Raw genomic sequence first — 72089 nt, 5'->3', positions numbered from 1 at the left:
AAATGCATTTACTTACACATATTTGAGAATCGAGATGGTTAACAAGTTTAGATATATTTCTAATAAAAAAAGGAAAAATTACCAAGGGGGGCCTTTAATCAATTCGTGCCCAGGGCACCACTGTGTCATAATCCAATCCTGATTATCATACAGTTGTGGTGTTCTAAATATCAGCTAGCATGTGATTACCAGTGGAATGAGGCTGTGCGCTACTAGTTCTGTCATTGCATCCTATAAATGAAAATTCTGTATATTAAAAAAGGATTATGGCTCTATGTAACATAAAAAGTGAGTTTTTAGTGTTGTAAAAACAAACAAACAAAAATAAATAAATAAACAAACTTCTGCCCCCTCATGCTCAAGTCTATAGGGAAAAGGGTAGCTCCATTAACTAAAGGTCCAGGCTCGAGAGAATCATATAAATTTGTCTGACGGCTAGTAGAATGATGAGATGAGCTTGTTTGGAAAAGGTGGAGTACAAACCACATATCTTACCTTTCTCACTAATCATTTTAATAGAAAACTTATTTTATTATTAGAATGATTATGTTAATGAACATCTAAATATTTTTGCTTGTTCATTCAATGTAACTGGAAATGAAAATATTAATTTGAATATTTTCTGTTATAGAGTGCAATTCTATAACATTTCTTTATCACAGGTGACACAAAAATCCAGAGAGCAGTTATCATGAGCTCCATGCAGTCAAACTCCTCTGCAAATGTGACCTTTGTTCGTCCTGCAACATTTTTTATCAATGGCTTTTTTAATATCCCTCATGCAAAATACTTCTATGTGTTCTTGTCTTTAGTATATGTTGTGACTGTTTTAGGGAATTCATTTATCATGTGTATCATTTATTTGGCCCGCAGACTTCACACAGCCAAATACATTGCTGTTTTCCATCTGGCCTTTTCTGATCTGTGTGGAAGCTCGGCTTTGATTCCAAAAGTCATTGACACATTTTTATTCGAGCATCAGGACATTTCATATGATGCATGTTTGGCAAATATGTTTTTTGTATTTCATTTCATGAATCTGCAGTCTTTGACACTACTTGTCTTGTCTTATGACAGACTGGTTGCTATTTGTTTTCCCCTACAGTATCATACCATTGTAACCAAACCAGCCATGTTTCTGATCATAGGGGTGATGTGGAGTTTTTCTATGATATTTTTTTCTGTTTTTGTAGGTTTGGTGAATAGTCTCTCCTTTTGTGGATCTAATGTGCTTGATAGTTATTTTTGTGATTATCGCCCTGTCTATAGTTTAGCCTGTAATGATAATTCTATGAATATTTTGATGGGAAGAATAGGCAGTAGTCTCCTTATTTTCATGCCACTGATATTAATATTCATTTCTTATTTCTGCATTGCTCTGGCTCTGCTTAAGATTGCTCATGGTGTTGAGCGGATCAAAGCCATGAAAACCTGCACCTCACATCTCATATTGGTAGCAATTTTTTATATCCCAATTTTAAGCAATAATATTGCATCTCTAAAAACACCTTTTGATCCTGACACCCGGATAATTAACAATTCCCTGACACAGACAATACCCCCTATGCTGAATCCCATCATATACACTCTAAAGACAGAGGATGTCATGCAATCAATTAAAGAACTCTACAAACGTAACAAAGATAACACAACTACAGAAAGAAGAATAAAATGCAGTAGGAGAAATTAAAAATAATTGCAGGTTTAATTTCATCAGCTGTTTGTAGCTGCCACAGATACTGTGTTGTAAACAGACCAAATATGTTTAAAACCTTTGTGCTTGAAAGCCAATAAGGATTTATTTTCTTGATTCCTTCCTTTGTAAAAAACAACAACAACAACAACAACAAAAAAAAACACTTAATAAAATCTAAATAGCTTCATTTATTTTTTAATGCCTTTGCATTTAATGGTTTTAGATAAACATTACACCCCTTTTACTCTACATTTGCTTTTAATCTAATAAATGTAAACCTTTTCTGAATGATTATTAGTTATATTTGTCAGTACTTTTTTCTTCTTGTACAGATTGTGTATGTGCAATATGTTTATTGTTTTATTCAGTTACTATTTCTTAACATCATATAATGATTCTAGGCCATGTAATGCCCTGAATGTTCTTCAGTAAACTAAACTCGTTAAAAGTAATTATTTTATTTGACCTTGTTTATTTAACAGAATTAATGCAATATATAAATATGATGAACAGCTACATAAAGCTAGCACAAAATGCTCAGTACAATCCTGTACAACAGCTTTTGCATATAAACCTTATAACACAGTGACATTTCAGATATTATCTACATGCTAGAAATGCAGGATACATAACACAGGCCTATACAGGTATGTATTTTATAATGCACAACGAAATTTTAAAAAGGTATTTTAAACAAAAAACACAAAGTTTTCCACAATAAATAATCACTGTTAAAAATACAGTACACTTTTAGTAACTTTTTACATTCAACGTATACATGCAGTGTGGATTTGTATGTTGGTTTTAGCTTTGGTCTGTTTTTTGTCTTGACGAAAATAAACTTAAATTCCATCAATGGTGGGTCAATTGGTTACCTCAGTTTAACACAGGTTTTAAGCTGATAAGAGCATTGAATGTTAAGATAATATTAAAAAACAAATGTCACACATTAATCTACACGTTTTTCAAATTTAGTCTGAATGGTTCTGAGTGTGATCAGTCAGAATCAGTAGCAGATCTATTAGAATGTTAGAATACGGTACTATTTTGAACACTTAGTTCCAACACAAATCTCATGGGAACTCCGAACTTTTGTATGTTTTGATGATTGAATCGGTGGCTGATTTTTGTGTACGATCGGCAATAGTAATATTTAAAACTGATGGAGGAAAAACACTACGAAGTTTATAGAAGCTCTGCTGCTTGTGTAAGAATATTTAAAAATGTACAGAAGCCATAAGTACACAATCTAAGAAGTAAAAAGCTTTGTGACTGCTTCTGTATCTGGTTCAAAGAAGCACCCCTGCCCGATTTCTCTTACTAATAATACATTATAATGTTGTTTGTGGTATTTTTAAAAATATCATCAAGGATGTCTAATCCTACTCCCTGAGCGCTATTGTCCTGCAGAGTTTATATCCAACCCCAAACAGTGTTGGGGAGTAACTGGTTACATGTAACGGCGTTACGTAATTTAATTACAAAATTATTGTAACTGTAATTAGTTACAGTTACTACGAAAAATGAGTAATTAAATTACAGTTACTTATGAAATTTTTAACGATTACAAAGGGGATTACATTTGAATATTTACACACATCCACATACAGATTTAACTTATTTCTTTCCCAAATTGCACTGACTATTCTGAGACATACCGCCATAATAATTTCCGGGATGCGGAAATACAGTCTGGTTCGTAGAATCCAGTCATAAAAACGAAATGCCTAACGCGGACGGAATATGCCACATTTTGGATGAATAAATCAAAAGTAGGTCAGTACACTTGAATCAAAATATGTCATTGACTAGTGTCTGTGAATATAAAGCCCCAAAAATTCAATATATGACTTTGCACATTCTGCGTGTCTGTGAAAATCAGGCGCGGACTGGACACCGGGAGAACCGGGACAATTCCCGGTGACCTGGCAGCCGATTTTGCCCCACTATTTAATATCATTATTGTATAATTGCCTGCCGAATGTACTAAAGCGATCATTTGCGAATCCGCCATTTGATAATTAAATCTCTAATAAATCATGAAGTGTTAGTCATGACGCGCGCGCTCTCCGCGCCTCCGCCAAACGGTTTGGATCAGACTCAGAGTAATCAATGCGAGAGAGAGAGAGAGAGAGAGAGAGAGAGAGAGAGAGAGAGAGAGAGAGAGAGAGAGAGAGAGAGAGAGAGAGAGAGAGAGAGAGAGAGAGAGAGAGAGAGAGAGAGAGAGAGAGAGAGAGAGAGTGGACTGCTGGAGCAGAGAAGCAGAACTGCTGTTCAGGGTTTCAGGTCAGTTTCATCTGTAAAGATGCTTTTTTGTCTTTGTTTATTTTTTTTATTTATTCAAGCAGCAGCACGTTGCTCACCAGTCATCACTCAAAATACTATATAAAGGACATCATTATTATCTGTTGTAATGCTACAGTAGGAATTTATCTGAAAAAAAAATACGATTTTTTTTATAGGTTTAGGGGGAGCTACGACAAACAACAACACAACCCTTACGAAAATTAACATTTTAATATTTAACTATAAATCCAGAGAAAATGGTTACTATTGTTTAAATGTGGTAACCAAAAATGTAAAATTATTTTACAAATGTATTTATTTGAAAATAAATACAAATCCATTTGCTAAAAAACAAAAACATAACAAGGTTATTTTACTTTTATATAGGCTAATAAAAGCAAGGTTAATTTTTGTAAGGGAAAAACATGACTCGTGTACAGTATTAGGATTTTTCTATAAAGATATTGTAGTATTGTAGGGTATTGTATTGTAAAGTATAGTTTTGTTCAATCTTGAGTATTAAAGTCATGAGAGAGATGGATAACAGGGCAAAATAAAGAGACTGAAGAGAAAAATGGAAGTGAAGTGACATTCAGCCAAGTATGGTGACCCATACTCAGAATTTGTGCTCTGCATTTAACCCATCCGAAATGCACACACACAGAGCAGTGAACACACACACACACACACTGTGAACACACACCCGGAGCAGTGGGCAGCCATTTATGCTGCGGCGCCCGGGGAGCAGTTGGGGGTTCAATGCCTTGCTCAAGGGCACCTAAGTCGTGGTATTGAAGGTGGAGAGAGAACTGTACATGCACTCCCCCCACCCACAATTCCTGCCGGCCCGGGCCTCGAACTCACAACCTTTCGATTGGGAGTTCGACTCTCTAACCATTAGGCCACGACTTCCCTTTAAAGTGAAGGTGCAGTTCAGGAGATAACTTTTAATTATTTTGCATGTCCCCAAATTAAAGATTTAAACCTTTTTTATGTCAGGTCCATACAAAAAAATAGTTTTGTCCATGAATTTGTTTGTATGAGTTTGAATTTTCCAGTCTGAATTTTTTTCCCAGTCCGCCCCTCCTGTAAATTAATGGCAAAGACATGGTTTCATTTACTACACATAGGCCTACTGAAGCTCGCAGTGTTTTCAACCTCTGCCATCTCAATATAGGAGTACACGAGCACATAAACATAATTTCTAGAACTGCTTTGTGTCACTTCATGTGCATTTTACTTATTTTGAGAAAACTATCATCATATACAAAGAGACAGCAGTTTAAAAAAAACACCAATGTTTCAGGAGTTTATTACACAGAATACGTTACATGCTTATTAGATAACTGTATTTAAGTTGATGTATATGCTTTTATTTATTATTCTTTAATTTTCACAAATTTAGAAAAGTAATCAAAAAGTACTCAAAAGTAATTAGTTACATTACTTTAATAAAGTAATTGAAAAAGTTACACTACTATTACATTTTAAACAGGGTAACTTGTAATCTGTAACCTATTACATTTCCAAAGTAACCTTCCCAACACTGACCCCAAATAAGATTATTAGGCTTACTAGAAACTTCCTGGCAGGTGTGATGGGGCAAGTGAACCTAAACTCTGGAGCACTTTGTTTTTTGAGGAGCAGCTGTCACTCATCTTTGTTCATCGAGATCTCAAAAAGTAAGCTATATGCTGCACAATTATTCCCCTATTTATGTCCCCACTTTGTTTGTTATAAAAAGAGGATTCGCAAGCTTGCAGAACTCAGCATTGAACAAAGCTCTGGCATTCTGAGTGATGAGTATGTGAATTAACTTAAACCCCTGACAGCACACATTCATAACAGAGACGTCTATTTAATGTCTGCAAGACATATTTTCAAGAACGTTTCATCTGCTATACATCTATAGGATTGTTTCCTATCAGATGTCTTTTTTTATTATATGAATTTTAGAAAAAGATGTTTATGTTTTAGAATGTATGTAAAACTGACATCTTAAAGACGTGTATCAGATGTTTTTACACAGCAGATGCTTTCCAAATGAAACGAACTTCAACAGACATCTTGCAGACGTAGGTGTGCTATCTGGGTCACATCTGATTGGCCATTGTGTTAATGAAATCAACAAGTATATCTGTGATTAACTACATTGCTCAACACTGCAAAGAGACATTGCAAATAAAGACCTGACCTTTTGAGATAATATAAAAAGCCTTGCCTGGTAAATTCATGGTATTTGTTATGTATTTAAAGTGAAGTGACATTCAGCCAAGTATGGTGACCCATACTCAGAATTTGTGCTCTGCATTTAACCCATCCGAAGTGCACACACACAGAGCAGTGAACACACACACACACTGTGAGCACACACCCAGAGCAGTGGGCAGCCATTTATGCTGCGGCGCCCAGGGAGCAGTTGGGGGTTCGATGCCTTGCTCAAGGGCACCTAAGTCGTGGTATTGAAGGTGGAGAGAGAACTGTACATGCACTCCCCCCACCCACAATTCCTGCCGGCCCGGGACTCGAACTCACAACCTTTCGATTGGGAGTCCGACTCTCTAACCATTAGGCCACAACTTCCCACTAGTCTCACGACTTCCCACTAATGTATTTTTGACAGTATGAAAAAAAGGGTCTGTTTCAAACCATGTTTTTGAGACATTTGAGTTTTAAGGAGAAAACACAAGTTGACTGATGAATTAGCACATGGGTTATCTTTAAGCACATTGAAAACAGAGATGTAATCAAAGTTAAAATAATATTTATCACCACAGGGGGTCTTTAAACATTCTGACAAATAAGTAACTCGGTTTAAGTTCACCTGTGCATTCACTTAATTGATTGTGCATTATTAAGTAGTAATATTATGTTTATGTTGTGGATTTATACAGTTCCGGTCCTTGAATTTGATTGGCCGAGCAGCATTCCAAGAGTCCAACCAGGGACCTTTAGCTGTTTTTGTCATTCTGTTGTTAATCTGTGCAGTCATAAAGGGGATTACAATTTTTGCAAATTCAACATACATCTCTCCACTTGTAAGTGGATTTCCTTCACTCACACAAAACTGGACGTTTGCTTTTAAATAAAAAAAGCTTGTTGTTTTTTAATCGGCCCTGCTCTTGCTCTGATATTACGTGTACACGCTCAAACGTTGTCTTCGCATCACTGAAGACCAGAAGAGCTTTTTTTCTAATTCAAGTGAGGATTAGGCTTATCTCGATAAATGGAAGCAAGCTGATTATAGTCAGCCTTCTCTAGTTATTTTATTAATAGTCTACTTATTTTAGTTAAGTGCTTAAATTGTAAATACTGTATGTTATATTGTAAACATACATTATTGCCAAAGCTTTGCAACGTGTGTGGCCGAAAAACAAAGTTCTACATTTTAAATGGATTATAGACTAGAAAGCTTGCAAAGAGTGTTCATAACCACTAAAAAGCTGTCACTCTTAGTTTACCCCATCACCCCCCTGCCATTTAAAATGCTCTAGACACACCTCATGTCAAACTCAAGAGGATAATCTAACTATATATTTGCTGATGGCTGGTAAATTAATAAGATGGTACCAGTTTGGAGAAGGTAGCGTATAACCCATGTGTTTCCTCTATTTCTCTATAATGATTTTACTGAAAGGGTTATTTTCTTATTCAATCAAAAGATTATATCAAAGAACATCTAAATATGTGATATTAAATAATTATTTGAATATTCTCTTTTACTGAGTGTATTTCTGTAACAGTTCTTCATCACAGGTGAAGGAAAAACCCAGACAACAGGTATCATGAGCTCCATGCAGTCAAACTCCTCTGCAAATGTGACCTTTGTTCGTCCTGCAAACTTTTTCATAAATGGCTTTTTTAATATCCCACATGCAAAATATTACTATGTGTTCTTGTCTTTAGTATATGTTGTGACTGTTTTAGGGAATTCATTTATCATGTGTATCATTTATTTGGGCCGCAGACTTCACACAGCCAAATACATTGCTGTTTTCCATCTGGCCTTTTCTGACCTGTGTGGAAGCTCAGCTTTGATTCCAAAAGTCATTGACACACTTTTATTTGAGCACCAGGACATTTCATATGAAGCATGTTTGGCATATATGTTTTTTGTATATCACTTCATGAATCTGCAGTCTTTGACACTACTCGTTTTGTCTTATGACAGACTGGTTGCTATTTGTTTTCCTCTACGGTATCATGCCATTGTAACCAAACCAGCGATGTTTCTAATCATAGGGGTGATGTGGAGTTTTTCTGTAACATTTTTTTCTGTACTTGTAGGTTCTGTGAATAGACTCTCTTTTTGTGGATCTAATGTGCTTGATAGTTATTTTTGTGATTATGGGCCTATCTATAGAATAGCTTGTAATGATAATTCTGTAAATATTTTGTTGGGTAAAATTTGCTATAGTCTACTGATTTTTACGCCACTGATATTGATCTTCATCTCATATTTCTGCATTGCTCTGGTTTTGTTTAAGATTCCCCATGGTGTTGACCGGATCAAAGCCATAAAAACCTGCACCTCACATCTCATATTGGTGGCAATTTTTTATATCCCAATTTTAAGTAATAACATTGCATCTATAATAACACCTTTACATCCAAATGCCCGGATAATTAACAATTCTCTGACACAGACAATACCACCAATGCTGAATCCCATCATATACACTCTAAAGACAGAAGAGGTCATGCAGTCCATAAAAGAACTGTACAAACGCAGCAAAGTGAACACAACAACAGATAGAAGAATAAAATCCAGTAGAAGTAATTAAAAATGACTAGGTTAATTTCACTGCTTGTCCTTTTGTCTGTAGCTGTAACAAAAAATCTTGTAAACAAGCAAAATATGTTTAAAACCTATAGGCTGGAATCTAGTAAGGCTGATTTGTGATTATTTTCAACACTAATTTTCAAATTTCAAAATATTATATTTTTTATGTAGTATTCACCTTTCTATTTAATATTTCTAGGCTAACAGTTAGTCAAAAGGAGAAAATCTTTGGGAAATCAATTGGTTTTTTTATTTCCATATGGATTGTGTAGGTTTAATAGATTTATTGTTTTGTGCAGTCAGTAATTCTTACCATTCTGTGCTGCTATATGACACATTACCCGCCCCCCCATACCATGGATGATCCACAGCCATATAAGCATGTGCTTCAGTGAACTAAACTCAATGCAGAGGAAAACACAGAAGCTTTATTTGAAGTGGCATTTAGATTAAACACTGTTTAATGCAAGACATGAATTTAACCCGCAGTTACAAATGCTGAAATAATGGTTTGATAAATGACACATAAAATGTTGAATACTCATTTGAAATTGTATATCTATCTATCTATCTATCTATCTATCTATCTATCTATCTATCTATCTATCTATCTATCTATCTATATATATATATATATATATATATATATATATATATATAAGCAGTGTTGGGAAGGTTACTTTGGAAATGTAATAGGTTACAGATTACAAGTTACCCTGTTTAAAATGTAATAGTAGTGTAACTTTTTCAATTACTTTATTAAAGTAATGTAACTAATTACTTTTGAGTACTTTTTGATTACTTTTCTAAATTTGTGAAAATTAAAGAATAATAAATAAAAGCATATACATCAACTTAAATACAGTTATCTAATAAGCATGTAACGTATTCTGTGTAATAAACTCCTGAAACATTGGTGTTTTTTTTGAAACTGCTGTCTCTGTATATGATGATAGTTTTCTCAAAATAAGGAAAATGCACATGAAGTGACACAGAGCAGTTCTAGAAATTATGTTTATGTGCTCGTGTACTCCTATATTGAGGCGGCAGAGGTTGAAAACACTGCGAGCTTCAGTAGGCCTATGTGTAGTAAATGAAACCATGTCTTTGCCATTAATTTACAGGAGGGGCGGACTGGGAAAAAAAATTCAGACTGGAAAATTCAAACTCATACAAACAAATTCATGGACAAAACTATTTTTTATATGGACCTGGCATAAAAAAGGTTTAAATCTTTAATTTGGGGACATGCAAAATAATTAAAAGTTCTCTCCTGAACTGCACCTTCACTTCCATTTTTCTCTTCAGTCTCTTTATTTTGCCCTGTTAACCATCTCTCTCATGACTTTAATACTCAAGATTGAACAAAACTATACTTTACAATACAATACTCTACAATACTACAATATCTTTATAGAAAAATCCTAATACTGTACACGAGTCATGTTTTTCTCTTACAAAAAAAATTACCATGCTTTTATTAGTTTATATAAAAGTAAAATAACCTTGTTTTTTTTTTTTTTTTTTTTTTTTTTGCAAATGGATTTGTATTTATTTTTAAATAAATACATTTGTAAAATAATTTTACATTTTTGGTTATCACAGTTAAACAATAGTAACCATTTTCTCTGGATTTATAGTTAAATATTGAAATGTTAATTTTCGTAAGGGTTGTGTTGTTGTTTGTCGTAGCTCCCCCTAAACCTATTAAAAAAATCTGAATTTTTTTTCAGCTAAATTACTACTGTAACATTACAACAGATAATAATGATGTCTTTTATATAGTATTTTGAGTGATGACTGATGAGCAACGTGCTGCTGCTTGATTAAATAAATAAAAAACAAAGGCAAAAAAGCATCTTTACAGATGAAACTGACCTAAAACCCTGAACAGCAGTTCTGCTTCTCTGCTCCAGCAGTCCACTGTATTCCCTCTCTCTCTCTCTCTCTCTCTCTCTCTCTCGCATTGATTACTCTGAGTCTGATCCAAACCGTTTGGCGGAGGCGCGGAGAGCGCGCGAGTCACAACTTACACTTCATGACTTGTTAGAGATTTAAAGGAGCATTTCACCCGTGGGAACATTGATCTTCATTGAAAGTGGGTCACATATGTAGTCGAAATCTATTAAAACTTTCGAATTTGGTGCCTTTTTGACCGAGTTATTACAGAAAGTAACTTTAGGGCTCATTTGTATGGAAAACCACAACTCCCACAATGCAACACATTTGCACAACTCCACAAGCCACTCCCATTAATCCAGAACACCGCTGTTAGGCTGTTAGGCGATATTGTCTACAAGACATTGAGGACACAGTTAGCGATGTATGGTATTTACGTGCCACAGTAGTAAACAATGCCACAGTAAGCTTTTTGTGCATTAAAAAGGGTACTGCACAAACAGTTTACAGTTGACGTTACGTAACTTATTAACCGGGAATCATTTCGTGATAATAATGCTTGAAGAAATTGTGTACATTTCACGAAATGAATAATAAATAAAATTGAAACACTTATTTTACAGTTAGACGTCCATTTGTCCCTGTAGGCTTCGGCTGGCGTTTCCAGTTTACCTTCGGAATTCTGAAATATGTCTTCAGGACGCCTCTGTCCATATGCGGGGCGAAACTAGGATGGTTCACAACGCAAACATCCGTGTCCTTGTCTGCCTCAGACATTTCTTCGAGGAGAAATTGGCATCTTTCAAATTCTTGCAGCAGACGGACTCGAGCTCTGTGTCCGTAGGCGCACAACGAGAGCACAGGCACCACCAGTCCGCACCAGCTCGAGCACGCCCGGGCTCCTCGGACGCGACAGACAGGTCTCCGGCCTCGGCTGCAGCCGCCGCCTCCTGTTCCTCCATCAGCCTCAGCTGCTCTGCGCTATATTGTGGCTCGTATAGATAGCCACGAACATCTGTTTCGAGCAACATACTTTGAAAATCCTCTTCTTCCATATCATGAGTTGTTCCTCCAGCCATTCTCGTAAATCTGACTCCATAAGCGCTTGTTAGCTTAGCTACATAGCTTCCAAACAAGATGGCGGATTTTCTTTTTGTTTCTGTAAGTTTAGTCCCACCCACTGATCTGTAATAGGCCTGTAGGGTGAGTGGGTCCCATCCCCTGGAATAATAATAAGCTAGTGTCTGTAGTCTCTACACTTTTCAATGAATTTTGACTTCCTGCTTATTATGACGCAAAATGACGATTTTTACGTCATAATAAGCAGGAAGTAAAACACTTAAATCCTTATTTCTCCCATCTCAGGGAAAAACAAAGGAAAAATCCATGATCATTATAATATATGACTGGGTTTCTAACAATACAAAGCTAAATGCAAATGGGTGAAGTGATCCTTTAATTATCAAATGGCGGATTCGCAAATGATCGCTTTAGTACATTCGGCAGGCAATTATACAATAATGATATTAAATAGTGGGGCAAAATCGGCTGCCAGGCCACCGGGAATTGTCCCGGTTCTCCCGGTGTCCAGTCCGCGCCTGATTTCCACAGACACTATATTGCATTTTTGGGGCTTTATATTCACAGACACTAGTCGATGTCATGTTTTGATTCAAGTGTACTGACCTACTTTTGATTTAGTCATCCAAAATGTGGCATATTCCGTCCGCGTCCGCGTCCGCGTCCGGCATTTCGTTTTTATGACTGGATTCTACGAACCAAACTGTGTTTCCGCATCCCGGAAATTATTAGGGCGGTATGTCTTAGAATAGTCAGTGCAATTTGGGAAAGAAATCAGTTCAATCTGTATGTGGATGTGGGTAAATATTCAAATGTAATCCCCTTTGTAATCGTAAAAAATTTCATAAGTAACTGTAATTTAATTACTCATTTTTTCTTAACTAATTACAGTTACAATAATTTTGTAATTAAATTACGTAACGCCGTTACATGTAACTAGTTACTCCCCAACACTGTATATAAGATACTTTACATGTGAAATGAAAACTGCCGGTAGATATCAGCAAGTCACTGTTAATAAGTGAGTCGTTGAGATTGAACCGAATCATTTAAACTGTTGATTCATTCAGGGAACAAAACATTGTCATGTTGCTCAGAGCAGCAAAACTGTGCAATGGTGGGTGTGTTTGGATTTATTTTTGTTGTTGAAATAGAGCAAAAACAGGCGATATGGTGTCTAAAACGCAAGTTTGTAAATTAACTTTGTTTTTATTGAACTGTTTGAAAAAAAATCTATAAGTAAAATCATACTGATTTATGGAGAAAAAAAGCACTCTTCCTGTGATATTGATATTATTTGTGATCATTCTAGAATCTAAATGTATTATAATAGACTGAATCACACAGTAAAAAAACACAGTCTTAATGCACGTGTGCACTAGTTTAAACTACTAAACTTCAAGGCACTCTGTAGGAGTGTTTTGTTTGGTTTTTGGCAAAATACTGATAATGTCAAATCGCATATCATTAAAACAACAATTACAATACTAGCGCAGACAATATATATCGCACACCCTGCACCACTGTCTTTTTTGCTAATTTGTGCAAAACCTTTTGATAAACTATCAATGTTTAATTTTATAAACTGCTAGTTTGATCTTCCTAGGCAAACACAGCTTACACTGCATAATAGAGCTTAAATATGACCAGGGGTTCACTTCACTACTCTCTAATATGAATATTATTTTTTATGAGTCTCGCTGGGTGTGGATATATTTAAATGCTCTGTGGAGAGATGCTTGTGAGCTTATCTCCCAGGGTCTTTCAGTGACATAGATTGTTTTCGGAGTGTTAAAACTTGAGACAGCTGTTGTGCCACGCCTCACTTAGTTTCTGCTGCCAATGCTTGAAAGCATTAGTGGCCATCGTGGGTCCATGCCAAGTATACTGTAGGGCTTCCCCCCTTTATTAGGGTTTTTCACTTGGATGGCCCATTACTTTTGGAACACAGTTGATTGAGGACAGCTGTATTGCCAGCTTGATGGGGAATGTCCATTCCTTTGTTAAGCTGGATGGGTTTAGGTGTGGGCTGCCTCCCCATGTCTCTGGCTGTTTTCAAGTTGGCGGTCCCTCTTGTTACAACTTTCTAATATTGATCCAGGATTAGGAGAGACAACATTGAGATTGTGATCATTTGTACAGTACATGCCGGTGAGGGTAGCAAAAGACAAATGCAGCACAAACCTGCCAATAAACCTAGTTTATTGCGTGACAACAATAGTGTATAAGTATAAGATAGTGTATAAGGTAACAAAACAACAAGAGGAAAATTATAAAATTTTACACAAATTAAATAATAATAAAGAAAACAGGTATAAATTGGGGAGAAGGACACAAGTGGCACCAAAGAAAAGAAAAGAACTAAACAAAGCCAGTCTAACTCAAATTCAACCTCTAACCTTACTAATAAAAGAAAAATAAGAAAAACGAGTCTTTAGTGTGTTTCACACAATAACTTGCCTTTTCTACCTAACAAAACAAAAACATACAAAAGTGGCGCTCACTCCTAACTAATGTGTCTATACATTAAAGTCACTAGGTGTGGCAAAATGTACGTCACGTGACATACTACCTGTCCCGTTTTCCCCTGGGGCAAAAGTTTGTCAACACAATGCCGAAAATAACTAAATAATAAAGACAAACATATATAGCAAAAAGAAACTAAATTTCAGCTCAAAACTATACAAATTAATAGTAGTAGTAGTAGTAGTAGCCCTTTATTGTCACTAGTCACAAGTACCAGCGAAATAGCCATCAACCTGTCCATACATACACAACATACATACGATATGACAAAGGGGTAGACAGGACAGGAAGACAGGGAATTGAGGAAGAAATACAGAATAACATTAGGGAAGTGAGGAGAAAAAAACCAACACAGACTATGCTCCTTTTGGGAGCACAGTATGGGAACAGGAAAAACACCTCAGCAAAAAGCACATAATTGATACACCATAAACACACAACTTTGCAACTGGGGACGGAAATTGGGGGTTCGAGGTAATCCAGCGCAGGCAAACAGCCATCCGGTCCTGCAGCCATTAACCCTCTATGGTACGCAATCTGAAATCAGTGAGGAAATAATTGTTTGTTATGTTTTTCCTGCTCAAAACACTATAACAATATCAATATACCTTATCATAATTTTTTTCATTTATGTATTAATTAAAAGTTTGTTGCCTCAAGGCAACATTGTACCACTATGGATAAATTTAAACTTTCAAATTTCAAAATATTATATTTTTTATGTAGTATTCACCTTTCTATTTAATATTTCTAGGCTAACAGTAAGTCAAAAGGAGAAAATCTTTGGGAAATACATTAGTTTGTTTGTTTCCATATGGATTGTGTAGGTTTAATAAATTTATTGTTTTAAATTTAAACTTAAACAGTTTTCATGAAGAAAAAATTTATATATTTATTGAAAATATCAATTTCTTTAATTAAACACTTGAAAAAACATATTTATTTATTTATTTATTATCCAGCTGTTGCCCTCTGGCAACATTGTACCATCGTGGAACGCAAGTACTACAAACCATCAAATCATCAAGTTATCATATTAAAACAATACAATCTGTGTTGTTTCAAGGTAAAACATTAACAATCACCATAACCACATCCTAACTCTGCTGTCTCTCCGGTAGAGGAGGCAGGCCTTAACAACAGCAAGATCAAACATGTGGAAGACCTCCCCGGCCGACCTAATGACCTGTGTGGGGTCGGTGGGGCCTAACCCCCCCAGGGGCCTGACAGGAGCCCTCCGATTATCCGAGACCCCCAGAAGTAATGCCACCTTCATCCTCAGTTTGGTGCCACTTGCCTCATCCCACTAACCCACTATTTGTCCAATTGCCTACTATAGTGGCCAAATCTCCTGTCGAACCCCGCTGACCAATCACAAGCCACGCCCCCGTCCCACGGACCCACTATTTATCCGATTGCCCACTATAGTGGCCAAATGTCCCCTCGACCCCCATTGACCACTTACAAGCCACGCCCCATCCCACGAACCAACTATTTGTCCGATTACCTACTATAGTGGCCAAATGTCCCGTTGACCCCCCTGACCGGTCCCTAGTCATGCCCTTGTCCCATGAACCCACTATAGTGGCCGAATGACCAGTCGGCCCCCACTTTATCATGTATTTATCCATATTGCATCTGTTTTTTTTATTTGTTGAACCTCAATTCAATTATTACTCTTAAATTGGTTTGGACGTTTTTTGTATTGTCTAGTTCAGGGAACAGACACAGTCTCTATAGTGTAATATCTAGGTGAAAGAGTCTCTATGTGCTGAGAATTAACTGACCTCTGTGACGTGAGGCAGCTAGCAGAAAGTCGGTTTAGCCAGTCTGTCTGCTTCCTGAAGGGGAACGTCTCGGGTTACACATGTAACCATGGTTCCCTGCATCCCCTTGCCATATTTTCTGCCAGCCTGTTTCAAGTCTCCTTCAGACAACAGTCCTCGGTCCCAGAGGAGAACTGGCCCCCTGACTAAACATGGTATCCTTCAAGGTTTTTTTCTCCATTCTGTCACCGATGGAGTTTTGGTTCCTTGCTGCTGTTGCCTCTGGCTTGCTTAGCTGGGGACACTTCATTTCCAGCAATATCGCTGACTTGATTTCACAGATACTATTAACTGATCTGAGCTGAATTATGACATCACTGAATTCAATGATGAACTGCCTTTAACCGAAAAATAAGTGTTTGCATTATTGACACACTGTTTTCTAATTAATGCTGTACAGTTGCTTTGACACAATCTGTATTATTAAAAGCGCTATATAAATAAAAGTGACTTGACTTAACAGTTGGTGACACATTCAGCAGGTGCTTTTTTATACTACCCATCCATGATGTCATGGGCTACGTGGACCAATAGGATTGGAGATTTTTCAACACAGACAACGGTTCTGCTGGCGGCATTCCCCAATGTCCACGGGGTACTCTGCATCACCAGAGATGTTTCGTTTTTGAGAGGGTCTGTGTTGCCACCTTTTGGAACAACTTATCAGTGCAAAACCAAGACAATGTGATGTCAGATTCTTGAAAGAATAGTTTTTTTAAGCCGGTTTTTGAGAAGTAATCGATCAAGCCAGTTCACAAATCAAATTGAATAAAATAATAATTTGGGGTTAATAAAGCAAGACGCACAGCGGAAGTAGCACATCCAGCTTGAAAAGTCTAATTCAATGAGTCTAATTCAACCAACTGTCTAAGGACCCTATCGGGTGAGTTGCAGACATTATGCACATGCATATCTATCACCAGGGGTTTGAATGAGACATGCACAATAAGTTTCTTTTAAGTAAGTTTAATAAGTTTTATTAAATAGACCGATGTTTTTATTAACACATGGAAAAACCTGAATTTTTGTGCATACAGATTATAGCTTAAGTAGGGCTGGGCAAAAAAAAAAGTATTTTAGATTAATCGTATTTCTCAAAAGCCATGAATCGATATTTTCCGGTATTTATTTCAGCAAACATTTAAAAGAAGATCAGATTAATATTAATCTTTTAACTAGTCTTCTCCACTAGATGTCACCCTCTTATTTACCTTGTGCAATGTTACATTAGAAAGCCTGTCACTCATTCAGGTCTTATCATGGCGGAGATACTGTTGACAAGAACTAAGAACAAAGTGTGATTTGCAATGCTCAGGTGAAATTCTATAGTACTACCACAAATCTGTGGAAGTTTTTGACATCACGCGCAAGGGCGCCATAATTTTCACAATGAATGGTCGATGGTGCAACCACTGTTTTGTTAACACAAGCGCGGATGATGCTCGCCATCAACCTCTGTCGTCTGACTATGATGATATGAATAGAATACACAGATTTCATCCCTAGCTGCTGTGAGAGTCACTTCATTAGCAGTTTATTGTTTGATTTGGCAAAACTACCGTCATATCAAATACTGTACAGCAGCTGCAAGTTCCTCACGGCAACCCATCAAAAAAACGTGAAGAAACTGTCTAAAATATATTACTATTTAGCAGTCTTAAGACTCAATGTAACAACAATGCTGCTACTACTACCAATAAATATTAATAAATCTTTATTTCTTTGTACGTATAAATTCACCATTTGTAAACTGTTTACTGTTAATTTTTTTGAAATTTCGATAGCATTTGTATTAAAATTATATTCACTGAATGTAATTATAAAAATTTAAATAAAACAATTGATAAATGAATCGAATTGAGAGCTTGTGAATCGAAATCGTATTGAATCGGGACATCTGAATCGATACCCAGCCCTAAATTTAAGTTGTTAAGCAAAATCAGTTAGTTTATTCTTTCTACAGGCCTATACTTTAGACATGTAAAACATATACATGTTTGTGCATAGGCTACTCAATATTGCTCAGTCGTGACTTGTATCTGACATTAAAGGATTTCCTCATGGATATGACTTTTACATTAGGGAAAGCATTGTCAATAGTGATAAAAGCCTCACAGAAATGCAAATATTGCATAATATTCAGATTACATTGTGTTTCAAAAGTTACATTCTTCAAACATATTGTATAGCAATGTTATAGTTATGCTTGTGTGAAAAAATTTATGTACCGTACATATATATATATATGTTTTTAGTCACCGTTTACACTATAGATAATGAAATATGATTCATTCTCGCCAAATTGTTTGTTATTAAAATTTTGATCAGGTTACTTGTCCGGTCGGGCAAGTACAATTCTCTTTCACTTGTCCCTTCACAAAATCCACTTGTCCTGGACAAGCGTTAATGTCGAGCCCTGGCTAATATATAAAAACCATTTTCAGGTCAAATACTTAATCACAAAACACTAGAAGTGCATAAGGTAGTAACAATGAAGAAAAATCAACATTACAAAAATATAGTAAAGAACGTGAAATTCCCAACAATAACTTTGCTAGGTCAAAGATTTCCATGGATAGCAAATTAATCCGTGGTAGTCAGAGTTTACACTGAATAGTGACATTTTTCCCGTGTCTTTCTTTCCTTTTATCTTGTCGTTGATTTCTTTTGTGCGCGATTCTGACCCCCCTCCCCCTCTCCGCCGGAAAAGCTTGAAGAATCACTAACGTATATAAGCGGCAGGTTTATTAGGAAAAATAAAATGTAAAAAAAAAAGAAATTTAGGTGAATCAATGAATTGTGAATGACTTATTACCATTGTGCAAATAATATGTAATCATGTAATCCATAAAAAAGTAACTGTAGTCTGATTACGAGTATTTTAAAAAGTAGTTTACTCTAATTACAAGTACTTGAGTTTTGGAATCTGATTACGTAATCCAGATTACATGTAATCCGTTACTACCCAGCTTTGTATATATACGTATTTGTCCTCTCCCGTTTAGCTTTCTTAAGGGAGAAAGGGAAACAAAAATTTGAAAAGCTTTAAGAACTATTTTAATTTTCTTTATCTTTTAGAAGGAGAATTTTAAGTGCTTTTTACTTAAATATTTAAATGGCTTTGTGGGCTACATACAAGTCAGACCCGATATATTCCCTGTGTTTTTGAGGGCATAATTTCACAAGTCCCTCTTTATACAGCTTAAGAGTAACTAAATAGTTCTATAGCATTACTCCTGCATTTTTTTCTTCAAATCTGTAGGGAAAAGGGGTGATTATGAATTAAAGTCCCATGTGTAAGTGAATGATCTAATATATATTTATCTGATGGCTGGTAAAATAGTAAGATGGGAGCACCTTTGGAGAAGGTCGAGTATAAACCATGTTTCCTCTGCTCTGTTTCTCTGTAATGCTTTTACTGCCTCTTATCAAATAGGTTTAATATGATTATTTCAAAGAAAATTAATCCATTTGCATTAATGTCTTGAATGGATTGAATCACAGGTGACACAAAAAACCAGACAGCAGTTATCATGAGCTCCATGCTGTCAGAATCCTCGTCAAATGTGACCTTTGTTCGTCCTGCAACCTTTTTCCTCAATGGCTTTTCTAATATTCCACATGCAAAATACTTCTATGTGTTTTTGTCTTTAGTGTATGTTGTGACTGTTTTAGGGAATTCATTTATCATGTGTATCATATATTTGGCCCGCAGGCTTCACACAGCCAAATACATTGCCGTTTTCCATCTTGCCTTTTCTGATCTGTGTGGAAGCTCAGCTTTGGTTCCAAAAATCATTGACACATTTTTGTTTGGGCACCATGATGTTTCATATGAAGTGTGCTTTGTGAGTATGTTTTTTGTATATCATTTCATGAATCTGCAGTCTTTGACACTACTTGTTTTGGCTTATGATAGACTGGTTGCTATTTGTTTTCCCCTACAGTATCATGCCATTGTAACCAAACGAGCCATGTTTCTAATCATAGGGGTGATGTGGATTTTGTCTATGGCATATTTTTCTGTACATGTAGGTCTGCTGAATAGACTTTCTATTTGTAGTTCTAATGTGGTTAATAGTTATTTTTGTGATTATGGCCCTGTTTGTAGACTAGCTTGTAATGATAATTCCCTAAATTTACTGATGGGAAAAATTTGCTTTGGTTTCCTGATTTGCTTGCCTCCAATACTGATCATCATTTCATATTTCTGCATTGCTCTGGCTTTTCTTAAGATTGCTCGTGGTGTTGATCGGATAAAAGCTTTAAAAACCTGCACCTCACATCTCATATTAGTGGCAGTTTTTTATCTCCCAATTTTAAGTAATAACATTGCCGCTGCCACAACACCTATCCATCCAAATGCCCGGATAATTAACAATTCTCTGACCCAGATAATTCCACCTATGCTAAATCCCATCATATACACTCTTAAGACAGAGGAGGTCATGCAATCCATAAAAGAACTGTACAAACGCAGTAAGGTGAATACAATAAGTGAATAAATTATGAAATTCAGTGTGAGAAATTGAAAGTGATCAAAACTGATGTATGAACATTATCTGTTTGAATGAGACTTTGTCCATCTTGTATAAAACAGTCATGCTAGTATAAAAATCATTTGTTACAGTTTTTTTCCTTGTATGTTAAAAGCTTTTCAAAAGAATTCTTTGTAATATGTTTGCAGTTTTTTACTTATAATTTTTTTATTCCAACCATTCTGTAATATGACATATCAGCAGGTTTGTCTTTCTTTTGCAGGGTGATTCCAGACCATGTAATGTAGGCATGTACTTCAGTGAACTTAATCCTTATATGACATTAAAAAACATAAACGTTGAACTCTGAAAGAAGAATCCTGTTATCTTTGGTTCATAATTTTTTTGACAAAAAAACACAACTTGACAAAACATTGTTTTACAATAGTAATATTGATTTTGTAACTTTTGACAGCTGTCTGTAGACAGAAAAGGGTGGAACCTTATTTTGTAATGCAATTTGTAAGCCAATTTCTGTTTCATAGACACTGGGATTAAAATGTCTCCTACTAACAATACCATGGTAATTAAATTTTTGTATAACATGTAAGAATAACATGTAAGATATATTGTATAACATGTAAGAAATTTCATAGTAAAGAAATTAAATGTAAGAAGGATTAGAGTTTTTACACAATACAGAGAAGATGCAGTAATTATGCTTTTACAGTGGAACGCTAAAAATAGCTACAGTGGCTTTTTTGTGGTGACTACGGATACCATGATAACCAGCTTTGTTTAATAAGAATATAACATAGTGACAGAAACGTTGACAAAATTAAGTGGGACAGGTGATGACGTGAGCAATCGCTTAACATTCTCGAAGGCATTGTCACATTTAGAAGTCCACACAAATTTAGACTTTGCTTGTAACAAATCAGTAAGCGGGGCAACAACGGAAGAAAAGTTGGGACAAAAGGGTCAAGGGCACTTGACAGTAAACTTTGAGCAAATCAAATTTGCTGACAAAGTTGGCTGACCCAACCTGATCTAAACAGTCATCAACCCTAGGCAATATATTAATAATATTTATTAGTCTATAATCTGTGCAAAAACACCATCTGGTTTCCAGTGTTGTGCCTGAACGCGTTCATTGAACGATAGTTCATGAACTCGTTCATATTTTGGGCGAACGTGAACTGAACGTGCTGTATTAATGCCTGATGAACGTTCCTGTGAACTCGTTCATTCTGGTGTCTGTGAACGGCATGCTCTCTCAGGTAAACTTCGTTCAATAGGGTGCCAGATTTCTATAGAGCCTTTCCAGGCGAAAACCCGGCTAAAACACACCGTAAACGGATCTTAATATGTAGCGGAAAAACACCCAATCTGGCAACACCAGCCACCAGTGTCGCGCCGCCGTCCGCCGCCTGCGTGACGCGTCATCAAAAAAAAACAGCAAACGACAGCAGCATATAGCAAGAAGGCGTATGATCATTTAAAAGAATTTTATGATGTTTATGACAAGGTCGGTGAGAATGGGAGACAAAGCATTAAAGCAACAATGGGGAAATGCTGTCCCCTCAATGCTAATGTAAACCCTGGTTGGATAAGGATTCAAAATTGGATATGAAGATGAAATCTGACGCATAGCTTCATTGTTAAAACTGATAAAATAATTGCTGTCTGTGATTCTATATGGGCTGTGGCAATAATTTTGAAAAATAATAGCTCGCAGCAACGTATGGAAAAAAGAACTATGAACTAGTTCATTTTTGGAACTGTGAACTTTAGTTCAAAATTTTGTAGTTTGAACTATGAACTGAACTAGTTCATTTTAAAATTTGTGAATTGAACTTTGAACTAGTTCATGTAGAAAGTGAACTTTCCCAACACTGCTGGTTTCCCCACCAGCAAGCAAGGCGAAGACCAATCTGAGAAGGAGGGCTATGCCATGTTGTTCTCAAGCATGTAATTAACTTCAGACTCTAATTTCTTATGCTTATCCAATGACACACGATAAATACGCTGATGGACAGGTTTGGCATCTCCAATGTCTATATCGTGTTCATTCAATTGTGTACGAGAAGGAGTATCTGAAAAGAGACCTGAAAACTCAATCAACATAGACTTAAAATCAGATTGTTGTTCACAAGATAAATGTTTTAATAACACTAAATTAGCCAAGGTTTCAAGAGTTTTTTAAGATGAGGTTGTAAAATTACATCAAGTTTCACATCCTGTTCCCATTCACCTGTAGGAGTCAAATTGGCTAAGGCAACAGAGGAAGGAATTACCTGCCTCTGTTGCAACATTATGAGCATAAAAATGCTTTAACAAATTTACATGGCAGAACTATGCTTCCTGCACTCAGGGGTAGAAAGTATATAATTTTGATCAGACACTTTTCGTAAGGTCCTGAAAATTTCACACAAAAAGGAGAATTTGCCCTCAGTGCAATTTGCCGTCAACAAAGATTTCAACGTTTGGTGGAAACACTCTAAAGCAATCTGACTTTCAGCATGTTATGCAATGGATATGCCGCAGGATAACGAGTGCTCTGACACACTGTCAGTAGATACACACTTCCAGACTTTGAAGCCGGTAAAGGCCCAACACAATCAATCAATCAACATTTATTTGTATAGCGCTTTACAACAACCGTCAGGTATCCAAAGTGCTTCATATCATAGAATACAATAAACATCATATCATACAATAAATACATATAACAAAAAAGAAAACAGCAAGAGGGAAATTGTGTCACCACTACTATGTATTAAAAGCCATCCTAAACAGGTGGGTTTTAAGTTTAGACCTAAAAAGAGTTTCATCTGCAGTTGTACGGATATCAGGGGGTAACTTGTTCCAAAGTCTTGGGGCAGCAACTGCAAACGCCTGATCACCCCAACGCTTGTACTTTGACCTTGGGACTTCTAAAACCAGTTGATTTGAAGACCGTAACGACCGGCTGTGCTCACGCAGGGTTAAAATCTCACTTATGTACTCCGGTGCTCGGCCATTTAGGGCCTTAAAAACGAACAACAAAATCTTAAAATCTATTCTAAACTGTACTGGAAGCCAGTGTAAGGAATAGAGGACAGGAGTAATGTGTACACGCTTAGGTATATTTGTTAAAAACCGAGCGGCAGCATTTTGCACAAGTTGAAGTCGTGCAATAGAGCCTTGACTTAAACCTACATAGAGAGCATTACAGTAATCCAACCTCGAACTAATAAAAGCATGAATCACCTTTTCTAGATCATGCCTATTAAGAAAAGGCTTAACTTTAGCTAGAAGACGAAGCTGAAAAAAACTCATTTTGACAATATTGCTGATTTGCTTGTCAAATTTCATATCGCAATCAAAAGTAACCCCTAAATTTCTGACAGCAGGCTTAAGGTATGGAACCAAAGCCCCCAAACTCACCGCTGAACCGTTTGGGTTGCCGAAGATGATACACTCCGTTTTTCATTATTTAAACTAAGAAAATTTTGTGACAACCACATCCTAATATCATCGATACAACTAAGTAGGGAGTCTAGTGCGACATTATCATTCAGTTTTAAAGGCAAATAAATCTGCAAGTCATCAGCATAACAGTGAAAGGATAGATTGTGCTTTCCTATAATACTCCCTAACGGCAACATATATAAAGAAAACAAGATTGGGCCAAGAATTGAACCCTGGGGTACCCCACAAGAAAGAGGAGCAGCCGACGAGGAGCATTCTCCAATCATAACAGAGAAGCTCCTATCTGCTAAATAAGAGCTAAACCATTGAAGTGCCAAACCTCGAATGCCCACACAATGCTCAAGACGAGAGAGGAGGACTGCATGGTCCACCGTATCGAACGCTGCTGTGAGGTCCAAAAGCACTAACACAGCAGGACTCCCGTCATCCACAGACAAGGCAATATCATTATGTACTCTTAGCAGTGCAGACTCGGTACTGTGACGTGATCTAAAACCAGACTGAAATTTTTCGAGGACAGAATTTTTCTGCATAAAGGCTTGTAGCTTTATAAAAACAACTTTTTCCAAAACCTTTGACAGAAAAGGCAGATGAGAAACTGGTCTAAAGTTAGATAACACTGAAGGGTCAAGATTTGGTTTCTTAAGTAGGGGCCTGACCACAGCATGTTTAAATGCAGCTGGGACACAACCTAGACTAAGACACAAATTAATTAAAGTGAGTAAACTTGACCCAATGGCGGTATTAAAAACTTCTTTCACTATCCTGGCTGGGACAATGTCTAACGGACAGTTGGTGGGTAAAACTCTAGGTTCATGACAACTGCTATTTATGACCGAAGAAAGATAGTGCATCTTCGCAGCCTTCACAGCCTTCTGGTATGTGGCTAGGCTGTCTCTTAATAAACCTAGCGAAGAAAATAATTTGTCCTTTTTCCACTTTCGTTCGGCTTGCCTACAGTGTTGCCTAAGGACCCTTGTGGTGTCATTTAGCCAAGGATCCACCTTAGGTTTAATAGATTTAGTCCGAAAAGGGGCAATAGAATCTAGAATTTCAGTGCTTGTGGAGAGAAACACAGAAAGAATATTATCTGGGGATGAAGGAGAGACCAGACCATTCATAGCATAAAACTGTGAGCCCATAAATGCAGAAGCAAACTCTACACCTACGGAGGGTGTGATGCAGCGGCGCCTAGAGGCTGAGGAGACAGGTTTACTAGTGGGTGGTGGAATACTGATCTCAAATCTAATGGGGAAGTGATCTGAGATACCAGATTCTGTTATTTCTTCAAGTGAAACTGAGAGCCCGTGTGAAATAATGAGATCCAACGTGTGGCCAAGTTGATGTGTCGGACCTTCCACACATTGATTTAAGCCAAAAGAACTTAAAAGAGTTTTAAAATCATGAGCAAGTGGGTTTGAGGGACAACACACATGAATATTGAAATCCCCACAAACCAAAAGCTTATCATATTTAGGAACAACATCAGCTAAAAACTCAGAGAACTCGTGCATAAAATCTTTGTTTGGCTTTGGTGGGCGATAAATAACTGCAAACAATACAGGATAATCTAGATCAGCCACAAACAGCTGAAGTTCAAAACTATTATAGACAAGTGCAGGTAGTAACCGGCATCTGTACTCATTTTTGAAGAGCGTGGCCAGCCCACCGCCTCGACCTGACACTCGTGGGGAGTTGTAGAAAGAGCAGCCAGGGGGGAGGAGCTCCGAGAAGGCGCTGTCATCACCTGGTTTCAACCATGTTTCCGTCAACAACAAAAAGTCCAGAGCGTTTGTCATAAAATAGTCATTCAATATAAAAGTCTTATTTGTAAGTGACCTAGTGTTGATCAGCGCCATGTGAATTGAGCGCCTTTCAGTCCGTTGGGAAGCACGACTGAGCGGGCGGAGATTCCCAAGCACGCAGCCTCGCTTGGAGGAGCGCTTCCTGTTCCAGTAGCGGGGAGATGGGCACTCGGAGCCCGGTAAAATCGACCGGAGCCACCGGTAATTGCATGCCAAAGAACGCACATTGCAACCAATGAACCCAGCTGACGACCCAAAACACGGATGACCCCGATCGCAGGTGGAGGATGATGTCAGGTACGCTCTGAGCCTGACACGTATTCCGCCTCTTTTCCCGCGTTTCCTGCGGCTCTTTCTGCGGAGTGGCAGGCAGGGTTCACGCCATAGATAGGCAGGTATGGACGCGATGAAAGGCGGCAGCGTGGCTGACTGACCAACAGAGCCATAGATCGGCACTTTCTCCACAGAGTTACATATACTTAACAAAGTCAGGCGGTCATACACCAGCAACGGTGACACATTTTGAGTGACAAGCAGTAGAAACAAGCAAATTAGCAATAATCCCAGCAAAGGTAAACGGCGAGCCACACACAGCGGCGCCATTTTTTTCCCAATCAACCAAAAGATGTTGAAATGGCTGTTCCATAACTAGAGTTGTTCCGATTCCGATACAAGTATCGGAAATATTACAGATACCACAACAAATTCTGGCATCGGCATTGGCGAGTACATGAACCCATATACCGATCCGATACAATTTTCTTAAACAAGACCTAGTTATTACTGCTAGCTTTGCCTAACCGCTGCACGGTTCTTCTTCGCTGCTCAGAATGCATTGCAAACACAGGAAGTTGTGCTGTGTTGCCACAAGCAACCCCTGTTTAGAGCAGCGAAGAATAAATGAAAACGCGTTAGCAGCACTGATCTATATATGACTGGATTGCTCATCGCGTTCTAAAGTGCCAACAGACAGTGAAGCCACTTCTATATTATAGATCAGTGGTTAGCAGTATGTCCGCTGTTTAGCAGCATTTCAGACTGGACCATCCAGACAGTAAAACGGCGACTAGGGATGCCACAAGTACTGGTACTTCACTACCAAGTCGGAGCTGAAAATTAAAAAATGTGATGATACCAGCGTCTCTGTAGTACCGGTAGTAAGTTACCGACTCCCGAGTGTATTCGGTACCAGCAGCTGCATTCAGTCGCTTCTGTGTTAGTCTAAGCGCAGGGCTCCAGACTGTAGCCGAATATAGTGTCTGTGAATATTAAATGAAAAATAATATTTAAATATTACTCCTGCAAATTCTACATATCTGTGGGTGATGGGTGCAGATGCGTGGGCGCTCGCTGTTTTGTACTCTCTGCCACGTGTCACTATATGAGGACACGAACGCATAAACCGTCACTTCATGAGAATTTACCATTTCATTTGAGAAAACTGTCATATCATAAACACAGACACTCAAAGATCTTCATGGCAACCCATCAAAATAAATGTTCGGTTTAACGTGAGTGAATTGACAATATATTAAGCTACTGTTGTAGCCTACAGTAGATTTAGCTATGTCTCTATGTATAGTAATAATAATACGTCTCTATTAATAATAATAATTATGCCTAGATGGTTGCTTGTTTTTTACTTGTTTTGTTGTAAAGAGATTATCTGATTAATATATCATTTTTTATTTTCCTAGACTTATTTGTTGCAGTTTTTTATACAGTTATATTGTAAAACTAAAATACCTTTTTTAGTTTGCGGTGTTAGATTTTTGGCTGCATTTGAAGTTCTTTTTCGCTTAAGAAAATAAATAATATTACTGTCAAATTCATGTCAGATAGTGAAAATACTATAATAAATATAGTAGTTCACCATGTATTTGTTCATGTTTTATTAAGGGATAAGTCTGAAGCACACCATAAAATAATTCTAGCAATTTACACAGGGCTATTAGTATATACAGCTGTATATATAGACACACACCCAGGTATCGGATCAGTACTCGGTATCGGCCGATACCCTAAGCCCAGGTATCGGAATCTGTATCGGGAAGAGAAAAAGGGTATCGGAACATCTCTATCCATAACAGGTATGAGATCTAAAGGCACAGGCTTTATAAAGTCAAAGTCAAAGTCACCTTTATTTATATAGCGCTTTAAACAAAATACATTGCGTCAAAGCAACTGAACAACATTCATTAGGAAAACAGTGTCAATAATGCAAAATTATAGTTAAAGGCAGTTCATCATTGAACTAGTTATGTCATCTCTGTTCAGTTAAATAGTGTCTGTGCATTTATTTGCAATCAAGTCAACGATATCGCTGTAGATGAAGTGACCCCAACTAAGCAAGCCAGAGGCGACTGCGGCAAGGAACCGAAACTCCATCGTTGACAGAATGGAGAAAAAAACCTTGGGAGAAACCAGGCTCAGTTGGGGGGCCAGTTCTCCTCTGAACGGACGAAACCAGTAATTCAATTCCAGGCTGCAGCAAAGTCAGATTGTGCAGAAGAATCGTCTGTTTCCTGTGGTCTTGTCCTGGTGCTCCTCTGAGACAAGGTCTTTACAGGGGATCTGTATCTGGGGCTCTAGTTGTCCTGGTCTCCGCTGTCTTTCAGGGCAGTAGAGGTCCTTTCTAGGTGCTGATCCACCATCTGGTCTGGATATGTACTGGATCCGGGTGACTGCAGTGACCCTCTGATCTGGACACAGACTGGATCTGGTGGCCACGGTGACCTCGGAACAAGAGAGAAACAGACAAATATTAGCATAGATGCCATTCTTCTAATAATGTAGCAAGTATATAGGGTGTTATGGGAAGTGTTTCCGGTTCCGGTTTACCTAATTAATGCAGCCTAAAAATCCTTTAACGGATTTGGATATTAAAAGCATATTAGTATGTTATGTGTATGCCAGGTTAAAGAGATGGGTCTTTAATCTAGATTTAAACTGCAAGAGTGTGTCTGCCTCCCGAACAATGTTAGGTAGGTTATTCCAGAGTTTAGGCGCCAAATAGGAAAAGGATCTGCCGCCCGCAGTTGATTTTGATATTCTAGGTATTATCAAATTGCCTAAGTTTTGAGAACGTAGCGGACGTAGAGGATTATAATGTAAAAGGAGCTCATTCAATTACTGAGGTGCTAAACCATTCAGGGCTTTATAAGTAATAAGCAATATTTTAAAATCTATACGATGTTTGATAGGGAGCCAGTGCAGTGTTGACAGGACCGGGCTAATATGGTCATACTTCCTGGTTCTAGTAAGAACTCTTGCTGCTGCATTTTGGACTAGCTGTAGTTTGTTTACTAAGCGTGCAGAACAACCACCCAATAAAGAATTACAATAATCTAACCTTGAGGTCATAAATGCATGGATTAACATTTCTGCATTTGACATTGAGAGCATAGGCCGAAATTTAGATATATTTTTGAGATGGAAAAATGCAGTTTTACAAATGCTAGAAATGTGGCTTTCTAAGGAAAGATTGCGATCAAATAGCACACCTAGGTTCCTAACTGATGACGAAGAATTGACAGAGCAACCATCAAGTCTTAGACAGTGTTCTAGGTTATTACAAGCGGAGTTTTTAGGTCCTATAATTAACACCTCTGTTTTTTCAGAATTTAGCAGTAAGAAATTACTCGTCATCCAGTTTTTTATATCGACTATGCATTCCATTAGTTTTTCAAATTGGTGTGTTTCACCGGGCCACGAAGAAATATAGAGCTGAGTATCATCAGCATAACAGTGAAAGCTAACACCATGTTTCCTGATGATATCTCCCAAGGGTAACATATAAAGCGTGAAGAGTAGCGGCCCTAGTACTGAGCCTTGAAGTACTCCATACTGCACTTGTGATCGATAGGATACATCTTCATTCACTGCTACGAACTGATGGCAGTCATATAAGTATGATTTAAACCATGCTAATGCACTTCCACTGATGCCAACAAAGTGATCAAGTCTATGCAAAAGAATGTTGTGGTCAATTGTGTCAAATGCAGCACTAAGATCCAATAAAACTAATAGAGAGATACACCCACGATCAGATGATAAGAGCAGATCATTTGTAACTCTAAGGAGAGCAGTCTCAGTACTATGATACGGTCTAAATCCTGACTGGAAATCCTCACATATACCATTTTTCTCTAAGAAGGAATATAATTGTGAGGATACCACCTTTTCTAGTATCTTGGACAGAAAAGGGAGATTCGAGATTGGTCTATAATTAACTAGTTCTTTGGGGTCAAGTTGTGGTTTTTTGATGAGAGGCTTAATAACAGCCAGTTTGAAGGTTTTGGGGACATATACTAATGACAATGAGGAATTAATAATAGTCAGAAGAGGATCTATGACTTCTGGAAGCACCTCTTTTAGGAGCTTAGATGGTATAGGGTCTAACGTACATGTTGTTGGTTTAGATGATTTAACAAGTTTATACAATTCTTCCTCTCCTATGGTAGAGAATGAGTGGAACTGTTCCTCAGGGGGTCTATAGTGCACTGTCTGATGTGATACTGTAGCTGACGGCTGAATGGTTGCAATTTTATCTCTAATAGTATCGATTTTAGAAGTGAAGTAGTTCATAAAGTCATTACTGCTGTGGTGTTGGGAAATGTCAACACTTGTTGAGGCTTTATTTTTCGTTAATTTAGCCACTGTATTGAATAAATTCCTGGGGTATGTTTGTTTTCTTCTAAAAGAGAAGAAAAGTAATCGGATCTAGCAGTTTTTAATGCTTTTCTGTAGGATATGTTACTTTCCCGCCAAGCAATACGAAATACCTCTAGTTTTGTTTTCCTCCAGCTCTGCTCCATTTTTCGGGCTGCTCTCTTTAGGGTGCGAGTATGCTCATTATACCATGGTGTCAAACTGTTTTCCTTAACCTTCCTTAAGCGTAAAGGAGCAACTTTATTTAAAGTGCTAGAAAAGAGAGAGTCCATAGTTTTTGTTACATCATCAAGTTGTTCTGAGGTTTTGGATATGCTAAGGAATTTGGATACATCCGGAAGATAACTTAAAAAGCAGTCTTTTGTGGTAGAAGTGATGGTTCTTCCATACTTGTAACAAGAAGTAGAATTTACAATTTTGGCTATATGAAGTTTGCACAGAACTAAATAATGATCTGAGATATCATCGCTTGGTTCAACACTATCAACATCAATTCCATGTGACAGTATTAAATCTAGAGTATGATTTCGACAATGAGTAGGTCCTGAAACATGTTGTCTAACACCAATAGAGTTCAGAGTGTCTATAAATGCTGATCCCAATGCATCTTTTTCATTATCAACATGGATATTAAAATCACCAACTATTAAAACTTTATCTGCAGCCAGAACTAACTCGGATGTAAAATCACCAAACTCTTTAATATAGTCTGTATGGTGCCCTGGTGGCCTGTATACAGTAGCCAGTACAAACATAACAGGGGATTTATCATTAACATTTGTTTCTCTGGATAATGTTAAATGAAGCACCATTACTTCAAACGAGTTATACTTAAAGCCTGCCCTCTGAGAAATCCTGAAAACGTTGTTATAAATTGTAGCAACATCTCCACTTTTGCCTTTTAGACGCGGCTCATGTTTATAACAGTGGTCTTGGGGGGTGGACTCATTTAAAATAAAGTAATCATCAGGTTTTAGCCAGGTTTCTGTCAAACAGAGCACATCTATATTATGATCAGTGATCATATTATTTACAAAAAGTGTTTTCGTAGAAAAGGATCTGATATTCAATAAGCCAAGCTTTATCATTTGTTTATCCATATTGCTTCTGTTTTTTATTTGTTGAACCTCAATTAAATTGTTAATCTTAACTTGGTTTGGACATTTTTTGTATTTTCTAGTTCGGGGAACAGACACAGTCTCTATAGTGTGATATCTAGGTGAAAAAGTCTCTATGTGCTGCGAATTAACTGACCTCTGTGACGTGAGGCAGCTAGAAGACAGTCGGTTTAGCCAGTCTGTCTGCTTCCTGACCTGGGCCCCAGTTAGTCAAGTATAAAGACTAAGACTATTTGCCATATTTCTAGAGAGGAGGGTGGCGCCACCCCAGGAGGGATGAAGACCATCTCTTTTAAACAGGTCAGTTCTGCCCCAAAAGCTCGTCCAATTGTCTATGAAACCTATGTTATATAGTTTGATTTGGTTTTACACTCAGCTGGCAGGTTGTACAAGTCTGAATAAACTGTCTTCCATCACTCTTAATACAGACCTGATGAGAATAGAAGGCAAAACATGGAGACCAGGAACTACCCTCTGTGAATTCACAAGGTCCTTATCATTCAGTTTTGCATCAGTTGTTTTTTTACTCATTTCACGTGTGAGTGCACATGAAACGAATACCTCTGGATACTGCTGTGAGATATCCATGTCACCAAATGAAGCAGGACAAGTAGTAACCACAGGTGGAGATGGAACGTCATGCCAGACACGGTCACCAGCCAGAATTTTCCCCAAAATAACCGACACTCCCATCACCACTGATCCTTTTACTAAATCAGATTGGAGAAACAGGTTATGAAGAGGTACCGACAACATCTGCAATCCAATACCTCGAATCAGCACCCAGTTTTCTGTATCAGTTTCCTGTGAAAAAGGCAAAACAGACTCTAAAATGAATGATTCAGACGCACCATTGTCTCGAAGAACCTTAATAGGAACCTCATCAGTACTTCCAAGCAGTGACACATGGCCATCTGAAATGAAAGGAGCATAACCTATATCTTCATTACAAAGTACCACAGGTTATTCCAACTTCTGTAAACTATCATGATGACTGTCAGAATCATTATCTGTCTGAACAGATGCAACAACAAGAGTAGGCGTAGGTTCGGACTTAAAGGGATAGTTCACCCAAAAATCTAAATTATGTCATTAATAACTCACCCTCAGAGGTGGGTAGAGTACCCAAAAACTGTACTCAAGTAAAAGTAAAAGTATTTCTAGAAATATTTACTCAAGTAAAAGTAAAAGTACTAGTCTTGAATAGTTACTTGAGTAAGAGTAAAAGAGTATCGGATAAAAAATCTACTCAAGTAGTTAGTTACTTTGGGTCATATATACTGAGCCTATTTTTATTTAGATATATAGATAAAATGTATGTAATGTATGTGTGTGTGTATAAATGTATATATTTCATCAGCCTTTACTCCAATTTATGTAATTTATTATAAAACCCTGTCTGTTTACTTAAGTAACAGATATAGGTGTCATGCCATAACATATTTTTAATACGACTGACTTTATATTAAATGTGAATTTAACATTGAAAGTTAATGTGATATAAATACTAATCTTTCATTGTTCAGAAAGAGAGCAAATAACATTTACATTATTAAAGATCATTTTCACTGACAGTGTAGAGTTCAATCACTCTCAGAATCTCCCATTAAAATCACTGAAACTGTTAACACTGTGAAATCAATATCTTAAATAAAGATTCGTACACACATCTGCACTTTGTTGTTTCTGACGAGAGAATTCGCCAGAAAGAGGTATTCAGTCAGTGAGCGAGTGAAGGAAGCACCGGCATTTTAGCGATGACTCATCTGAACGCCTCTGATTGGCCAATGCTTTAATAAGCTCAAAAGAATCATGTGTGATTGGTTATAATGCGCAGTGCTGTAAAAACGCATCTATCTCTGGCTCAGCGCCAGCCAGCGATCACAGATTTGAATTCAGCAGCTGATGATATGACTCGCTGAATGTACTTGCAACGGTTTGATTGTATTAAAATTAATAAAATCTTAATCGGCTATTTTTGTCTTTTGGAAGCTGCATTCAACTTGACTCCCCTCTGTTATGAGCCACACACGTACAACAAACTAATGTCACAGGTATCGTTTACTGTAATCGAATGTAGCCCAAGTTATTGCCTGTTAAACAGTAGACAGCACACGCGGTGTTCATCTAATAAGGATCTCCATCGCAAGCAAATAATAGCCTTTGCAGATTTGCTTTCAATTCAGTGCAGTTCCAAAGCCCCCTTTTGAACGCTGCTGATGTTAAACGTTACAACTTTGAGTGAACTGCTTCAGACGCTCAGCGCGTGCGGCAGGGAACTGAACGACTCATTCAAACTGATTCATGAACCAATTCACTCGTTTGCCAATTGGTTTGATCAAGCCTTTGAACAGAATTGACTCAAAAGAATGAATCATTCGCGAATGGGCATCGCTCATTGCCCAGAGAAAAGTAGACGGCGCGTTTGGAATAAACTGAAGCATTTATAACATTTATTGCATTAAGATAAAGTAACGAGAGGAGCGTCGCCCACAGTAACGAAGTAAAAGTACAGATTTTTCCCCAAAAATTTACTCAAGTAAGAGTATAAAGTACCCATCTTTAAATATACTCCGAAAAGTATTAGTTACCCCAAAAAATTACTCAAGTAAATGTAACGAAGTAAATGTAACTCGTTACTACCCATCTCTGCTCACCCTCATGTCGTTCCAAACCAGTAAGACCTCCATTTATCTCCGGAACACAGTTTAAGATATTTTAGATTTAGTCCGAGAGCTCTCAGTCCCTCCATTGAAACTGTGTGTACGGTATACTGTCAATGTCTAGAAAGGTAAGTAAAACATCATCAAAGTAGTCCATGTGACATCAGAGGGTCAGTTAGAATATTTTGAAGCATTAAAAAAACATTTTGGTTCAAAAATAGCAAAAACTACGACTTTATTCAGCATTGTCTTCTCTTCTGTGTCTGTTGTGAGAGAGTTCAAAACAAAGCAGTTTGTCATATCCGGTTCGCGAATGAATCATTCAATGTAACCGGATCTTTTTGAACCGGTTCACCAAATCGAACTGAATTGTTTGAAACGGTTTACGTCTCCAATACGCATTAATCCACAAATGACTTAAGCTGTTAACTTTTTTAATGTGGCTGACACTCCCTCTGAGTTCAAACAAACCAATATCCCAGAGTAAATCATGTACTCAAACAGTACACTGACTGAACTGCTGTGAAGAGAGAACTGAAGATGAACACCGAGCCGAGCCAGATAACGAACAATAGACTGACTCGTTCACGAGTCAAGAACCGGTTGCATCGAAAATTAATAATAAGCTGCCACCGCCAACAACTGATCTTTTGTTAATTTGTCAAACAGTTCTTCACTAGGAGACTCATAAAATAAGTCTAACTCAATAGCCATTTTACAGCAGAACTCAATTATCTGACAGCTTGCAAACACAATAAGTGATTGTCCCCCTTCTCTTTTTCCATCCCTCTACACTAACTCACCATAGTCTTCGTGTCTTTAAGCACTCAAATACCATCAGTTGTTGAAACTAATGGACAAACCAGTGAGAGACAACAGTGGAAGCGCTCTCTCAGCATTAGCACAAAAACATATAGCGTTGCTATACCTTCCAGGGAACACCACAATTGTGCAACAAAAGTTTTCTGACAAACTACTTTCCTATAATATTTTCTCACTGGGCTCTACTAGAGCAAACACTTAATCAAAATCCTGCCCGAGCTACTTAATATTCAGTCAGGGAAATCATAACACTTGATATACAGTATGTAGTTAAAATTCCAGCTCCCCTTACGGTCACTTCATGCAATACAGCACAAAAACACCAACAATCCACAGTTTTTAAAGATGCCAAAAAACTTTTCCCAATAACAAACCAAACTGCTGTTTGCTAACGCTAGCACACTGATGAATCAAATACCAAGTTAAAATACACTCCACCTTCATATTAAACAGGCGCAAGCACAAATATAACAAACATACAAATGTATTTTACTGGACCTCCCACACTATAACAAAAATCTTGGACGAGCGCCCAATTGTTAAATCTAAATGCCAAAGGTGATAAATGAACAGCAATAAAGAAACAAACAATTAACAAAGTGCAGGTCCAGGTTCTGCAGGATAAGGACAAAAGCTCCCCTTCCAACAAAGGCCAGACACCTTAAATAGAGTCCCAAATTGGTGACAGGTTGATCCTTATCTGGTAACCTATAAAAGAGAAGAAAACTAGAACAGAAAAAAAACCCAAAACAAAACAAAACCGTAACATGGGGAAAGAAAAAAGAAAAAAAAGCCTGTTTGTTCATCTGCATTTTTTTTTTCAAATCCGATGGAATAACTGGAAGATAAAGAGTCAAACATATTTATGCCATAATTTATTTTTAGTAATAGGATTATATATATCCCTGTATATTACTTTACTTTGCAAATTAATCAAAACTTTTTAAATTGGGACTTGTGGTTGATATTAATATTTCAGACAATAATATTAGTCTCTTGTTATCATGGGTAAATACATTATATCAACTTTAAAAAGCTTTAAGAGAAATGTTTTTGCTATCTTGTATAATTTTTCTCAATCATAGTTTGTAAAGATTTACTCCTACCTTTTTTTCCCCCTGAAGTCTGTAGAGAGAATGGCTGATCCATGAACCGAAGTCCCAAGTGCAGGAGAACGATCCAATATAAATATGTTAAATATAGTTGACAGAATAATGATTGTGTGGCTGTATTGGAGAAGGTAGAGTATAAACCATGCGTTTCTGCTGTTTGTATCTAATGATTTTACTGTAGTGACTCAATGGTTGTATTATTATTTTAGCATCTATCATATTATGTAGCTAGAAATGAAATCATTATTTGAATATTCTCTTTTATTGAGTGTATTTCTATAACAGTTCTTTATCACAGGTGATACAAAAATCCAGACAGCAGTTATCATGAGCTCCGTGCAATCAAACTCCTCTGCAAATGTGTCCTTTGTTCGTCCTGCAAATTTTTTCATAAATGGCTTTGTTAATATTCCACTTGCAAAATACTACTATGTGTTCTTGTCTTTAGTGTATATTGTGACTGTTTTAGGGAATTCATTTATCATGTGGATCATTTATTTGGCCCGCAGACTTCACACAGCCAAATATATTGCAGTCTTTCATCTGGCTTTTTCTGATCTGTGTGGAAGCTCGGCTTTGATTCCAAAAATCATAGATGTGTTTTTATTTGAGCACCAGGAAATTTTATATGAAGCATGTTTGGCAAATATGTTTTTTGTATTTCATTTTATGAATCTGCAGTCTTTGACACTAATTGTCTTGGCTTATGACAGACTGGTTGCTATTTGTTTTCCTCTACGATATCATGCCATTGTAACCAAACCAGCCATGTTTCTGATCATAGGGGTGATGTGGAGTTTTTCTGTGACCTTTTTTTCTGTACTTGCAAATTTGGTCAATAGAATCTCTTTTTGTAGATCTAATGTAATTGATACTTATTACTGTGATTTTGCCCCTATCTATAGACTAGCCTGTAATGATAATTTTGTGCATATTATGATGGGAAAACTTTGCTTTGGTCTTCTGATTTGCATACCTCCAATACTGATCATAATTTCATATTTCTGCATTGCTCTGGCTTTGCTTAAGATTGCTCATGGTGTTGATCGGATCAAAGCTATAAAAACCTGCACCTCACATCTCATATTGGTGGCAATTTTTTATCTGCCAATTTTAAGTAATAACATTGCCTCTGCCACAACACCCATCCATCCAAATACTCGGATAATTAACAATTCTCTGACCCAGATAATTCCACCTATGCTGAATCCCATCATATACACTCTAAAGACAGAGGAGGTCATGCAGTCCATAAAAGAACTTTACAAACGCAGTAAGGTGAATACAATTGGTGAAAAATCTATGAAATTCAGTGTGAAAAATTTAAAGTGATCTAATACGACTTATTTAAAAAGTTGTTAATACTATATTTAACTTATTTTACAGTTGGATTGCTTTCATTGTCTGTTTGAAAGAGACTTTGTCCATCTTTTATCTTGTATAAAACAGACATGCTGGTATAAAAAAGTCCTTTGTTACAGTTTTATTCCTTGAATGTCATAAAGGTTTTCAAAATACTTCTTTGTCTTTGTTTTTTTTTCTTTTTCTTTTGCAGGGTGATTCTTTTTTTCTTGAGTGATTCCAGACCATGTAATGCAGGCATGTGCTTCAGTGAACTTAATCCTTATATGACATTAAAACATAAATGTTCAACTCTGAAAGATGAATCCTGTATCTTCTGTTCAATCCATAATTGTTGACAAAAAAGCATAAAGCAGAAAAAACACAACTTGACAAAACATTGTTTTGCGATAGTTATACTGATTTTGTAACTTTTGACAGTTGTCTGTAGACAGAAAAGGGTGGAACCTTATTTTATTTTGTAATGCTCCTCTTTTCGGTTTCATAGACACTGGCATTAAAGTGTCTTCTATAAACAATACCATGGTACTTACATTTTTGTATTATATGTAGCATTGCTAAAATAAATTTCATAGTAAAGAAATTAAATGTGAGAAGGATTATTCAAGTTCTCACAATACAGAGAAGATGCAGTAATTATGATTTTACAGTTGAATGCTAAAAATAGCTACAGTGATTGTTTTGGTGGTGACTACGGATACCATGATAATCAGCTTTGTTTTATAGAGAATAAAACATAGTGACAGAAACGTTGGCTGTAAAATACAAAATTAAGAGTGACTAGACTATAGTAACATTTACTGCTACCCCATAGAGGAGAGAAATACATTACATTTGAGAAATACATTTTTGTTTATCAATGAACTGTGACTGGAAATTAAAGCATGATTTGAATATTCCGTTCTTGAATGCATTTCTATAACAGTTCTTCTTCACAGGTGAGACAAAAGCCAGACAACAGTTATCATGAGCTCTATGCAGTCAAACGCAAATGGGACCTTTGTTTGCCCGGTAGCATTTTTCATTAATGGCTTTTTAATATGCCACATGCAAAATAATACTATGTGTTCTTGTCTTTAGTGTATGTTGTGACCATGGGCGTAGGTTTGGTCTCAGCTTTGGTGGGGACATCCCCATACACACCCCCACCCCCACCCCCCCCCGGGAATTCTTTTGTTGTAAGATACCAGTGATTTAATGGTGATTTCCTTTTTTATTTCAGACTGTTGGCAATACAGAATATCACAATACAGAAGTGAAATCTACTTCCTCTCATTATATTGTATCCTGACCCTGATATACCATCCTGTATACTGTACCTAAAGAGCTAGTATAACTGTATAATCTAAAAAATTCACTCTCAAAAAATAAAAAATAAAAACCTGAGACTGTGTAATGCTGAACAACCAAACGTTTTATTAACAAAAATTATTATGTACACTAGTATTCACACCAACAAAAGATACTCTGTCACAAGGAAACAAATCTAAATAAATAAATATAATAACTTTTTTCTATTATAAACACTATTTACCCTCCAGTACACTCACGTTTATGTTGACTGCAAGATTCTAAGTTAAGGTACAGGCTAATTGACATTCAGTTACTTGCTAACGTAGCATTCTATCATCCTGGGTAACACATACTATCCAGTGTTGGGGAGTAAGTTACATGTAACGGCGTTACGTAATTTAATTACAAAATTGTTGTAACTGTAATTAGTTACAGTTACTACGAAAAAATGAGTAATTAAATTACAGTTACTTATGAAATTTTTTACGATTACAAAGGGGATTACATTTGAATATTAACACACATCCACATACAGATTTAACTGATTTCTTTCCCAAATTGCGCTGACTATTCTGAGACATACCGCCCTAATAATTTCCGGGATGCGGAAATACAGTCTGTAGAATCCAGTCATAAAAACGAAATGCCTAACGCGGACGGAATATGCCACATTTTGGATGACTAAATCAAAAGTAAGTCAGTACACTTGAATCAAAACATGACATCGACTAGTGTCTGTGAATATAAAGCCCCAAAAATGCAATATATGACTTGCACATTCTGCGTGTCTGTGGAAATCAGGCGCGGACTGGACACCGGGAGAACCGGGACAATTCCCGGTGGCCTGGCAGCCGATTTTGCCCCACTATTTAATATCATTATTGTATAATTGCCTGCCGAATGTAGCCTACTAAAGCGATCATTTGCGAATCCGCCATTTGATAATTAAATCTCTAATAAGTCAAGAAGTGTTAGTCATGACTCGCGCGCTCTCCGCGCCTCCGCCAAACGGTTTGGATCAGACTCAGAGATAGAGTGGACTGTGGAAGCGCACAGCTGGAGCAGAGAAGCAGAACTACTGTTCAGGGTTTCAGGTCAGTTTCATCTGTAAAGATGCTTTTATGTCTTTGTTTTTTTATTTATTTAATCATCAGTCATCACTCAAAATACTATATAAAGGACATCATTATTATCTGTTGTAATGTTACAGTAGTAATTTAGCTGAAAAAAAATTCAGATTTTTTTTTTATAGGTTTAGGGGGAGCTACGACAGACAACAACGCAACCCTTACGAAAATTAACATTTTAATATTTAACTATAAATCCAGAGAAAATGGTTACTATTGTTTAACTGTGATAACCAAAAATGTAAAATTATTTTGCAAATGTATTTATTTAAAAATAAATACAAATCAATTTGCAAAAAAACAAAAACAAAAACAAAACTAGGTTATTTTACTTTTATATAGGCTAATAAAAGCATGGTAATTTTTTGTAAGGGAAAAACATAACTCGTGTACAGTATTAGGATTTTTCTATAAAGATATTGTAGTATTGTAGAGTATTGTATTGTAAAGTATAGTTTTGTTCAATCTTGAGTATTAAAGTCATGAGCGAGATGGATAACAGGGCAAAATAAAGAGACTGTGGAAGTGAAGGTGCAGTTCAGGAGAGAACTTTTAATTATTTTGCATGTCCCCAAATTAAATATTTAAACCTTTTTTATGTCAGGTCCATACAAAAAATAGTTTTGTCCATGAATTTGTTTGTATGAGTTTGAATTTTCCAGTCTGAATTTTTTTCCCAGTCTGCCCCTCCTGTAAATTAATGGCAAAGACATGGTTTCATTTACTACACATAGGCCTACTGAAGCTCGCAGTGTTTTCAACCTCTGCCGCCTCAATATAGGAGTACACGAGCACATAAACACAATTTCTAGAACTGCTCTGTGTCACTTCATGTGCATTTTACTTATTTTGAGAAAACTATCATCATATACAGAGACAGCAGTTTAAAAAAAACACCAATGTTTCAGGAGTTTATTTCACAGAATACGTCACATGCTTATAGATAACTGTATTTAAGTTGATGTATATGCTTTTATTTATTATTCTTTAATTTTCACAAAATTAGAAAAGTAATCAAAAAGTACTCAAAAGTAATTAGTTACATTACTTTAATAAAGTAATTGAAAAAGTTACACTACTATTACATTTTAAACAGTGTAACTTGCAATCTGTAACCTATTACATTTCCAAAGTAACCTTCCCAACACTGATACTATCACCAGTTAATACTATTTTCCACAGTAGAATCTGCATTTGAAAGCCAGGTCAGTCACTACTGCTAGTTTATTTGTGTGGCTAGCTAGTTATTTTGCCTACTTACACTCTGACTCTGCTTTATGAAAAAGCTTCTTATGGCCCCTTTCTTCTTCTTGCGTGGCATCTACAAAGTACAAAAAGGGGCAAAAAAACCGGAATATTAAAATGTTTTTACTCTGGCCTTTGTATGTGACAGAGAGACAGCCCTGGTACCTTACCGTCGGCGTCGTCAACATGCGCGCGCACACACACACACACACACACACACACACACACACACACACACACAACACCCGTTCGCTGCTAGTGCAAGCACAAAAGTAGTCCCGGCCCGCGCGTGTAGCCTGTCAGATACCCCGCCGCCAATCAAATTACAGCGTTCTCTTACGAGAGCTCTCTCGTACTGCGTCTTAGCTAAGACGCTACGGGAAAAGTCTCTTTTCACGAAATACTGAAGCAAAAAATTATCCTTAATTTTGTATTTTTGTAAAGCGCATTTGCAGCAGTACAAAGCCATAGGCGAGACGGCTCGTTCGCTCATTGGCTTGTTCTGCGGCAACTGCACAGCCTATCGAGCATGGGCTGATGCAACATCAGACCAATAAGGGCGCTTCGTGCCCTTCTTGCCACTTCCCGCCGAAATGGGTGTGGCCCAACCTATAAAAGCCGTTCCTGCTGCGCTATCCGGCGCCTATATCCTTTCAATTCTGTTATATCCAAGCTGTTCTTTATGTGTGTGTGTGTGTTCGCCCTGCGACACACACTCGTAAAAGAGTCTTTTTTAAGATGCCTTCCTGCGGCTCGTCAGAGCCCCACTCAGCGAGGGAGACCGGTACGTCATCTGTGTCTCCTGCCTGGGTGAAGATCATGCAGCGCTTGCGCTCGCTGACGGCGGATGCCCCCACTGCGAGCTGTTGCCATGGTGACTATGAGGACTCGCCTGGCCTTTTTCTCTGAGCCTGCATTCTCCGCTGCGCTGAGGCGCCGTAAAAGCATTGCTTCCAGCGGATTCCGGAACCGTCTTCAGCTCAACCGAGCTCGCCGGTTCGCCCTGCTTCACCGGCCCCCCCTGCATCGCTTCCCGGTGGGCAGCGCCCGCTGTTTGCCGGCGCATCGTCCGAGGAAGTCGATCTCAGGGCCGCGTCGGGGGAAGAGGACACGCGCTCTCTGCTAGCTTCAGGCAGTGAGGGCTGGGCGAGCTCCGAGGATCTCGCGCCTTCTGCTCAGAAGCCCAGCAGACGAGCTGACATCGAGAAGGAGCCGGGGCGAATGCTCGTGTTGGCCGCGATGAGTCTCGGCACCAGCGCCCCCCCTCTCGTTCCCGGCTGGATGGAATTTCCCTTTCGGTTGAGCGTACTTCTCAAAGCCCGCCTCATTTCTTCCTGAGCTTCACGAAGAGGTGGCGAAGGCTTGGAACGCTCCATATTCAGCGCGAACTCGTTCGTCTGTCTCACTAGCATTCTCCACACTGATGATGCTAAAAACAGGAACTACCACTCGGCAAAAGCAGTGTTGCCATCTAAAGCCTGCTGTGTGACGCTGCGTCGGCACTACTAACGATGGCTGCTTCATCGAAGCGCAGGTGTACGAGTTCCGCTGTGGCCGGGCTCTCAACTAAGCGCGCCGCTGTTTCAGTTACAGAGATTGTGACTGTTTCAGCGTTTTTTGCAATGCGCAAGCCTGTACGGTTGCCCGCTTGCCTGCACACGAAAACCGTTATCACGGCTACCCAGATATTTCCCGAAAAAGGTGTAATTTCTGGTGTCCCGGCCACGGCCGATGGTGCTATAAATGTAGTGACGATGCCCACTGCTCAGTGCCCATCTCCACATATAAGCACAGCCCTTCACACAGGGCTCGCGCCCATAAAAGCGACTCAAGTCGATCACGCGCACTACATAGTAGACGTGCCCACTCCTCAGTGCCCACAATCACTATGTCACACACGTCATGTGGTTTCTGTAAAAACGAAACCCGTGCACGTTCGTCTGGCCACGGCCGATGGTGCTATAAATGTAGTGACGATGCCCACTCCTCAGTGCCCATCTCCACATGTAAGCACAGCCCTGCACACAGGGCCTGCGCCCATAAAAGCGACTCAAGTCGATCGCGCACACTGCATAGTAAGCGTGCCCACCCCTCAGTGCCCACAATTACTATGTCACACGCGTCATGTGGTTTCTGTAAAAAACAAAACCCGTGCACGCTCGTCCGGCCACGGCCGATGGTGCTATAAGTGCAGTGACGATGTCCACTCCTCAGTGCCCATCTCCACATGTAAGCACAGCCCTGCACACAGGGCTCGCGCACATAAGATCGACACAGATCGGTCAAGCGCGCCGCATAGTAAACGTGCCCACTCCCCAGTGCCCACATACACTATGTCACATACGGCGCGTGGCTTCTGTAAAAACAAGGCCCGTGTGCGTACGCTCTGCACAGGCAGACAGCGAGTTGAAAGTGGTAAATGTGCACATATGCAGCCCACAGTTACTCGCAGACATATCGAGTCCCACGGGACCTGCTCAGCCTTCCCCCAGTCGGTTAAGCGCCAGGACGGGGTCGAGGAGGAGTTATCTGCCCGCTGTGATCAGCGCGCTCCCCGCCTCGAAAGCGCAGCACACCCGAGCGCCGCCGTTGCCCGGTCAACAGAGCGCGCTTCGCATCCAGCCCTTAGCCATTCATGCAGATGCATGGTCAGCGCTTCCAGGGGTTTCAGATTGGGTGCTAGGCATTATAAAGAGAGGCTACTCGCTACAGTTTTTTTCGACGCCCTCCGCGCTTTTCAGCGCGTGTCGAAACTACGGTCAAAACAGAAGTAACACACATACTTCGGGCCGAAATATCAAAACTGTTGAGCAAAGGGGCTGTAGAGCCTGTGTCTCAAGCTCAAAGCGAGGGGGGGGGGCTGTACAGCAGATACTTTCTGGTGCCCAAGAGAGACGGGGGTCTCAGGCCCATACTGGATCTAAGACAGCTGAACAAGGCATTGATGAAACGCAGTTTCAAAATGCTTACGACCAGGAAACTCCTCACGCAGATTCGCAGAGGGGACTGGTTCATGTCAATAGATCTGAGGGACGCGTATTTTCAAATACAGATAGCGTCAAACCACAGGCGATATTTGAGATTCGCCTTCGAGGGCCAGGCATACCAGTTTACAGTCCTCCGTGGCTCCTCGTACGTTTACGAGGTGCATGGATGCAGCGCTCGCTCCTCTCAGACTCAGAGGCATACAAGTGCTGAATTATTTGGACGACTGGCTGGTTCCGGCCTGATCACGAGCGGAGCTCGTGGACCACAGGGCCGTTTTACTCGATCACCTCGAGAAGCTCGGCCTCAGTGTCAATTGGGCGAAGAGTTCGCTGAACCCCAGTCAGACGATCCTGTTTCTGGGTATAGTTCTGAACTCGTGTTCCATGACGGTGCGGCTGTCACCACAGCGCGCGATGGGCATTCAGCGCGCAGCAAGTTCTTTCCGCTGCGGCGCGACCGTGTCGCTCAAACACTGTCAAAAGATGCTGGGTCTCATGGCCTCAGCATCTCCGGTTCTGCGGCTGGGCCTGCTCCGCATGCGCCCCCTGCAGTTCTGGCTGAAGGCTCGGGTGCCGCGCAGAGCCGTGGCTTCAGCCGTGCGGACAACATGTCCGTGGTGTCCTACATAAATCGCCAGGGCGGTCTCGGGTCCTGAAACCTGTGCAGGCTGATGGAACGCCTCCTGGTTTGGGCTCAGCGCAACGTGCGCTCGCTGAGAGCAGTGCATGTGCCTGGACTGCAGAATCTGGGTCCAGACAGGCTGTCCAGAGGCAATGTTCCTACGGGCGAATGGTCTCTACACCCGCAAACAGTCCGGCTTGTTGTGGGAGAGATTTGGCATGGCGGAGGTGTACCTCTTTGCGTCCCACGAAAACGCTCACTGCCCCGTGTTCTTTTCCAAGAACGAAAGCGCGCTGTCACGGAGATGGCTGTGCTGCCCGCTTTATGCGTTCCCTCCCGTCTCCCTCCTTCCGCAGGTGATAGAACGGGTGAGAGAAACGAGATGTTCAATACTGCTTGTAGCACCTCTTTGGAAGAACCAACCATGGTTCCCAGATTTGATGCAGTTAGCAGATGTCGCCCCGTGGCCAGTACCGTTGAGGAGGGACCTCCTCTCGCAGGCCAGGGGCTCGATTTGGCACCCTCAACCGGAGTTGTGGTCCCTCCATGTGTGGGCGCTCAACGGTTACCCGCTGATCTCGCAGTGGGAGTGCTAAATACCATCACTCAGGCTAGAGCTCCGTCGACACGACGTCTGTATGCCTCGAAGTGGTCGGTGTTCTCCAGCTGGTGCACAGCTCGAGGTTATTCACCCCTTAGTTGTGAGGTGACGGAGGTCCTCTCCTTCCTACAGGAGCTGTTGGATAAGGGCAGAGCCCCATCCATGCTCAAAGTTTATGTGGCGGCCATCGCAGCGTTTTCTGAAACGGCGTCCGGTCAGTCAATAGGAAGGAACGATTTAGTCATCCGGTTCCTCAGAGGAGCTAGGAGGCTGAATCCTCCCAGACCTCCGTCAGTCCCTATGTGGGACCTCGCGGTGGTTTTGGAGGCCTTGAAGGGTCCCCCTTTTGAGCCTATCCAATCGGTTAGCCTTCAGCATCTGTCGTTCAAGACAGTATTGTTGTTGCTCTCGCTTCTGTGAAGCGTGTGGGTGTTTTGCACGCGCTCTCGGTGAGCCAGTCGTGCTTGGAGTTTGGGCCCAATGACTCAAGGGTCATACTCAAACCTAGGCACGGTTATGTGCCGAAATCCCTCAACACACCGTTTCGGGCTCAGGTTATTGCCCTGTCTGCCCTGCCGGTGTCAGGGGAGGATGGAGACTCGAGTCTTCTTTGCCCTGTCAGGGTTTTAAGAGCTTATGTGTCTCGCTCTGCTGCCTTTCGGCAGACGGAGCAGCTATTTGTCTCATTCGGTGGACGTTCCAAGGGAATGGCTGTTTCGAGACAGACTCTATCCAGATGGATAGTTGACTCCATAGCGTTAGCTTACGCTTCCAGGGGCCTTCAGTGCCCGTTGGGCGTCAGAGCACACTCCACAAGAGGCGTCGCCTCGTCGTGGGCGTGGTCTACTGGGATCTCCTTAAAGGATATATGTATGGCGGCAGGTTGGGCCTCGCTGTCTACATTTATCAGGTTCTATAACCTGGAGGTCCCCGCCTTGCAAGCAAGGCTGTTGTCGGTATAGTCGAATCAGGGCCCTGAGGGGAATTCTGAGTTCACGAGCGCTATGCGCTGCCGACTGTTATATGGGCAGTATTGCGTAAGACCCGCATTGCCACATTGGTCAGGCCTTGCCTCGGCTGTGTGATGTCATATTGCCGCATCTACGGATGCTGCTAGATATAGGACGGAGGGCTTTTTCCCTTTTCTGTCCTGGACTCTCTGTGAGTCCCTCAGGTGACTGTGCACTGTAAATCCTGGGCGTTGCTTCAGGTTTATTGGTGTGTGATCCCTGCGCGCACGGCGTTTTACATTGGGTTCCCGTAGCGTCTTAGCTAAGACGCAGTACGAGAGAGCTCTCGTAAAAGAACATACTCGGTTACTAAACGTAACCTCGGTTCTCTCTAGAAGAGCGAACGAGTACTGCGTTCTCTGCCGTGCGCACGATTCACTCTGGTTCGCTTCGGCGATGAAATAAATCAGGTGAGTCAGCCTTTTCGAGCTCCTTTTATAGGTTGGGCCACACCCGTTTCGGCGGGAAGTGGCAAGAAGGGCGCGAAGCGCCCTTATTGGTCTGATGTTGCATCAGCCCGTGCTCGATAGGCTGTGCAGTTGCCGCAGAACAAGCCAATGAGCGAACGAGCCGTCTCGCCTATGACTGTGTACTGCTGCAAATGAGCTTTACAAAAATACAAAATTAAGGATAATTTTTTGCTTCAGTATTTCGTGAAAAGAGACTTTTCCCGTAGCGTCTTAGCTAAGACGCAGTACTCGTTCGCTCTTCTAGAGAGAACCGAGGTTACGTTTAGTAACCGAGTACGTTTCTTTTACTATCGTCGTCCTGGCCGTTAGAATCGATCCAAATAACAGTGCAAAGATCCAAATAGCAGTTCAAAGGAGCTTGATAAATATTGGTGGGGACAAATTAGTCATCTCAAAATATTGATAGGGACTAGTACCTAGCATCCCCCCTAAACCTATGCCCATGGTTGTGACTGTTTTAGGGAATTCATTATGTGTATAATTTATTTGGCCCGCAGACTTCACACAGCCAAATACATTGCTGTTTCCATTTGGCCTTTTCTGATCTCCGTGGAAGCTCAGCTTTGATTCCAAAAGTCATTAACACATTTTTTTTGAGCAAGGACTTATGTATAGACTAGCTTGTAATGCAAATTCTATAAATATATTGATGGGGAAAATTAGCTTTGGTCTCCTCATGCGCACACCACTTAATACTGATCATCATTTCATATTTCTGCATTGCTCTGGCTCTGCTTAACATTGCTCATCGTGCTGACCGGATCAAGGCCATGAAAACCTGCACCTCACATCTCATGTTGGTGGCAATTTCTTATCTCCCAGTTTTAAGTAATAATATTGCTGCTGCTACAACACCTATCCATCCAAACATCCGGTTAGTTAACAATTCTTTGACACACCAATGCTGAATCCCATCATTTACACTCTAAAGACAGAGGAGGTCATGCAGTCCATAAAAGAACTGTACAAATGCAATAAAGCGTGTGTTACTGTAGAAATAAATATAACATGCATTCGGATAATTTAAGATGATTTAAAAGATTTTAGTTCTTACCAATATTACAGTTTGCTGACGTATTAGTAGCTTGAATGAAACTGTTTCTGTTATTTTAAATTTGTTATCAGTATTATTGTCTCTTTAGAACATTTAACAAAAATGTAAAGGTTATTTTAAAAAGCTGTGTAAATCTTGTACAAAGAAGCTCTCTGTTACTCTGTTACCAGGTTGATCATCTATGAGTTATGCTTGTCTAATATGTTTACTTTTTTCTTAAATTATAACTTTACAGTGAGTTATTCCCACCGTTCTGTGCTATTTGAAACATTTTGATGCATTGTATGATAATCTTAATTTGTTCAATTGTAAACTTTAAAGTGTTCATTCAATAAAATTAGTGCAGTCAGAATGACAAAAATTATATCCAGCAAATTGTCACAAATCATGTCCTTGGATTTTACCGCTTACCTCCAGAGGTCACCCTCCCATTATTTTTACTTATATATTATATACAGACTGTTACATGTCACTCTGGACTACATTTCCCATCATCCATTGCACTGATTGCACACACCTGTAACCAATCACACACACATGCATGCGCGCACATGCACACACACACACACACACACACACACACACACACACACACACACACACACACACACACACACACACACACTCACTCACTCACATCCTTCTCAAACTGCCGAGTACTGTTTGTGCATATCGCTAGTCTAGTAACGTTGCAGAGGTCTGTTTAGCCTGTTTAGTCTAGATGTAGTTTTGGATATCTTGCCTGTCTTCGGATTGCCCTTCTCTTCTCGCCCTGTTTCGATACTGTTTACCCCTCATCTGGACCATTGCTTCTGTTTCAGATTAACCCTTTGGATTACCTTGTTTGGACATTGTTCGCCGGAGATCGACCACACCCGTTTACTGGACTACTCTTGTGTCTTGCCCTCAATATACCTGTTTGCCATTGTTTGACCCATGTCTGTTATGACCACGTCTATTAATAAAATCATGAACATGGATCAACTCGCTTTACGTCTTGTTCGCCCCGTAACATAAATAGGCCTACTGTGTGCTGTAATGAATTGCTTAAGCTTGTAAGTCACTTCAGATAAAAGCGCTGTTAATGCCTGGGTCACACTAGACGATTTAAAAATCGAACCGATTTTAAAACCATGGGAGACCACATACATAAAGGTGGTTTCAACCTATTTTTAACTTTATAATTCTCCAAATGCACACACTAGACTAGACAATTCAGCCAGACAGTGAGACCACACACCTGACAATTGTAGTAATGATTTCACAGTGACAATTCCACAGACACAAGATGTCACATAAACTCGCATGATCAAACGAAAAACAAATATGGATGATGATCGATGTCGTCAACTGGCTCTCGTGGCATGCACAACACATTATAAAGGCACTCATACTGTTGCTATAACTGTACAAGTCGACCATCTTTGTCAATACTCCATTTCCATGACATGTTTGTGGCTGCCATGTTTCAGCTACAAAAGAAAATGACCTTAGAGAACTTCAGTATTATTTGAGTGTAGTATTGTTACACCATCAAAACTTTAAAAATCTGATGCTTTGTGGACAGCATCACTTTTGATTATAAACGGAAGAATGCACATAGGTCAACTTCATAAGCCTATAATTTTGGAGTATAGTAATTTCAAAAGTCATCTCTCTTCATACTTTTTGTAATGTATTTATCATTATGTTTGTACAGTATTCCTATTTAGCAATACATTTATGATGTCACATGCTAAATTTGCTCCTACCCATTTTTCTTCAACTCTGCAGGGAGAAGGTATGATCTGTGGACTAAAGTCCAAAGCTCAAGAGAATGATCTACTATAAATTTGTCTGATGGCTGGTCAATTAATGAGATGGTGGCAGCTTTGGAGAAGGTAGAATATAAACCATGCATTTCCTCTGTTTCTTACTACTGATTTTACTGCAATTTAATGAAATCATTTTAATATGAATATTCTTTTATTTAATGTATTTCTATAACTGTTCATCACAGGTAAAACAAAAATCCAGACAGCAGTTATTATGAGCTCCAAGCAGTCAAACTCTTCTGCAAATGTAACCTTTGTTCGTCCTGCAACATTTTTCATAAATGGCTTTTTTAATATCCCACATGCAAAATATTACTATGTGTTCTTGTCTTTAGTATATGTTGTGACTGTTTTAGGGAATTCATTTATCATGTGTATCATTTATTTGGCCCGCAGACTTCACACAGCCAAATACATTGCTGTTTTCCATCTGGCCTTTTCTGACCTGTGTGGAAGCTCAGCTTTGATTCCAAAACTCATAGACATATTTTTATTCGAACACCAGGACATTTCATATGAAGCATGTTTGGCAAATATGTTTTTTGTATTTCATTTCATGAATCTGCAGTCTTTGACACTACTTGTCTTGGCTTATGATAGACTGGTTGCTATTTGTTTTCCTCTACGGTATCATGCCATTGTAACCAAACCAGCCATGTTTCTGATCATAGGGGTGATGTGGATTTTTTCAGTCACTTTTATTGCTTCAATGGTGAGTTTGATCACAAGACTCTCTATTTGTAGATCTAATGTAGTCAATAGTTATTTTTGTGACCATGGCCCTATTTGTAGACTAGCTTGTAATGATAATAGCATAAATATTATCATTGCAAATATTTGCTTTGGTCTCCTTGTATGTATGCCACTGATACTGATAATCGTTTCATATTTCTGCATCGCTTTAGTTCTGATTAAGATTGCTCAGGGTGCTGACCGGATCAAAGCAATGAAAACCTGCACCTCACATTTCATGTTGGTTGCAATTTTTTATGTGCCGCTTTTAGGTATTAATATTGCAGCTTTAGCAACATTTATCCATCCAAATGCTCGGATAATTAACAATTCCCTGACACAGACAATACCACCAATGCTGAATCCCATCATATACACTCTAAAGACAGAAGAGGTCATGCAGTCCATAAAAGAACTGTCCAAACGCAAAAAGGTGAACACTAGGCCACTACAGAGCAAAAGGTTAAATACAAAGGGTTAATAAAAAAGTTTGATTTTGTTGAACTGTATTATGGAATCTGTACTTGTGTGTTGACTATAAATATAAATATAAATATAAATATACAGTTGGTTATACAGTCAGTTGAGAGCATTAAACAAATACTTAATTTAACAGAACTGACTGACCTGTGTGTGCAGATGTTGTGGAAAATAATCTCACAGCCTTCTCACATGTGATAAAAAGCAATCACTCAAAATATTTATAAGGTCACAGAATTTAGAATTTGCATTGTAATGAAGTTGTATTGTATTGTAATGAATGGCCAACAATGAATTGAACTAAAGTAATACATTTACTTAATTTTGTTTTCATGTAAATGAGTGAAACGTTTAAAGTGCAACAAGGCTTTCCATGTGTGTTGATGTGATTTTGTGTACATAAGGATTGTTCACACAAAACTAAATATTATTTACTCATGCTCATATTGTGCCAAAGCCATCTGACTTAACAAAAAGTCACATTAGCATGGCAATTAATTTTCAACAAAATTAATTAAAATGAAGTGAATGGTGTTCAATGGAAAAAAAGGTATATATACAATGTAAAAATAACATGAAGGTGAGTAAAAAGTGATAGTATTTTAATCTCACATCTCTGTGTAAAAAGATATGAACCTCATACATTGTGTATACATTTATTAACAACAACGTGTCAATATGCTCATATCATATGTCACTAATGAAGGAAGTTTACAAATCACTTGTGAGACCCACAATGCCAAAGAGCTCAGACAACAGTATAGTATGCAAAGTAAAATTTACAGAAACTTCTACAGAAACTATTAAAAAGGACACTGAGAATAAAAGAAGCACTTTGATTAGGGGGAAAACAAAATCTGATTGTAGTCTGCCCTCTAGTGGCAAAAGCAAGTGTTGTGCTGGACGATGGGTTGAGCCTATTGTGACTTGCTGTGTTTTGCCAATAGATTGAATGTGCCAACCATATTATACAATACATATTTTTAAATGCTGTAAAGGTAGAAGGACACTGAATGGTGTAGTTACAGTCATCAATTAAGTCACACTTCTTACATTTTTCTAACATATAATAACGAAGGCATTGTAACTAGGCTTATCAAGATTAAGAAATGATAGAAAGTATCTTAAAGTATCTAAAATAAGTCTAATACCTTCTGCATATTCATTGGTTGATGAAGGCAAAACATAACTGGTCAATTTTGATATTTTGAGCTGTTTGGCTTTTAATAACATGTTGTTTGAGACTAGAGAAAATAAATATCTACACGTCTAGATATTTATCTTAGTATGCTTAATAGATTTCTGTCAGTATATTCTGTTAAAGGGTTCATTGGATATTTCATGCACTTTTACAAGTCAAGTCTGCTTTATTGTCAATTATTCCACATGTACAGTACATACATATAGAAAATTGAAATTGTGTTACTCTCAGACCCTTGGTGCACACAGATAACACTAACAGCAGAAAAAAAATAAAGTACAACTATACAAATAGGTCATGTAAAAAGAAAGATAAGTAAAGCAACACAAGGCACATGGCAGACAGAGTGCAAACCACTGAAGTAAACAGTGCAGATATAATGATTGTAGTGCAAAAGAGCTTATTAAGTCTGATTAAAGTGTCAAAAATCTCAGAGAGCAGTTCTTTATTTAAACCGACAGCAGAGGTAAATAAGGTCAGTAACTGCTGAATGAGGTAGTGAGCAGACCAGTGCTGTACAAAGTGTCTGGTGCAGGTTCCAGTGTGTTAGTATATGTGTCTGTGTCTGTGTGTGTGTGTGTGGGGGGGGGGGGCATGCTGAGTGTGCACTCACGTGAAGTCAACAACACTCTCCTTCATCTTCTCCACATTCAAAGAGAGATTGTTATCACTGCACCACCCGGACAGGCGGCTCACCTAGCTCCTGTAGTTTGTCTCATCTCTGAACAAGAGAAACAGGGTAAGGCAGGAAAAAGACTAAGCTACGAAAACTATAAACTGAAACAGGATTATGAAAACTATAGCCTGAAACAAGACTATGAAAACTCGAAACTAAGACAAAACTATAAAAACAAACAGGGAATGGCTTGGTAACGCAACTATCGCTAGGGAAGGGATATGTGGAGAACAATACTCTGCAATATGTGAGAGGAAGTCCAATGCTTATAAAGCGTGTCTGATGATTGTGTTGTGTGTGTGTGATTGGTCTCAGGTGCATGGTGTGATAGTTATCAGGTGAATGTGATTGGTGCAATAAGGCATGGGAAATGTAGTCCAGGGTGTACTGTGTAGTGTGAGTTTGTGTTGTGGTGGTTGACCTCTGGTGGTGAATAAACGGAAGTTCAATGACCGGATCATGACACTGAGCCACAAATCTTGCCTTCACTTGTATTGCACTTGTATTTAATTCCTATATATATTCTGATGGATTTACAAAGGGTTTTGTTTATCTACAATTTGCCTTATTTTACACCAGATTTTATTCCTAAAATAACAATGAAAATAACTGTAAAGATGATTAAAAACAACAACAACAAAAAAAGGTTTGAAAATTTAATTTGAATATTCAGATCTCTATTCTGGAAATGCATGCAAATTAATGCATATTTAACCTAATAATGCCTCATCTTAATATTAAACATTTTAGAAAACTTGTAATACAAAAGATGTTTGCAATTCTTTATGTAATCAATCAGCTGGTGACATATGGTGATATTAGTTCTGTGATTTAGTTAAATTTTTCACTCTATTCACATGAGATGTATAAATTTATCCCAAGATGTGGGTCAAGAAATAATGGCAGTACAACCTAGAACAATACACTAACTGTCTTTGACATTGTTGTCATAGATGTCATTTGACTGGCAGGATGACCGCTCTATAGAGGTGTGCCATTGGTGGAGAATGTTACAGTGATAGGTTGAACGGATTGACAATCTCTTCATTAAGTATATAATGCATTAGGGAAAGCCTGCAGGCCAGGCAAACTTCCCTAAGACCTTACTGTAAGTATATCATATTAACTATTCATTAATATTAATATTGATTTTCAATCTTTTCTCATTCTGCATTTCTGTCCAGACAGGATGAAAACAAGATGATTCAAGAGGTCACTGGAAGCAGGAATATTTCCTTCCTGTCTGCTGGTTCTCTGGTATGCTTCACATGAAATACTTTTATTTATTCCTCTTAATTGCCTACTTTAATTCTTTTCTAGGAAACACCTGTCTCAAGTTTGTTATCATTACGGACAGAAATCTTCACACTCCTAAATATATCTCTGTCTTTAATTTATCATTGATAGACATTTGTGAGAGTAAAATCCCTCAGCAACTGGATGCAGTTTTGTTTGGTAATCAGTTGATCTTATATGGATTGTGCTTATGTAACATACTCTCCAATGTGTTATTTGTTTTAGTTCATTCACTAACTCTCACTGTTCTGTCTTTTGACAGATTAGTAGCTATTTGTTTACCACTGAGGTATCATGTGATTGTAACCAACAGTTTAATGCTTGTTATAATTGCTAATTTGTGGATGCTAGCACTAATGCACACAATCATGAGCAGACTTTCATTTTGCAGAACTAGTGTCATAATCATTCATTTCTGTGATCTCGGATCAAATTTCCCAAGCTGTGTCAGCATGCGTGTTCTGTTTCAGGTGATCATTGTCTTTTCATATACATGCATAGCTGTAACATTGTTTACAACTCCACATGACCGTCAAAGAGCCAAAAAGACATGTACTGCTCATTTAATAGTAGTGGCTGTATTTGATGTGCCCATCTGCCTAACAAATGTCTTTCATGTCCTTTTAAGCACCAATACTCAGAGCTGGGTAGTAACGAGTTACATTTACTTCGTTACATTTACTTGAGTAAATTTTTTGGGTAACTAATACTTTTTGAAGTATATTTAAAGATGGGTACTTTTACTCTTACTTGAGTAAATTCTTTTGAAATTTTTTTTTACTTTTTCTTCATTACTGTGTGTGACGCTCCTCTCGTTACTTTATCTTAATGCAATAAATGTTATAAATGCTTCAGTTTATTCCAAACGCGCCGTCTACTTTTCTCTGTGCAATGAGCGATGCCCATTCGCGAATGATTCATTCTTTTTAGTCAATTCTGTGCAAAGGCTTGATCAAACCAGTTGGCAAACGAGTGAATTGGTTCATGAATAAGTTTGAATGATTCGTTCAGTTCCCTGCTGCACGCGCTGAGCGTCTGAAGCGGTTCACTCAGAGTTGTAACGTTTAAGAACATCAGCAGCGTTGAAAACGTGGATATGGATCTGCACTGAATTGAAATCAGTGCAGATCTGCAAAGGCTATTTGCTAGCGATGAAGATTTTTATTAAATGAACACTGCGTGTGCTGTCTACTGTTCAACAGGTAATAACTTGGGCTACATTCGATTACAGTACACGATACCTGTGACATTAGTTTGTTGTACGTGTCACTTATAACAGAAGGGAACCAAGTTGAATGCAGCTTCCAAAAGACAACAAATAGCCGATTAATATTTTATTAATATTAATACAATCACACCGGCGTGAAAACGTTCAGTGAGTCATATCATCAGCTGCTAAATTCAGATCTGCATTCGCTGGCTGGCGCTGAGCCAGAGATAGATGCGTTTTTACTGCACTGCGCATTATAACCAATCACACACAATTCTGTTGAACTTATGAATGCAATGGCCAATCAGAGGCGTTCAGATGAGTCATCGCTAAAATGCCGGTGCTTCCTTCACTCGATCACTGATGGAATACCTCTTTCTGGCAAATTCTCTCGTCAGAAACAACAAAGTGCAGATGTGTGTACGAATCTGTAAATAAGATATTGATTTCGCAGTGTTAACAGTTTCAGTGATTTTAATGGGAGTTTTTGAGAGTGATTGAACTCTAAACTGTCAGTGATAATGATTTTTGATAATGTAAATAATATTTGCTCTCTTTCTGAACAATGAAAGATTAGTAGCAGTTTTTATATCACATTGACTTTCAATGTTAAATTCACAGTTAATATAAAGTCAGTCGTATTAAAAATATGTTATGGGTTATTTATACATATATAATACATACTTTAAAATATCATTTATTTCATGATGCAAATCCGAATTTTCATCAGCTGTTACTCCAGTTTTCAGAGTTATGATCCTTAAAAATATAATTATAATATATTGATTTATTACCAGTGCTGGAAACCGTTTTGCTGCTTAATATTTTTTTGGAACCTGTGACATTTTGTTTAGGATTATGATAAAAAAGAACATCATTGATAGTAAATCAACATTGAATGATTTCTGAAGGATTATGTGACATTGAAGACTGGAGTAAAGGCTGATGAAATCACACACACACATACATTACATACATTTCATCTATATATCTAAATAAAAATAGGCTCAGTATATATAAGACCCAAAGTAACTAGTAACTAACTACTTGAGTAGATTTTTTTATCCGATACTTTTTTACTCTTACTCAAGTAACTATTCAAGACTAGTACTTTTACTTTTACTTGAGTAAATATTTCTAGAAGTACTTTTACTTTTACTTGAGTACAGTTTTTGGGTACTCTACCCACCTCTGCCAATACTATAATTATTCTTGCTCTGACATCTATGCTTTCTTCAGTGCTTAACCTAATCATGACAAAGGACTTGATGTCTGTGAAAATGCTTATCAAAAAAGAATAAAAAATAAAATGATGATGATGAAAATCATGTTTTACTATACTAACTGTGTTCCAGTTATAATGTTAGTAGCAGTGTGATTTTTGTATTGAATTCTTTAAAATAATTATAAAATAACTAAATATGAAAGTGTTTGTTTTGTGATACTTGAAGTATAAACTGTAAGTGCAGCATCTTTAATCTTGTGCCAGTCTAATTTTATGTTTAAATTACATGTAAACTATATACAGAAATCCTTACCATATTCAACTGTATTGTAATATTTAGACACACTGTACTGTATTTATTCAGAATAATTGTGGAGGCTGATAGGAATCATAGTGCCAAGCAATATTGACTGATACACTGAAATTATTATTTTAATTAGTCTGTTATTGAGTGTTTATCTAAAAAGAGTTCTTTATCACAGGTAACACAACAGTCCTCACAACAGGCAGCTTGACTTCAATGCATTCAAACTCTGCAAATGTGACCTTTGTTCGCCCTACAACATTCTTCATCGACAGCTTTTCTAATATCCCACATGCAAAATACTACTATGTGTTTTTGTGTTTTGTATATGCTGTGACCGTTTTGGGGAATTCATTTATCATGTGTATCATATTTTTGGCCCACAGACTTCACACAGCCAAATACATTGCAGTCTTTAATATGGCCCTTTCTGATCTGTGTGGAAGCTTGGCTTTGATTCCAAAACTCATAGACATGTTTTTATTTAAGCACCAGGACATTTCATATGAAGCATGCTTGATGAATATGTTTTTTGTGTTTCATTTCATGAATGTTCAGTCTTTGACACTGCTTGCCTTGGCTTAAGACAGACTTGTTGCTATTTGTTTTCCTCTACGGTATCATGCAGTTATTACCAAAACATCAATGTCACTCATTATAGGTGTTATGTGGATTTTTTCCATGACTTTATTTGCTGTACTTGTGGGATTAGTCAACAGACTCTCTTTTTGTGGATCTACTGTGGTCAATAGCTATTTCTGTGATCACGGCCCCGTCATCAGTCTTTCCTGTAACAGTAATTCCATAAATTATCTAATGGCATATATTTTATTTATTCTCCTAATTTGTCTGCCAATGATATTGATAAGCCTCTCATATTTTTGCATTGCTGCAGCATTGCTTAAGATTGCTCATGGTGCTGATCGCATCAAAGCCATGAAAACCTGCACCTCACATCTTTTGTTAGTGGCTATTTCTTATCTCCCAATTTTAAGTGTGTGGCAGGGGGGGGGGGGTGTGGTTTAGCGAAGTCTGCAGCGGGAGAGAGAATCAGGAGACAAGCGGTAAGTGAGTGGTTTGGGCAAAAATTATGATCACCTGTTTCTTGTTCCAGTAATTGGCGTGGAGAGAGTATAAAACGCCAGGAGAGACGTAAGCAAGAGAGAGAGACGGACTGCTGACCCGAACCGGAAACCGAAACCGGAAAGAGTAAACCAAAAGTGTTGTGCCAACGTGTCAGAATAGAAGTCACCATTTGGTGTCTGTGAAGTTTCATTTATATTTTGTTAAATAAATACGTCTGCAGTCCAGCCGACCCCTTTGTCCTCTTCCTTTCCTCCAATGAACTTGCTACAGAGCAACATGGTCAGCGCTTCCGGTCCCTGGACTTTGGCGAAGCCGGTCGGCCCTTCGCGATGGCCCAACAGCTCCGGGACTCCTGCCGCAAGTGGCTACTGGCCGAGGGAAGGGACGTGGAGCATCTCATCGACCTGGTGGTGCTGGAGCAGTTCGTCGCTCGGCTGCCCAAGAAGACGGCCGAGTGGGTCCAGTGCCACCGCCCCACGTCCCTGGACTCGGCCATCCATCTGGCGGAGGACCACATAGTGGCGTGCCCAGGGGTGGGTAAACCCCTGCCCTCTAACTCTCTCTCTCCTTCTCTCTCTTCCCCCCCCCTCTCTCGCCCTGTCCCTCTCCCTAGGTCCCGTCCAGCCGGCCCTCCTCGTGTCCCGCCCCAGGGGTTTGACCAAGGGCACTTTGTGAGTCCAAGGGTCCCACCCAAGGTGCCTGCCAGAGGGGACAGTGCTTCCATTTCTCCGCTCTCTCAGCGCCAATTCTCCAATCCACTCCCTGCCACTGGGGCGGCGGGTAGGTCTGGGCTGGCCTGTTGGCGTTGCGGGGACCCGGAGCATTACGTGGACAGGTGTCCAGCGATGGAGGTGGGGACGATGATCGGGGTCCCGGACGTCCCACAGGTCACCCCTGGTCAGGCTGGCGAGTACCAAATACCTGTGAGTATCAAGGGGGGTACATATCCGGCCTTGGTGGATTCAGGATGCCACCAAACCTCAATCCATCAAAGCCTGATTCAACCGGGGGCATTGGATACAAGCCGCGTGGTTAAGGTGCAGTGCGTACACGGGGATGTGGTGGAGTATCCGGTCGTCCCAATTATTATTCAATTCCGGGGACAAAAGCATAGTGTAGAGGTGCGGTTAGTCCCCACCTCCGGCATCCGATAATTTTGGGAACGAATTGGCCCTCGTTTACAGTTTTGGGGTCGTTATATGCGGATGCCTCTTGGGGAAGTAAGGCACGGAAGGAGACCGCGCGGGTACAGGTGGGAGAAACTGAGCCGTGACCGCTGGGGTCTGCTTCAGGGGAACCGAACGAAATCGGGAGACTGATTCTCTCCGAGCGTGATGACTTTCCTCTGGAGCAGTCTCAGGATGAGACATTAAAGCATGCATTTCACCAGGTCCGGTCCATCGATGGCCAGCCTCTCCAACCTACCCTCCCGCTCACCTATCTGTATTTTGCCATTTTAAAAGACCGGTTGTATCGAGCGACCCAAGACGCTCGGACAAAAGTGAATACAACCCTGTGACGAGTAGGGCAGGGCCGAGGGAATGTGGGAACACGAGTGAGGCCGGTGGAGTGATTGGGAAATCCGCTACACCTGCGACCCACCACCGGTCTTGAGTCCCACAGAGGAGATGGAAGGATATAAAACTGGAGCGACGATAGTGAAGGACGAGAGAGGACCAGGCCTGGGCGTTATTTTAGGTTTTGGTTTCATTTTGTGCGCATCAGTCGTCCGTGAGGGGCTGGTGCACTGTTTTGTTTATTTTGTGATTATTAAAATGTTGTTTGATTGTCCGCCGGTTCTCGCCTCCTTTTTCCCGATGAAAAGGAAGTCTTTTATCATTACAGTGGTGCCGAAACCCGGGAGAAGGAGGGACGCGCTGCTGAAGATCCCTCGCCGCTGTGGTGAATCCGCGGTGCCACAGAGCACAGGCCGGGTGTTCGGATGGCGGTGGCCGACTTCCTCTCCAGAAATGGGGGGGGGTTGCAGGCCGGATGGCTTCCCGGCCTGAGTCGGGCGGTGGGGGTATGTGGCAGGGGGGGCATGGTTTAGCGAATTCTGCAGCGGGAGAGAGAATCAGGAGACGAGCGGTAAGTGAGTGGTTTGAGCAAAAATTATCATCACCTGTTTCTTGTTCCAGTAATTGGCGTGGAGAGAGTATAAAACGCCAGGAGAGACGTAAGCAAGAGAGAGAGACGGACTGCTGACCCGAACTGGAAACCGAAACCAGAAAGAATAAACCGAAAGTGTTGTGCCAACGTGTCAGAATAGAAGTCACCATTTGGTGTTTGTTAAATTTCATTGATATTTTGTTAAATAAATACGTCAGCAGTCCAGCCGACCCCTTTGTCCTCTTCCTTTCCTCCAAACGAACTTGCTACAAAGTGTAAATGTTAAATCCTTCTCAACATCTATTGATCTAAACGCTCGGATTATTAACAATTCACTGACACAAATAATACCCCCTATGCTGAATCCCATCATATACGCTCTAAAGACAGAGGAGGTCATGCAATCCATAAAAGAACTCTACAAACGCAGCAAGGTAAACACTGTTACAGAAAGAAATGTGAAACAGAGAAAATAAAGGTGCTAGTCTTTTCACATTTTGTCCTTTATGTTTTTGTTTGTTTTATGATTGTATGAAAGACATTATGTCCTTTGTTGCATATAAATATCAGAAAAAGCTATATACTTTGATTATAACTGATCATTTAACAAATGTCCACTTGAACAGGATCAGCTGTGTAGATATTATAAAATAATTATACAAATTCCTCATATGTGATCAGAATTTACCATCACAGTGCTCAAATAAAAATATTTGCACTGATTTAGTGTGGCTCTTTTTTTGTAGCCTTTAATGACATGACGAAGGAAATTTTATTTCAAAATCTGAATTAACATACAAAAATGTTAAGCTTCAATAAGGGCAGTCTAAATTGAAAAATTATTTGTATGCAAAAACAATAAAGAAACTAAAGGATAATATATTAATGTGTACGAAGGTTTTAATATAATTTTATATAGTTATTTTATATTATATTATATTAGAGAAGATGCTTGCATTGAGAGTGGTAACCAGTCTACGGGGAGCATCAGAACTCAAGAGAAGCACGTAAAATGTGAGTAACGTGTTGTTGCAGCCTTCAAACGATCACACTGTTAAAAAAAAAAAAAGTTTAAACAAAGGAAAAAAGACTATATCTTCTAATAGACTAAAGGACTTAATCATGAAGACATAACTAGACATACTGTATGAGACAAAAACGTTGTGTAAAACATGTTTTTTAAAAAGCAGTGGTGTTTGTGTAGTGCTCATTACAAATGTATTTGGAAAGGAATGCTAGCAGATAACATAATAGTCTTACAAAAAATAACCATGGTTTTATTATAGCAAAAGTGTAGTAAACTTGTTTTTAAGCATATAAACATACATTAAAATGAACTACACAATCACACCTTTCATGAATCATGAAAAATTTCAATGCACTCTTGAGAGACAATCTTCAAACTACACCTTTTTTTTTCCAGGAAAGCGAGATGAATGTTTTATTGCGCAGCACTGTCTCAGAGTGCCTGTGTGTCAGGCAGATTGTGTGGCAGAAGTCCTTTGTTTTAGGAGCTGCTCTTTGCAAGTTTTCTGGTAGGTGGTCATGCACGTCTTAAATTTCTGAACCTCAGTCTGACACTTCCTCCAGTCCTGGTGTTCAGCCATACAGTCCTGAAGAGCATGGTGCAGCTCAGCACAGCCTGTCCTGGAGATCATCCCGTCCAATGGATCATCCTCTTCCATAAAGCATCAACAAGTGTTGACATTTCCCAACATCACAGCAGTAATGACTTTATGAACTACTTTACTTCTAAGAGCAATGCTACTAGAGATAAAATTGTAACCATGCAGCCATCAGCTACAGTATCGCATCAGCCAGTGCACTATAGATACCCTGAGGAACAGTTCCACTCATTCTCTACTATAGGAGAGGAAGAACTATAATCTTGTGTGGTGAAGTGAGTGACTCGTTGCCACGTCACCCTCATTACATATATGGCCAATAGGGTTCTGCCCCTTGGGGTATATAGACTCTTTGGATGCTCCCTGGGATACGTCATTGAAAGCCCGCCCCTTTGTCATTCATTCCAAGAGACCGTGGAGGTATGTGTGTTAGCCGTGTAGCCGGTTGTTTTGATGTTAGTATTAAGTGATGTTTCATTGTGCCTTCATCTGTATCTGTTTAGTGTGACACTCGGCCATCGAGGCTGTGCACGTTCTCGTGGCGACACTCACATTGTGGTAAGTTCTAATGTTAGTTTTTAACTTTGTGTAGTTTGTTTGTTTGAGCGACCTGCAATGCGTTTTAGTGTGGCGTGCCTTCGGTCTCCCATTGGTGTGACGTCTCCTCATAGCTGCGTCGGAGTATCAGCTGTTTATTGACTCACTAACATCAAATGACTGTCATATGATTTCCGTGTGCCTGTGATTGTTTGTGTGCGCGCGCCGAAATTGAATCAGGGTGAGTACATTTACGATCGTTTCTTTTAATCTGCAACTGTTTTTAATTAGTTAATGAATATTTGTGTTTAGGAGTTCTCTTTTGCCCGTGTTAAAGCCAGGCTGAGCAGCTACTTTAGCAACTTGCTGTCAGCAATCCATGCTTCATTGAGCCACGTTTGCTGCTTTGTGGAAGCCGAATATCACTGCTGGACTCCACTTTATCTATTGCTCAGGCAATATGTTGTTTATGTTGTATGAATGTGGCTGGTTTTGTTACCAGTCCTTAGCCGCATGATCATCACTGTTAAATACCTGTGATTTATTACATGGAGTGATAATTAGCCTACCAAACTGGTCCCATCATTTGTGTAGGTTGGACTGATTGTGTGATTTTTGTGTTGTGACCGTTTGAATGGTTTATATTTATTTTCTTTGTCTTTATTATAGATGACCATTTATCTTATAATTTGATTTTTGTTTTCATTATTTGTCTCATTGTGATTTGGTTTATCTCTAATCATTTTTATATTTATTTATTTTCTGTATTCTGCAGGAGCTGGGTTTTCCTGGAGGCAGGCTGGTGGTTTTAGCTGCAGGCCTTCACCCTAAGTAGGGGTTATAAGTGTGGTGTGACTTTTTATCACTATTTTGTAGTGGAGTGATTCTTCAAAGTGTGTTTGATTGCCATATGCAGCTATAGCTAGCCTGCTTCTCTGTGGTCTCAGCCCCTGCAGTGATCATATTCTTTTTGTTTTGGTTGCCTTTTTGATTACGAAATGACACAATTGATTGTGTTATTTGTTTAATTGCTTTCTTTAATAAAAATTGCCTGTTTCAATGTGAACTCACGTCTCTTGCCTCTCCTGAGTAAACGGACTTGTGTCCTATTTATTAGATTATTTCCCCGGTAATTCGGGGTGGCGTAGTCACTACTAGACGGCCACGTATTGCTACAAGTGGCGTAGTCGGCAGGGTCGCACAGAATATCTGGCAGAGACGTGAGTTGTATATTTTGTTCTAATAATTTAATTTTCTTTTTTTGTGTGTTTGGTGTTTCTTTTTCTTTTCCTTCAGGGGAACAAAGCAGCAGACGTGTGCTCAGACGATTGCAGTTTTTGGCTTGACCTCCATTTGTTGTGGGTGCTGAGTTCTGCTAAATTAAGTAGGTACGTGCTATTAGAATGGAGGGAGAATTACAAGAACTAAGAGAGCTTGTAGCTCAGCTTAGAGCTGACAATGAGAAATTGCGACAAGAGAGGGCCTCTGAATTGCAGGGTGTCAATGTGGCGGGACCTAGCACCTCTGCCACAGTTACTGCCCCTATACTTCCAGCGGCGACTGGTAATATTCCAGTTACTGATAGGCTGGTATTTGTACCTAGAGATAGAAGGTGTCCAAAATTTAGTGGGAGGGCTGGGGTAAATATTGATGAATGGGTGGAGGAAGCTAAAGCTTGTATGAGAACCCGTCATTTATCCCCTGCGGATCAGGCCTTCTTTCTCTTTGACCACTTGGAGGGGGAGGCGCGAGAAGAGATCCGATATCGGTCAGAGACAGAGCGAGCGGACCCTGAGAAAATTATTAAGGCATTGCGTGAATTGTATGGATGTTCAGTGTCGTATGTAGCCTTGCAGGAAGCTTTCTTCTCCCGAAGACAACAGGAGGGGGAAACACTCTTGGAGTTTTCCCTCGCCTTGATGAGTCTGCTGGAGAAGGTTAAGCAACAGTCACCGAACGTAATGGCAAATGCTGAAATGTTGTTACGTGATCAGTTCGTTGAATATGTCAATAACAGTATGTTGAGACGTGAGCTTAAACAGCTGGTGCGCCGACAGCCCAATTCTACTTTATTAGAGGTGAGGAGTGAAGCCCTACGATGGGAGCAGGAAGGGATGCCGGGGGGTGTGAGGGCCCGAAGTTTATCCGTTCCAGTGGCACATGGAATTCAGTATGGCGTTCACGGAGATTCATGGGTGGTAGCTCGTAGTTCACCCCAGACGTCTGAGTTGGGTGAGTTAAGGGAAATGCTGAAAGCACAGCAAGAGCAGTTAAATCGCCTCACTCAAAGTTTCGCTCGACTGTCAGGCCCAGAGATGCGTAATCGAGTCCCTCGTAGTGGACCTATAATCTGTAGAAGGTGTCAAAAACCAGGCCATTTTGCCCGAGAGTGTAATGAGGAGCGGGTTCTTCAACGTGCTCCTCATTCCACTGTACCTATTGCTGGAGATAGGCAGTTATCTACTTCCGTGCAGTCGGAAAACTAGTGCCCATCGAGCTGCGGAGTCACAGCTCGATTGGGGACATTACCGGCTCAGTTTTACCGACGGGTTCTGTTGCGGCGTCTAGTTTAATGTCGTCCTGTCCTCATCTTGTTGTTTCCATAGGTGGAGTATCGGTGCCGTGCTTGGTTGACACCGGCTCAATGGTCTCCACCATTACGGAAAGCTTTTTTCAGCGACAATTTGCAACATGGGGACAGGAGCGACTTAAGTCATGTCAGTGGTTACAGCTTCGCGCCGCTAACGGGTTTGCCATTCCTTATATTGGTTACATAGAGCTGGATATTGAGCTCTGTGGCCAAGTCGTTTCCAATTGTGGGGTTCTTGTTGTTAAAGATCCTCCTGGTGGCTTGTGTGATCGGATTCCAGGGATCCTTGGAATGAATGTTTTAAAACGATGCTACCAGGATCTCTTTAGTCAACATGGCCCCGCTCTCTTTAACTTGCCTGATGTGTCTAAAGCTCCGCAACTCGTATCTCAAGCATTACAATATTGTAGTGTTAATGTATCCGGCACAAACCATATAGGTAAGGTCCGTGTACGGGGCCGTAGGCCTTGCCGTATCCCAGGGGGCATGCTTAAATTTGTTCCGGCAACTTGCTCTGATGAATTCTCTGCGGGAACCGTACTCTTTGAGCCTCCTGAATCCGGTTTGCCCGCTGGGTTATTGGCTTCTCCTGCAGTAGTTCGGGTGAGCCAAGGGACAGCTTATATACCTGTTGTTAATGTTGGTGTGACTGATGTAGTGCTCTATCCACGGTCAATTATGGGCACGTTGAGCAGTGTTTATGTGATCAGTTTACCCACAGGTGTTACAGAGGTCCAGCCGGTTGTTGCTCTTGTGGGGTCGCAAAGCGCAGAAGTAGCACCTACTGTGCAGGAGCAGGTGGAGGCCATGGACTTGTCGATTTTGTCAGAGGGAGAGCAGAGTCAGGTGAAGTCTTTACTCCGTAGATTTCAGGCAGTGTTCTCTACTCAGGAGACGGATTTAGGTTGTACAAATTTAATTTCACATGATATCCCCTTGGTGGATGAGACTCCAATTCGGCAGCGTTTCCGGCGCATACCCCCATCGGAGTACGAGGTGGTAAAGGCCCACATAAATCAGTTGCTTGAGGCTGATATAATTCGAGAGAGCTGTAGTCCATATGCCTCACCAATCGTACTGGTTAAAAAGAAAGATGGTGGACTGCGCATGTGTGTTGACTACCGTCAGCTTAACGCCAGGACTAGGAAAGACGCGTTCCCTTTGCCCCGAATAGACGAGTCCCTTGATTCTCTGAGTGGTGCAAAATGTTTTTCGACCCTCGATTTGGCCAGTGGGTATAATCAGGTTCCAGTCACAGAGAAAGATCGGTTTAAGACAGCTTTTTGTACACCCTTTGGACTCTTTGAGTGGAACCGTATGCCATTTGGCTTGTGTAATGCCCCTGGCACCTTTCAGAGGTTAATGGAGCGTCTGTTCGGGGACCAACAGTGTCAATCCTTGCTCTTATACTTGGATGATGTGGTAGTATTTTCCACCTCTGTAGCACAACATCTGGAGCGGTTGGAGGTGGTGTTGAGTAGGTTAGAACGTGAAGGACTTAAGGTCAAGCTAGGTAAGTGTGCGTTTTTCCAAAGAGAGGTGAAGTATTTGGGCCACGTTATATCAGCTGAAGGGGTATCAACAGACCCTGCGAAGATTGATGCGGTAGCTGATTGGCGAATTCCATCTAATGTGGCAGAGTTGCGCTCGTTTCTGGGTTTCGCCAGTTACTATCGCCGTTTTGTGGAGGGGTTTGCCAAATTGGCAGCACCCCTACATAAGCTGGTTGCAGTGTGTACTGGTTTGGGATCCAGAAAAAGAGGGGATCAGGGGTTTGCTGGTGCTTGGACTGAACAGTGTCAGCTAAGCTTTGAAGGGTTAAAGAACAGGTTGTCTACTTCCCCCGTGTTGGCATATGCAGACTTCTCCCGGCCCTTTATCTTGGAGGTGGATGCAAGCCATAGTGGGCTTGGTGCCGTCCTCTCCCAAGAGCAGGGGGGTAAGGTACGCCTTATTGCTTATGCCAGCCGCGGCCTGAGGCCCACTGAGCGCAACATGACTAACTATAGTTCCATGAAGTTGGAATTTGTGGCGCTCAAGTGGGCAATGACCGAGAAGTTTAGGGAGTACCTATTGGGTCAGAAGTGCCTTGTCTATACTGACAACAATCCCCTTAGCCACCTGACATCTGCTAAACTGGGAGCTACCGAACAACGTTGGGCGGCCCAGTTGGCCGCGTTTGACTTTGAGGTTCGGTATCGTTCTGGCAGGAGCAACCGAAATGCTGACGCTCTTTCTAGACAGAATTTGGGTTGTCAGGAGATTCGGGAGAGTTTCTTACCGGGGACCATAATTCCAGCTGTGGTAAGGCAGGTGGCAGAGGCCGAACCGGTAGTACAGGTGAATCAAGCAGTAATTGCAGCATTGCCCAGTTTTTCTCTTGAGGATTTGAGTTTGTTACAAGAGGCGGATCCGGATATTCAGAAGGTTTTGGCATTTTGGGAACAGGGTTCTTTTCCCAGCTCTGCGGTGCGCCAGCAGCTCCCAAAGTCTGTTCTAACATTGCTTCAGCAGTGGGACCGTCTTTTAAAAAAGGATGGGGTCCTTTATCGACGTGTGTCACGCCCTGATGGGGGTGAGGAGGTGCTACAGTTGATTTTGCCGGCAGCTTTAAAGCATGAGGTTTTGACTGAGTTGCATCAACATCATGGACACCAGGGTGTTGAACGCACTACTGAATTAGTGCGTCAGCGGTGTTACTGGCCGGGGATGTCGGCAGAAGTGGCACAGTGGTGTCGGGAGTGCGAACGATGCCAGCTGGCTAAAGACGTCCAGCCAACTGCTCGGGGTTTTATGGGTCATGTGTTGGCGTCTAGGCCAAATGAAATCCTAGCTATCGATTTTACCCTGCTTGAGCCCTCCAGTTCTGGACATGAGAATGTGTTGGTGTTAACGGACGTGTTCAGTAAATTTACTCTGGCTGTCCCCACTAGAGATCAGCGAGCTGAGACCGTAGTACAGGCTTTGGTGACCGAGTGGTTTTTCAGGTTTGGGGTTCCAGGTCGTATTCACTCCGACCAGGGCCGGAATTTCGAGTCTGCCCTTATGAAACAACTCTGTAGGTTCTATGGGATCGAAAAATCTCGAACTACACCTTATCATCCGGCAGGCAACGGCCAGTGTGAACGGTTCAATCGAACCCTTCATAACCTTCTTCGCACTCTGCCGACCTCCCGTAAACGGGACTGGGCATCTTGCCTTCCGCAGATCTTGTTCTGTTACAACACCACCCCTCACCAGAGTACAGGTGAGTCTCCATATCTCCTGATGTTTGGTCAGGAGCCTAGACTCCCTGTGGATTTTCTGTTGGGTAGGGTCCAGGAATCTGGAGGGGGTGGGGTCCATGAGTGGATGGTAGAGCATCAAGCTAGGATGCATGTGGCATTTGAAGGGGCACGAGGGCGTTTGAAGGTTGCCGCTGAGCGACGTAAGAGACTGCATGACCAACACGCTCGCGATGCACCACTGAGGGAGGGTCAGCTGATTTATCTCCGGGATCACAGCGTGAGAGGCCGTCATAAAATTCAGGACCTGTGGAGCTCAGTGGTGTATCAGATTGTGAGAGCTCCTATAGATGGAGGGTCTGTATATGCTGTGGCACCTACGGACGACCTGAGTAAGATCCGGCACGTTCATCGTTCGTCAATGAGGACTCGTATCCAACGAGAATCTCCAAGAGTTGTATCTTCTGACAGCCCTTTAGTAGGGACGCCGTCGTCATTGGGGGATGTAGAGGAAGTAGACCTTTGGGTGGCCGTTTCTGACAATTGGCAGGCTGGGTCAGGCCAAACCGTAGCATTACAACCAGCAGCCGTATCTAGGTGCCAGCCACCGGCATCACCGCCGCCGGAAATGGTGGGGCCACCTCCAATAGTGTCTGCTCCCTCTGTAACTGGTGAGTTGGCACCGGATGTTGATTCGAGCCAGGCAGGGGTGTCTATTCCTCAGCCAGTTCAAAGAGAGGGAGATGGTGTTGGAGCAGTACGACGAACGAGACGAGCTACTGCTGGTCAACACCCTAATATTTACCATCTTCCTCGATCAGTGGAGAGTGTGAGGGATGTCCCGTGTGTTCCAGGGTCTATATCCAGCATAACTTCTAGGTTGTTTAGGCCTTGGGACTAATACGTAGTGATTGGTAGTCTATCGTCGGGGCGACGACACAAAAGGGTGGGTAAAATGTGGTGAAGTGAGTGACTCGTTGCCACGTCACCCTCATTACATATATGGCCAATAGGGTTCTGCCCCTTGGGGTATATAGACTCTTTGGATGCTCCCTGGGATACGTCATTGAAAGCCCGCCCCTTTGTCATTCATTCCAAGAGACCGTGGAGGTATGTGTGTTAGCCGTGTAGCCGGTTGTTTTGATGTTAGTATTAAGTGATGTTTCATTGTGCCTTCATCTGTATCTGTTTAGTGTGACACTCGGCCATCGAGGCTGTGCACGTTCTCGTGGCGACACTCACATTGTGGTAAGTTCTAATGTTAGTTTTTAACTTTGTGTAGTTTGTTTGTTTGAGCGACCTGCAATGCGTTTTAGTGTGGCGTGCCTTCGGTCTCCCATTGGTGTGACGTCTCCTCATAGCTGCGTCGGAGTATCAGCTGTTTATTGACTCACTAACATCAAATGACTGTCATATGATTTCCGTGTGCCTGTGATTGTTTGTGTGCGCGCGCCGAAATTGAATCAGGGTGAGTACATTTACGATCGTTTCTTTTAATCTGCAACTGTTTTTAATTAGATAGTTAATGAATATTTGTGTTTAGGAGTTCTCTTTTGCCCGTGTTAAAGCCAGGCTGAGCAGCTACTTTAGCAACTTGCTGTCAGCAATCCATGCTTCATTGAGCCACGTTTGCTGCTTTGTGGAAGCCGAATATCACTGCTGGACTCCACTTTATCTATTGCTCAGGCAATATGTTTATGTTGTATGAATGTGGCTGGTTTTGTTACCAGTCCTTAGCCGCATGATCATCACTGTTAAATACCTGTGATTTATTACATGGAGTGATAATTAGCCTACCAAACTGGTCCCATCATTTGTGTAGGTTGGACTGATTGTGTGATTTTTGTGTTGTGACCGTTTGAATGGTTTATATTTATTTTCTTTGTCTTTATTATAGATGACCATTTATCTTATAATTTGATTTTTGTTTTCATTATTTGTCTCATTGTGATTTGGTTTATCTCTAATCATTTTTATATTTATTTCTTTTCTGTATTCTGCAGGAGCTGGGTTTTCCTGGAGGCAGGCTGGTGGTTTTAGCTGCAGGCCTTCACCCTAAGTAGGGGTTATAAGTGTGGTGTGACTTTTTATCACTATTTTGTAGTGGAGTGATTCTTCAAAGTGTGTTTGATTGCCATATGCAGCTATAGCTAGCCTGCTTCTCTGTGGTCTCAGCCCCTGCAGTGATCATATTCTTTTTGTTTTGGTTGCCTTTTTGATTACGAAATGACACAATTGATTGTGTTATTTGTTTAATTGCTTTCTTTAATAAAAATTGCCTGTTTCAATGTGAACTCACGTCTCTTGCCTCTCCTGAGTAAACGGACTTGTGTCCTATTTATTAGATTATTTCCCCGGTAATTCGGGGTGGCGTAGTCACTACTAGACGGCCACGTATTGCTACACTTGTTAAATCATCTAAACCAGCAACATGTATGTTCGACCCTATTGCATCTAAGCTCCTAAAAGAGGTGTTTCCAGAAGTCATAGATCCTCTTCTGACTATTATTAATTCCTCATTGTCATTAGTATAAGTCTCCAAAACCTTCAAACTGGATGTTAATAAGCCGCTCATCAAAAAAAAAAAAAAAAAAAAAAAACACATGACAACAAAGAGCTAGTTAATTACAGACCGATCTCAAATCTCCCTTTTCTGTCCAAGATACTAGAAAAGGTAGTATCCTCACAATTATATTCCTTCTTAGAGAAAAATGGTATCTGTGAGGATTTCCAGTCAGGGTTTGGACCCTATCATCGTACTGAGATTGCTCTCCTTAGAGTTACAAATGACCTACTCTTATCATCTGATCATGGTTGTATCTCTCTATTAGTGCAATTGGATCTTAGTGCTGCATTCGACAATATTGATCACAACATTCTTTTGCATAGACTAGAACACTTTGCTGGCATTAATGGAAGTACATTAGCATGGTTTATATCGTACTTTTATGAATGGTTTAGCACCTCAGTATTTGAACAAGCTCTTTTTACATTATAGTCCTCCACATCCGCTGCATTCTCAAAACTCAAGCAATTTGATAATACCTAGAATATCAAACACCTAGAATATACAACTGCGGCTGCAGATCGTTTTCCTATTTAGCGCCTAAACTCTGGAATAACCTACCTAACATTGTTAGGGAGGCAGACTAGAGCTTAGATCGGGCCCAACAAATCAAGCCCGACCCTACCCGAGCCCGAGCACGTTGTGTCCTAGCCCAGCCCGGCCCGACACGTTCACTGTAATTATGAGCCCGAGCCCGATTTAAACCCGACCATTTTTAATATGTGGGCCGTTATAACCAGGGGCGGTGCCAGTTTTTTTTTTTTTTTACCGCAGGTGCTGCTGTGCTACATCATTTAGGCTACGGGGGAGCTGCGCAGCTATATATATATATGCGTGCCACATTTAATGCACGAGACAAAGCCAACACATATGTTGTCACTTCCCACGACTAGTTTAAAATGTTTCCATACCTCCGATTTTGCTCCAAACTTGCTCAAAGTTAATTCTCCTGTTTTAATTTTTTTCTTTGCTTCTTCAAGCTCCATGTTGCACTTATTCTACTGAATAGTACAGCATGCACAGCAGGTGTGATGCGATACTGCGAGTGGACGAGACGCTGCGCATGACACGTGACGTGCTTTATCAAGGGCCCGACCCGACCCGGCCCGAGGACGGTGGCGGGAAATATCGCGGGCTCGGGCTCGGGCTCGGGCAGAGAATCTAAGCTCTAAGGCAGACACACTCTTGCAATTTAAACCTTGATTAAAGAGCCATCTCTTTAACCTGGCTTACACATAACACACTAATACGCTTCTAATATCCACATCTGTTAAATGATTTTTAGGCTGTATTAAATAGGTACACCGGAACCGGGAACACTTCCCATAACACCAAATGTACTTGCTACATCATTAGAAGAATGGCATATACGCTAATATTAGTCTGTTTCTCTCTTATTCCGAG

At 39.9% G+C, this 72089-nt stretch overlaps 6 protein-coding genes and 1 pseudogene across 7 annotated transcripts; all 7 read left to right on the top strand.

Moving 5' to 3' along the window:
* The first annotated feature begins 678 nt into the window (after positions 1–678).
* LOC132132462 (olfactory receptor 1E16-like) lies at positions 679–1690 on the top strand. The gene has a single exon (XM_059544840.1). The coding sequence runs from the start codon at positions 692–694 to the stop codon at positions 1688–1690; it is 999 nt and encodes a 332-aa protein (XP_059400823.1). The 5' UTR covers positions 679–691.
* A 6062-nt stretch (positions 1691–7752) lies between these two features.
* LOC132132477 (olfactory receptor 1E16-like) lies at positions 7753–8766 on the top strand. Its single transcript, XM_059544868.1, has one exon. It carries the CDS (start codon positions 7768–7770, stop codon positions 8764–8766), a length of 999 nt encoding a protein of 332 aa, XP_059400851.1. The 5' UTR covers positions 7753–7767.
* A 10863-nt stretch (positions 8767–19629) lies between these two features.
* LOC132132476 (olfactory receptor 1468-like) lies at positions 19630–21258 on the top strand. 2 transcript variants are annotated; one of them, XM_059544866.1, is made up of 2 exons: positions 19630–20593; positions 21236–21258. In XM_059544866.1, the coding sequence occupies exons 1-2, from the start codon at positions 19630–19632 to the stop codon at positions 21256–21258; spliced, it is 987 nt and encodes a 328-aa protein (XP_059400849.1). The 2 variants fall into 2 exon arrangements, with proteins under 2 accessions (XP_059400849.1, XP_059400850.1); XM_059544867.1 differs by lacking the exon at positions 21236–21258 and having other exon boundaries at positions 19630–20601.
* Positions 21259–36566: 15308 nt separating this feature from the next.
* Positions 36567–37571, top strand: LOC132132374 (olfactory receptor 1468-like). The gene has a single exon (XM_059544746.1). The coding sequence runs from the start codon at positions 36567–36569 to the stop codon at positions 37569–37571; it is 1005 nt and encodes a 334-aa protein (XP_059400729.1).
* Positions 37572–50038: 12467 nt separating this feature from the next.
* On the top strand, positions 50039–51037 carry LOC132132373 (olfactory receptor 1468-like). The gene has a single exon (XM_059544745.1). It carries the CDS (start codon positions 50039–50041, stop codon positions 51035–51037), a length of 999 nt encoding a protein of 332 aa, XP_059400728.1.
* Positions 51038–53866: 2829 nt separating this feature from the next.
* On the top strand, positions 53867–57159 carry LOC132132372 (olfactory receptor 1C1-like). Its single transcript, XM_059544743.1, has 3 exons — positions 53867–53902; positions 54140–54817; positions 57127–57159. Exons 1-3 carry the CDS (start codon positions 53867–53869, stop codon positions 57157–57159), a joined length of 747 nt encoding a protein of 248 aa, XP_059400726.1.
* LOC132132432 (olfactory receptor 51F2-like) lies at positions 57147–60619 on the top strand (annotated as a pseudogene).
* The last annotated feature ends 11470 nt before the right edge of the window (positions 60620–72089 follow it).

The sequence above is a fragment of the Carassius carassius genome, chromosome 49 (genome assembly GCF_963082965.1).
Source record: "Carassius carassius chromosome 49, fCarCar2.1, whole genome shotgun sequence".
In the NCBI taxonomy this organism is placed as follows: Eukaryota; Metazoa; Chordata; class Actinopteri; order Cypriniformes; family Cyprinidae; genus Carassius; species Carassius carassius.
This window is presented reverse-complemented; position numbering and strand designations above follow the sequence as displayed.

What these genes read in the sequence shown, in the direction of transcription:
- LOC132132477 (XM_059544868.1), top strand. Translation starts at nt 7,768, where the DNA reads ATGAGCTCCATGCAGTCAAACTCCTCTGCAAATGTGACCTTTGTTCGT.
- LOC132132462 (XM_059544840.1), top strand. Translation starts at nt 692, where the DNA reads ATGAGCTCCATGCAGTCAAACTCCTCTGCAAATGTGACCTTTGTTCGT.
- LOC132132372 (XM_059544743.1), top strand. Translation starts at nt 53,867, where the DNA reads ATGTCATTTGACTGGCAGGATGACCGCTCTATAGAG. An exon ending in AGGATGACCGCTCTATAGAG is followed by an intron (nt 53,903 to 54,139) that starts GTGTGCCATTGG and finishes CACTGGAAGCAG; the next exon opens with GAATATTTCCTTCCTGTCTG. An exon ending in TGCCCATCTGCCTAACAAAT is followed by an intron (nt 54,818 to 57,126) that starts GTCTTTCATGTC and finishes TCTTTATCACAG; the next exon opens with GTAACACAACAGTCCTCACA.
- LOC132132373 (XM_059544745.1), top strand. Translation starts at nt 50,039, where the DNA reads ATGAGCTCCAAGCAGTCAAACTCTTCTGCAAATGTAACCTTTGTTCGT.
- LOC132132374 (XM_059544746.1), top strand. Translation starts at nt 36,567, where the DNA reads ATGAGCTCCGTGCAATCAAACTCCTCTGCAAATGTGTCCTTTGTTCGT.
- LOC132132476 (XM_059544866.1), top strand. Translation starts at nt 19,630, where the DNA reads ATGAGCTCCATGCTGTCAGAATCCTCGTCAAATGTGACCTTTGTTCGT. An exon ending in CAGTAAGGTGAATACAATAA is followed by an intron (nt 20,594 to 21,235) that starts GTGAATAAATTA and finishes TTCATAGTAAAG; the next exon opens with AAATTAAATGTAAGAAGGAT.